We start from the raw sequence: 72,089 nt of genomic DNA on the forward strand, positions 1-72,089 counted from the left end.
GTGGCCTTTTAGGAGTTACGTACGTCATTTCTGGAGCAGAACGTATCGTGACATGCAGAGGTACTGGAGAAAAGATTCTCAGTGAAACATATTAGTGTCCATAAATGGGCTGTGCTTGCATTTATTTGAAACCAGATCTTGACCGGTCAGAAAAGGCCTGTCTCCTTTTTAGGTTTGACGTCTACTGGCCTTGCTCCATTCATGGCAAACATATTGTCTTCAATATATACTCTCTACATTCAGAACGGGTCTTTGGGCCAGCCTCCTGTACCCATTAGACTTCTTAGCTTTGAAACCCTAAGCCATTGGATTGAGACCTTGTCAATCATGTCTTATTTTAATCTCACCTTGTTTGTATTGGCTGTTTTCATGCGTCCTTCCACCTCCAGTGCAATTCATGACAGACTACTTTACACCTGAAATGTTCACTATCATTACACATGTCTGCATTCTTTGTCATCCATGCATTGTCCTTTTAATAGTCTTCCACTGCAGCGGCCAATTGTATTGCTTTTGTCCTCGCACAAGTAAGCCTTTCAAATGTATTGGCTTTGCCATTGTTCATTTTATCACGTGATCCTCCTCGCCCAGATTTCTGTCGACGTTCTTCTCCAGCCCAAGCCTGTGCCTGAGCTTTCTTTCGTTTTGTTAGAACAGATCTCTGCGGAGCAGTGATTTGTTTTGCGTACAATTTTGTGTGTACCCGGGGTCTTGCTCTTTTTGCAGCCACCTCGAGTTTAATTAACAGAACAAGAAGACATTTGACTTGGAATGAAAGTCATCCCTTCTGGGGGATCATCTGTGTGGGAGAATGTGGCCCAGGGCGCCCATGCGTGTTTGACAGGACCTAAGAGCGACACATGATCGGCTTTGGAACATGTGCTGCCGGCACAACTGCTACCCCCAGCTCAGGGAGGCCTCTTCACACCCTCACAGCAAGGGTTAATGGTGTTCCTATGGAGGGGTCTGAGAGGAACTATGCAGGGGCTCGGATCCCGAACCCAACCTAACAAAATGTCTCTCTGACGCCACTAGAGCTTAAGTGGGTTCGATTTTTAAGCAGTGAAAGGGTAGTGAGTTATGGATCTAGTGCCATATGTATCATAGTTCCGTTTTGCGAATTCTAAATAGCGATTTTTAAGGAATCGCTATTTAGAATTCGCAAAACGGTATGTATGTAAAAAATCGCTTCATTTTAGCGATTCCTTAACATTCCTAATTTGCGATTAGCAATTTGCTAATCACAAATTAGGAATATTTTCAAGGGTGCAGGGGTGTCTCAAGAACACCCTGCTGCACCCCTGAAAAAGACATGTGGGGGCATATGGCGCACATACATGTATGAGCGTCATATGGCACCTTTGGGTTTTTTGAAAATTGCTCTTTTAAAAGAATTCGCAACTTACCACCAACTTGAAGTTGGTGGTAATTTGCGAATCCTTATGGGCATTTTTGCATTATTTTTTCTTTGATACATTGCATTTAAGGAATCGCAAAATTTGCGATTCCTTAAGTGCAATCGCAAAATGAGGAATAGCAAATTTTGCGATTCCTTATTTTGCAGCAAAAATGTTACATACATACCATTTAGCAAATTAGCATTCGCAAAGGCTTTGCGAATGCTAATTAGCTTGATACATATGGCCCCTAATGACATACTCGTTAAACTCCTGCTTTGGGTCCCAGGGCAGCCAAGCGTACCTGCACATGCAAACATTCGTAATATCAAGACAGGCGCGAGGCGGGGGCATATAGAAGAGAGGGAGCTCACGCCTGTGCTAAAAATATAGAACGCCGCTGCATTTTTCTCCTGCTAAAACCCCCTTGTTTATCATCCTCGGCTCCCACTGCAACCAGCGGTGCTAACAGATGCAGCAGCTTCACCCACTTCTGCAAACATAAATGAAGCCCCATGCCATGTCATCTTTACCAGGGTCACATAGACTTGCATTTTGATTTGTTATAGGCGCTCCAGCGATTGTGTGGGGCTGCGTGAGCAACCATTGCAAGTTGTGGGTGCCTAATCGGTTTGTAAGGGGTTAATGACCTCTACTTTTCAAGTTGTCACCTGCAGTGATCATCTAGAAGGCACTAAGGCAGTGGCAGCGCGTAGAAAGTGATCAAGGCGCTAGATCGTGGCACAGTGGAGCCCCGGGCCTGCTGCCCTGCATCCCCTAGTGCACGTCTTGAAGGTTTTTATGAACAGGTGTGTTCTTGAGTGCATTGTGTGCACGTTAAGGTCAGCCTGGGAACCTCAAGTTTCAGAGACCTAAGAAAGCTGTGTGTGTGTGTGTCCACCTGCGCGCGCCCTCGCTGACTTCCAGGGTCTTGGCTTTAGCTCAGTACAATCCCTGCAGCCATTAGTCCGTTCGCGGCAGATGCTGTAAACATGTGCTAGGCCCAGCGACTTCTGGGGCTGGGGGAGCAGCACTGTTGACTTGAAATGCCCTGGCGGGGGCCGGGCCTGCGTTGGGGGGAGGGGGGGCCTGGGCAGAAGCCTTCTTGAAAGTGAAGCCTTGTGATAAGCTTGCTGTTTTTGTGTAACCGAGACACATGAGAAAAGGATTGAATTCGGTTGCAGCTGGGTATTTGTTCTGAACAGCTGCTAAATCGCTAATGTTGAGCTAGCTATCAGTCATACTCAGTAAGAGCGAAGCCCCAGAGCAGAGCTTAGTTTATGCGTTTCAGATGCACTGCTTGCTCGTGTTTCCTTGGGCAGGAACGGCCTGTGCAGGCTGCGGCTTCCAGCGTTTGTTTACTTGCAGTGTTTTCTCGATCAGAACGTAAATCAAATGTATCCAGGCTATTGATTTAATTCTAGGAAGACTCTTCCGGTTACTGTGGCTTCTTTTGCTTTCCGTCAGTTTTCGTACGTTGTTAATGTCGTCTTTCTCCTATGTAAAACAAATCTTGTATTTGTAGTGTGTGGAAACAGTGCCATCACGTGGTTAGGATCGGAACTTGTGCCAAACTTAGTATTGAAATTTTATTTGAGATGTATTTTTTATTTTAACAGATTTTATTAAGCTTTGTATCGAAAATGGTACTTCGACGATTCGGATACACATTGGAGGATACACTCAAAAAAGAAGTACATATCAAAATAAGAAATTAAATCCGAGTGAAGGTGGGGAGAGAGTGAGTAATGCAAGTCTGCCAGGATCCTGCATCTTGACACAAAAATACAAGCCCCAACATGCTTTCTAAAATGAGGTCTCAACAAATGGACACTTTCGTTGAATCGCAGCAATAGGCTTACAGAGTGTATGGGATAGTGTTGTTTACGGGGGTTGCATTTCTGTCAGTATCCATCAAGGCTGTCCCCTAGTTTCCTTGAGCTATGAACTAATTGTCATTTCAAGCACATATGCTTTCCGCACTGCTAGTAGCACAAAGCAAAGACCACCATTTTTTTAATGAGATCATGAACGTTGATTTCCACTTCAGCAGTGCCTAGAGTTGGAACAAGGAAGAGAGAAGTTTTGGGTTTTGAACATCTAGGGTCAATAAGGTTGAATGTGCTGAGATTCGCAACTTAATCTTCGGGAAGTCCATAGTAAAACGTACGTCAAAAATTTCTTATGTCATAAATTGTATTTTAATCCCAAAAGGGTTGAACCAGTTTACAGGAATAAAACATGTATTCCAAAGATCCCACCTCCGCTTCACATTTCCAGCAGATATCAGGCTTTGTCAAACCCAGTGTGTGGAGTCTGGCAGGAGTCCAGTATGTTAAGTTCACTTTTCGGTATCAGAAATTTGTAAAATTGTATATCACAGAGAGCACATTTGAGCGTAGAGTGGAAGACGGTAGAGGATTGTCCCATGTTCCCAAATTGCCTATAATGTTTATGCATCTACTTGCCCAATGTTTCCAGTAAATGGTTCTGTGGTCTACCTTGATTCTAATATTGTGCCACAAAGAGACCAGTGTTGAGCCGCACACCCTGTCTGTTTCAGGGCACAGCCTGTATCAAGAATTATGGACTTTGAGTGTTTTAGTTTTAATTGGTGTATGAGACGAATGGTGAGGGAACTGCTGAGGGGCATGGGGCGTAGTAATTGGGATTCTATTGGTAACCAAAGTGGGGTTTGACTTTTCTGGTGCACAAGCCACCATGCATCTTGGGCTGCTAGAGATCCAAGATAGTTTCTTGGGAGGTCAGGGGGGGGGCAGGGGGAGGGAGATTAAGGCCACCTTTAGATTTGTTGAATTTAAATGTGTTAATGGCAATCCCAGGCTTTTTACCCTTCCATAGGAAATCAGAAATTAATTTGTTTACTGATTTAAAGAAAGAGAATGAGAGTGAAATCGATAGCATACCCATTAGGAAGTTAAGTTGTGCCCCCATCCTCTTGATGATTTCCGTCCTTCCTCAACAAGTGACATATTTAGAAGACCATGCGGCCAACAAGTCCTTAATTATGTAAAGCATTTTGTTTTCGTTAACAGCTAAGGCGTTTTTAAAGTCTTTGCCAAACCAAACGCCTAGATATTTGAGGGCGGTAGTTTGCCACCTCAGGCCCGAGGAACAAAGCATTGTTGACATGCAGTGAATATGGAGGGGAAACACTTTGGTTGTTTCCCTATCAAACTAGTACCCGGAGACAATCGAGTATCTGTCTCTCTTGTATGATGATCAGAATGGCTTGTTTGGTCTCTTCTGTGAAAAGTAAGACGTGAGCATAATCTGCAACTGATTGTATACCAGAATGGAAAGAGATCCCTTTTATATCTTGTTTATTTCTGAATGCTGAAAGCAAAGGTTCAGTGACTAATAGAAAAAGAAGTGAGGACAGATGGCAGCCCTGAGTTTTGTCCTGAGATAACGGAAATGGTTGGGATTAATGACCATTCACCCTGACCTTCGCTACTGGGTTCGAGAAGAGAGCCATCACCATATGTATAAACTCCCTCCCCCCCCTGTATTTTTGTAGAGTTGGACATAGAAAAGTCCAAGAAACCTTCTTAAAGGCCTTACCCACATCAAGTGCCATTACAGCAGATAGGGACCAGCTGTTTCGCGCTACCGGTTGGAGCGCCGTGCGTGGGGGGTAGGTCTTTCCACCTTTGCTGTTCGATATCAAGGTATTTACCTCCTCGAACAGCCCCACGGGAACGGACTGCGGGGCCCTCCAGGGTTGTATTGTAGGGTTCCCCCTTAGAGTAGGACCTGTTGGCTTGCTCCTTGATTGACCCAGTGAGGTTGTATCTTTTTACCTTTTTACCTTATTTTCACTGTGTAGTACATCTCTATTGAGGTCCTGAAGAATTGCCAGACAGGCATGAAACATGTCGACCTTTTAGAGGGTTGAGTCAGTTCGCTGTCAATTAAACAGTTTCTTTCTCCCCTCTCACCCTTTTAATAAGGGAGTCAGCCACCCGAATAAAAATCCCTTGTGGACTGACTCACCTCCTTTTAAACCTCACTTTCCCTTCACGACTACACCACCACCAGACCCCTCACACGCACGCAAACTATTGGCTGGAACAAAAGATCTCCAACAAAGAGCGCCTACGGCGCCCGTCAGACATTGCAGCACCAGTCTGACGAGGAGCAGGGGACCAATGATGAAGCATGACACCTAGATTCCTGGGTGTGTGAGGTCCCTTAGTTCCTACAAGGGAACACCCAGTTCCCTGACTTTAGTTTTGTCTCCACTTTTCCATACCTCCTTTTGATTCCCGGGGAACTCAGTATCCTTTTTGCTTACAAGCGGCTGACTATAGCCTTGTCAATCAATCTTAGCTTTATTCGATTTCTGTATAAGAATCATAAAAGCAACAGCAGTACATATATATACACCAGTACATTTCATCAAAATAACATATGTAAAATCAAAACGATAAAATAAATCAGCTAAACATTCTAGGGCGAGATAATGAGTCAAATTGATCAGACGTAGAAATGACAAGACCACTCCTGCCCATCAGGTGCTTGCTCTGTGGTTTTTGACATATCAACTAGACGTATAATGATCTAGGGTAGAAGTCACTTATGCTCCAGATAGATATAGGACCATCTCCTATTTGAGGCTGCCAAGATTGGAGAAAAGGGACAACGTATTTAGTCCTGAATTTGACAAGTACGAGATCGCCCGCCAAGCCCTTGTGCAGAGGTCCTAGCCAACCCACCCTTCTGACACTTAGTATGGTGCCATCGATGTTGGGTGGTAGAGGTCTATTTTTGGTTAGCCAAAACGTAACCTTGTTCCTTAGGTCCATATGACTTTCGTGTTTCCCCCTTATAAGTTCAGGTACTCCCGAGAGGACGCATACAATAGGGGCGGCCTCTGGAGGCAAATGTAGATGATTGGTTTTGAGCAACATATTATTGTGATTGACCACTGTACCCTTATTTGATGTCAATTGTTGTTTGTTTAGCCCTACTCCAGGGCGAGAGCTCCGTACAGTTGTGACAGGGGGATTACAAATTTTCACTTGTGGAGTTACTAGTTGGTTATGAATGGTCTTGCTTTGTATGGAGGTTTCAGGCATTTCTGTGGTGACTGAGCGCTGTGATTGAGTGGATACTGCCATAGTTTTTACAAGTAATGAATTGGCCTTGATGGCTTCCTCAACACCCGTGAGCCTGTCCCCTAAACTAGCCATTTTATCCATCAACGGGGATATTATAGTCTTAAACATGTTCTCAATTGAAACCATTAAAGAAGCATGGATAGGTGCATTCGATATAACAGTGTTGGGAGTGTTGGGCGGTACGGGATAAGGATTTAGTTTCTGTTGCTTGGCCTGACTCCCCAATTGTTTGACCCCATCTCTCTTCCTTTTAGCGATAGTGAGTTGAGGGGTCAATGCCGAATGCGAGTTTTCTTTTGGTCCTATTAACGGGGGTGCATCCTGTATACTGTGAGTTGGTTGAGGTTGACTGCAAGACCGAGGGCTAATAGTTGCTATTGGCGCAGATAGGGGAATTAAATTGCACATTGTCTGATTCCACAGGAGCGTACGTGGATTTACACATATTGTTTAATTCCTCCAGTAAAGATATCTCTAGGGCAACATCAGCAGTCTGTAAAGGAGAGCACATAGTGGGCGAACTATCCAGGGCTGGGGATCGCTCTATTCGCTCTAGCTCTCTGACAATGGGAAGCATTACCCTCTTTAAATAGTGATCCATCGTTCCTCTGAACAAGTCACTGTGGGCGGAGATATTTCTGGTACCCCCCTTGCAGGTCATATCATCAGCCATCTTCCAAAAAAAACAGTTCTACAGTACCACTATGATGGCGAATGGGAAGGACCTATTAGTAAGAGGGGGATAGATAAAGGGTAGCAGTACCTTTAATACTTTTTCTTCTTCTCCTCGTGCGGGACCAAGGGGAATGGCCCCGTCCCGGCCTCTGATGGCCGCAGATGGCCCCGCCTTTGTCCGGGGCTTAGCCCGGCGACCGACCGCCCGCGCGCGTCCCGCGACGCGGGAAGCAGACGATAAATATAAGCCCCTGCAGGTGAGGTGGGAGGGGCTGGCGATAGTGCTCCGCGGCCCCCGCTGGTTCCTGGGCTCTGGAGTCCTTGCAGAGCTGCCCACAGCAATTACCAACGATGCGCGGCGTCTCCCGCGAAGCGGGAGGCGCAAGGAGTAATTATGGCCCAGCAGGTGAGGTGGGAGGGGCTGGCGATAGTGCTCCGCGGACCCTGCTGGTTCCTGGGCTCTGGAGTCCTTGCAGAGCTGCCCACAGCAATTACCAGCGAAGCGGGAGGCGCAAGGAGTAATTATGGCCCAGCAGGTGAGGTGGGAGGGGCTGGCGATAGTGCTCCGCGGCCCCCGCTGGTTCCTGGGCTCTGGAGTCCTTGCAGAGCTGCCCACAGCAATTACCAACGATGCGCGGCGTCTCCCGCGAAGCGGGAGGCGCAAGGAGTAATTATGGCCCAGCAGGTGAGGTGGGAGGGGCTGGCGATAGTGCTCCGCGGCCCCCGCTGGTTCCTGGGCTCTGGAGTCCTTGCAGAGCTGCCCACAGCAATTACCAACGATGCGCGGCGTCTCCCGCGAAGCGGGAGGCGCAAGGAGTAATTATGGCCCAGCAGGTGAGGTGGGAGGGGCTGGCGATAGTGCTCCGCGGCCCCCGCTGGTTCCTGGGCTCTGGAGTCCTTGCAGAGCTGCCCACAGCAATTACCAACGATGCGCGGCGTCTCCCGTGAAGCGGGAGGCGCAAGGAGTAATTATGGCCCAGCAGGTGAGGTGGGAGGGGCTGGCGATAGTGCTCCGCGGCCCCCGCTGGTTCCTGGGCTCTGGAGTCCTTGCAGAGCTGCCCACAGCAATTACCAACGATGCGCGGCGTCTACCGCGAAGCGGGAGGCGCAAGGAGTAATTATGGCCCAGCAGGTGAGGTGGGAGGGGCTGGCGATAGTGCTCCGCGACCCCCGCTGGTTCCTGGGCTCTGGAGTCCTTGCAGAGCTGCCCACAGCAATTACCAACGATGCGCGGCGTCTCCCGCGAAGCGGGAGGCGCAAGGAGTAATTATGGCCCAGCAGGTGAGGTGGGAGGGGCTGGCGATAGTGCTCCGCGGCCCCCGCTGGTTCCTGGGCTCTGGAGTCCTTGCAGAGCTGCCCACAGCAATTACCAACGATGCGCGGCGTCTCCCGCAAAGCGGGAGGCGCAAGGAGTAATTATGGCCCAGCAGGTGAGGTGGGAGGGGCTGGCGATAGTGCTCCGCGGCCCCCGCTGGTTCCTGGGCTCTGGAGTCCTTGCAGAGCTGCCCACAGCAATTACCAACGATGCGCGGCGTCTCCGTCTCGGTAGCCTTGTCAGTTACATGGCATAATAATGTGATGTTATCAGCGGCCAACATAATTGTGAGAAATCCAGTCTAGGAAAAGGAGAAACACATGACTGGACATGTGTTTCTCTCCAGTCATAGATTAAATGCAACTTTAAATAATAACTATTTTGAACATATTGACTATCATTTCTTGATTGATTAAATCACTGCAAGAAGTAAAACTTGCGACACTTAAAAAATCCTGAATTAAATGAGTTCCTTGTGAACAATAGTGCTGAAGCTGGTAGGCTTGTGGTAAAGTCACTTCTGAGTCCCAGACTGAAAAAAGTGAACTCCATGAGTCAGTTGGTCGACTTCTTGTTACAGCATAGGTTCCCAAAAAGCTGAGGTTTCCTGTCCTAGCTAGTCAGTGGCTTCAATCGCATGATCGCCAGTGACCAGCAATGTGCAGCCCGGACGACCAAGCAACAACACTCAAAAATTGCATCCAAGTCTCCTGGACATGAGAAAGTCATTAGAGTGCAGTTTGGTCACCCGAAACAGACACTAGTCTTCACCAAAGGGAACTGCTGGTTTTGCTGCGACTGAAAGCCAGTAATCCAGTGGCAACTGGACTTTTGCTGTACGGAAACAAACTTTGAGGAACATGGACCCCGTCAACCCTCCAGGTACATGAACTAAGAAATAACCCCAGGAAGACCCCTCACACACCCATCAGCTGCACAGTATCCTTCAGCATCCTGTATCCCTTGCATCAAAACCACTCTAATGAAATCTATGGTGGTTCACCCATAGAGCCTGGAATTGGACTTGAGACTGCTTTGATGACTAAGTAACTGTCCTAGAAATTCTTACTCGCCTCCTGGCCCTACTTCCTCCTGGAGTTGGTGGCTCAAAGCAGGCCAGAGTACCCGAACACAACTCTTCAAAAGTTTTACAAAGTTCCCAAACTATCTACTAACCATGGTAGTTGCCAATGCTTGTTTGCATTGTGAATGAAAAGCTGTGATATACATTTTACTTAAAATCTATATCTCCAGAACCCTCCAGTGCATTTTGTTCATTTTGGTGCCTAAATGTCTTACAAAAGTAAGATCTATTTTTTATAAATTAGTGTTGGATTTCTATTGTGTTGTGTATGTTTCTTATTTCGTTGTCTTAGTACTTCTAAATGCTTTTCATTTGTTCCTTTGTTTCAGTCTGACTGCCTAAAGCCACAGCAACCCAGGGTTGAGCTAAGTTTTAGCAAACAAGCCTGACTGGATTCAAGTTGGTACCGGTAGTGTATGACACAGTGAGGAATCTCTTTGAATGGACACCATTATCCCTTTACCAGATCTTTGCCATGCTCAACAATCATTGGCATAGCCAATAGGTCTCGCCTTTGAGATCTCATAAGTATTTAATTATGCAGCACAATATCCTTGGTGGAACATCAACTGTTGCATGGCTAAACACGTATAAAGTCCCAAAGGCGAAACCTATTGGCTATGCCAATGCTTGATGTTTATTTGCTCCTCCTTTTTGCATTTTACTTGTTGCTGTGTGGTGGGCTGAGAGAGACCCCTAGCATAAAACCCACCTTAAACGATTGCAGGTTCCAGTAACTGCACTCCAGAGCACCAGAACGCACATGAAGAAGAGAGATTAAAGGTCCTGCCCTTCAGGAGAGTTCACAGCATGCCCAGGCTCATGCATGAGTAGCTCATTAGTGCTTTGCATTCTGGAAATTTCTATCCTGGTTTTAGAATGGGACAAGCTGGACTGCAATTCCCAGAATGCACAGCAAAACCCTTGCCTGGGAGAGCTAATACCTCACATTGGTAAAGCCAATAGGTTTCGCCTATTCAAGATCTATTGGCTTTGTCAATGCTATTTTTAGGTCTCGGCTAGCCGCGCGAAGCGCGTCTCCGCCGAGCCCCTTTTGTCAGCATGTGTGCTTCCCAGGAGACAGTCCTGGCCGCGCGCATCGCCTTGGAGGCGATTTGAAAGTGACACGCGCACGCGAACGAGCGCTGCGGCCAGGCGCTGTCGCCTGGGAAGCACACACGCATGCGCATACACACACAAGCGGCCACATACATACAGAGAGACCCCCCACATACACACACGCGCATACAAGCTGCATTCATGGGTCGGTCCCAAGCACCCTTCTCTCCCTGCTCCCCGAACACCAGCCCAGCTCCCTCCCAAGCTCCGGCTGCGGCTTTACCTTTGCAGCGGCGCCGAGCCGGATGCGCGCTCAGATCTGAAGGAACAGATCCCACGGAAATGGAACCGGGAGAGCGAGCTCCGCCGGGAGGCTCACATCGAGAGGCGCGGGGAGTGGGGCAGCTGCAGTGCGCTTCCACTGACTGCAGGGGGCGCCACCGAGCGCCTTCCCGAGGAAAGCGGTGGGAGGCAGGGGCCGAGCTTGCGGGAGGAGGTAAGGAGAGGAGGGAGGAGAAACGAGAGCGCGCTCGAGGGCCTGACTGACAGAAGCACGAGGAGGCAGGACTTCTCACGAAAAACAGAATTGAGCTCTAGTTGACACCCCCGGGGTACCCAAGAGTTGTCGGCGTGAAGGAGTAGAAACGTCTCGCCCTGTGGGTATTAGTACTATGATCGATTCGCCCCAGGTTGCAGGGGGCTCAGAACACACAGCTGCAGGCATTCCAACCACATGGCTCTTCAGTTAAAACAAGCATTAGCAAAAGCACTGGTTAGAAAGTCGTGCCCTTCGCTGCTACAAGATGGAAATACCCAGCAGTTATTTCTGTTACACAAAACCAGCCCTGGTCCGTGTGCCAATCTGCAGTATCTGCAGAAAACATCCCTTTCGAAAGCCCCATCTGCTTATACATAGGAGTAAAATAATAAAAATGCCTTCAAAAGTGCAGTGCTTAATAAACTTGGGATAAAGCAATCAATATTCAGCTGACTAACATAGTTCTTTATTTCATGTAGGCTATTTGCAGGGTGCCACGTGAAGGAGGAGGGGTAGTTTACTAACTGTGGGTCACTGGACATGTTTAGCATGTGTGTGACCGAGCAGCAGGTGACAGCAGCCCACACACCGGTTCAGCTGCACATAAGCTGTTGGAGACAATGACTTTACTTTCAAATGGGTCGTAGATGGGCTGGATAAGAGGACTGAACAAGAAATAAGATTCCTCCTTGGTAATAATCCGGGTTGGAGGGGGGGGGGTTCTCAGGTCACATGCATAAATCAAAAGGAGGATCCATTCAGCCTTTGTCTTTCCAATATCAATAATCTGAGTAACCTAAACAGGATAACAACATCAGTTTTGTGCAGCACTTAGAAGCTGAGAAAGGTTGTTTTTATGATCTGTACAAAAATATAAGAGTTAAAAAAGGTTTAGTTTATCATAACTTGATTTTTTTATTTTTATTAAAAGGGCAACTCGCCCAACTTGCAGTAGGATCTACCCCAGAACCGGTCACATATCAGCAACCCAACTGCTTTTTTTGTCATCAGTGCCCCATAGTCCAAATCACCCTAGATTAAAAGAGGCCGCAAGTAATGGCCGCTGGACAGTGGTGCAAGAGAGGGCATTGGTCGTCTGTCATAAGACCTGCTTCGATTCAGAGGAGCTCAATCTGCATACAAGATCAGCCAGAAGGTATGAATGAACCCATAGAATGTTCGATCCGTATACACAGGCCTGCTGGACTTATGCACCAGCGGGGAAAGAAATTACGCAAGGAAAATCAATAAGGCAGGAATATTAGGCAATTAAGTAGGAATATTATGCAATTAAAAGCAAGTTGAGCAACACATTGTGTGGTATTATCCACTTATTTTGACATTTTAATATACACTGATGCAAAGGAAACTTAGTACTATAGAAAATGCACAGTTAAAAAAAAAAATCACACATTCAGCTGTTCTCCTCCTCACACACCCCCACACACACACACACACACACTTACTCTCCTATCACACATATAACACACTCCTTTCACTTATACATACAGCACACACACACTCCTATCACTTACACACAAACGCACACTCACAGTCCACACACACACACGCATACACTCCTATCATTTAGACATACAGCATTCACACAAAATAACCCACCGATTATGTTTTGGGAAACTGAAGGCAGTGCATTAAGCTGCAAGTGTGGCTTGGAAAAAAGATGGCTGCTTGTCGTTTGGAGGTACTAGGCCTTGTGGGCGAAAACCTTTAGTAACACCAATACAGACTTTACTAAAAATTTAATGCAACCCATTGTCATATACAATGCCAATAACTCAAACTTTAATGCTGCGAGACCTATTGCATTGCAAATGCTTGTTTACATATTGTGCAGCAGCACGAGCTGACGTAAAACATAGCTTAAAGGGGAAAAATGGTATGACATGGTCAACCTGGCCATGTCATAGCGCATGCTTTTTTTAAATTGATTTTTTTTTAGTTTAAGCCATGTTGCACAACAGCTCGTGCTGCTGTGCAACATGTAAAAAAAACATTGGCAAAGACAATAGATCTTGCATAGACGAGACCTATTAGCTTTGCAAATGCTTGTTGGGTCTAGTATCAAAGAGGGTCACATGAAACTGGGAACAGCGCCTTTTCGGTCCTCCTAACCCTCTTTCCAGTGAGGTCACTCATGGGAATTTGACCCCAACTCCGCCCTCTGACCTTTCTCTAAATTTCCCCAACAAAATTGTGTGCTTCCTCTAGCATTATTTTGCCTTCCTTGGTTGCTTGGCTGTGCAATATCGGCGCTGTGTGAATAATGCATTCACAGCACCGCTCGTGCTCGCACTTCGTTTCACGTGATTCCTCGCCATCCATCCCTCTTTCTTCCGGCAATCTTTTCTGATCGTATTGGACAGGCCTTAATGGCTCTGACGGAGCACAGCAGGCTTTAACACAGAAGCTTCAAAGTAATTATGAAGGTTATTGGCCTTAAGAAGCCCCCTATTGCTCATTACACCCAGTTCACCTCACTACTTCAAATAGTCAATTAGTGGAAGAGAGCTGTTTTCCTGCAACTCTTCCTGCCGTGTTTCTGCTTGTGCTTTACCCAGAATAGGTTAAATGACTGCCCTGAAAGAGCAGGCAGGAATACAGAGGGAGTCATCTAATGCTGCAATGCAGGTTTGAGCAACAGGACCAAAGAAAGCACTGAGCCGAAGCAGTTTAGTAAACGCTGCAGCACAGATTAGCAGACAGTCTCCACCCGGCACTTCAGTGCCTTTCCCTTGCATTTGTTTTCCTGTTTTCCCAGCCTATTCTGTTACTTGTATTTATCTTTTGTTTCTTGGCAATGAATGTAGACAATATTAGTACATTCCTGGAGATGTGAAAAATATCCAACAGCAGATGGGCCTTCAGAACCTCTTTCTCACATGGACAAGCATCTACAGCGTTTACCTTACGGGAGTGAGCAGCGGCGGGCGCAATAATTGCTAACAGATAGCGCCGCTGCTCGCTCCCGCAAGGCAAATGTGGCACTAGCAAGAGGGCCCATTGGAAACAGTGCAGAACATGCACGAGTTTCCACAAAAGCCCGGAGCGATTTCAAGAGGTCCCTCCTAAGCAGCGCTTGCACGCTGCGTAGGCGAGACCTAAAAACAGCACTGCCATTGCAGCATCGCAACAGGTACACATCCAACAAAGGCAGAAACAAAAGCTAGAGTTCACTATAGGAGATGCTATATCCTGGGAGCCGACCCATTGTCACACATTGGTATGGAGCATAGGAAACAAACGAGTAGCAAAGTCGATAGCAAAAATAAGAGCTCCATGGTGCAGGAGAATCATCATCAAAATAACAGATGATCCTTGTTAAGCAGGTGTCTGACGTTTGCTTAGCCTGCCTTTTCACAGATGTGTGATGGCTCCGCTAGCATATTTAAAGGGAAGTAGGGGCAAACTAGCAGTTGTAATTCACCCATCGTGTCGGTGTGCATCCAAGAATCCACCACCACTTTTCTCAGGCTTGCAGTAACGGAGTACAGGTCACTCCAGGAAGCTGACTGTGGCTCTAATCTCTCTGTTCTGCTGATTGGTAAGTCTTGTTTGCGGGATCTTAAATGAGCATGCTGAGACCTTGGGACAGGGTGAAGGTGTGTCATCCGACAGCAGTGGCAGCTGCCATAAAAAATGTATTAAAAAGGAAACTTACCTGCCGCTTCGGTGCTCTTGTGCCTTATGATCACAGGCTCCCAGACTCCCTTGCACTAATCCAGATGCTGCGTTCATGCTGGGTAATACTATTACCAAGCATGAGACCAGCACAGGGATTGGACGGTGAGGGCTAGTTTTATGATCCTGGAGGGACTGTGAGCATGTGCCTGTTTTTTCTCCATTCTATAGGATGGAGATTTCGAAGTGAACATAATGGTTTGGCTGTCCTAAGACCGCCGTCCAAACTGTCATGCGCACTTGTAGTGCCATGGGCACCCCACTCCTGTTGCTGTCAGAGGATTGCCCCACGTCAAGACTCGGCTCCAGCTGCGGCTACGTCATGTGAAATAAAATCATAATAAAACATGCTTTTATCTGCTGGTTGAGGCAGTGGGGCGAAGCTCCTCTGTCATAACGGAGGAGCCTCCGCTGTGTGACACAGAAGAGTGGTGAATGGTGCCGGCAGAGGATGAATTGCACGGGTGGGCAGCACGGTTCTAGTTCGCGCTATATAAAACTGCAAAAAAAAACAAACACGTGATTACAATGGAGGACAAATCTCAGTCCCCTGCTTCACTGCAGGCCACATATATACTTTCCACATGTAGTTACCCATGGCTACTTCTCTCTGATGGCAGGATAGTGGGGGATCAGGCACGAAGGAAGTGGGGCAAAGGGAATGAAACCGGATATAGGCAAACATGAAAAGGAGCAGAGCACCTTCAAGCTTATGAAATATCTGCACTGAATGCCCATGACAGTGCTTGATGGCAGTGCCAGATATACCATCAATTCTTGCATAAATCTGTACCACGTTTCCACTGACAGCTAGTGTTCCACATACCATTGTTAAATCAGTCACCCAACAAATTTCTATAGCACACGTCTATCTAGGCGGTCGGAAGGGGCGGCTTTTTTTAACTCCGAAAATACATTTGCCACTAAAAGATTTTTGTCTGGTGAAAGCGTGAGCTAGAGACCACTGTCCCCTGGGGAACCAAGGAAAGATGAGATCATATTCATACAAGGATGACCAGAAGTCGATCAATGAGGAAAACCCACCTGAACTAATAACAATGTGCAGTACAAAATGGGCATTCAAGCTAATCAATTGGGACAGTGCGCTAGCCCCTAACGGCATTCCAGATTTTGTTTAAATCTGATTTAGAATAATGGGCCCACTGGTAATTTCCACGATATAAAGCATCAGTCCAACAAGCACAAATACCACACACATGGCAAGGGTCCATCTTGCACCCTATATATAGGAAGAGAGAAAGATATGACCCCACCAACTATCGATTACCCATCCTCTTAGAAGTAGAGGCAAAGGCATATGCCCCGATTGTATTCAGGGAACTGGGTGAATGGTCTGAAGAAAAACTATAATATATTTGTATCAGACAGGGTTCATACCTAAATGTAGCACAATTGATAATGCCTTAGCACTGCCCTGGCACATAAGTCCTCCCTGCCACACTATTATTGATCTGTTTTGTAGCTTATATGGTATTCGATGCTATGGACCAAGAGATTGCATCTTTAATGTTGTTGTCCAGAGGTTAAGGTGGAAAGAGTAAATGTTTTAAACCCATATTTTGCATAGGGTATTACTAATTGCTTTGCTTTAATACCGATAACATTTCTGAGTTGCCACGTTTCACAACATTTTTAAACATGGTTTTTAAGAGACTAAAACGCCCTCACGCTATAGCCACAAATATATATTTTTTTTAATTCTGTAGGGACATTTCGTACTCAAATTTTATAATGCGACTTTGAAAAAACATCCATATTTATTTTATTAGGTGAAAAATTGAGATCTAGAATAAACGTGACGAAATGAGATACCTGTATTATGATGGTACCCCCATATAGGTTGATTCTTGTTGGTGTGAAAGCACCAAGGGACATATTTACGAGGAAGTGACAGAGCGCTGCATTAGCCTCCTTGGCTTACTGCTGTGCTCTGCCACTTCGGAAATGCTGGGCTGCACTGTATTTACAAGGCCTTGCATTTCCCCCTGCGCTGGTGCTAATTTAGCCACCTAGCGCCAATGCAGACAACTTTGCACCATAGTGCAAGTGTGTCTGCGTTGTGGGGAAGATTGTTTATGTGCAGGAAGGTGCCTCTTCCTGCACATAAATAATCTGAAATAGCGCTTTGTAACTTCACACATAAAAGTTGCAAAACATCTATTTTTTTTAATGATTGTTTATGCGCAGGAAGGGACACCTTGCTGCACATTAACAATCAATGGCCTTTTTCTGTGTGCTGCACAATACAGCACACATGGAAACAGAAAAAACGAGGAGAAATTAAACAATTCTCCTCGTTGCGTCAGGCTAAGACCAGTTTTTCAACAAACTCACAAAATATATGGTCTCCAACAACTAGGTGGATGGTTAAGGGACAGAATTCCTTTTTAAGGACGAGAAGCCTCACCCGAAGGTGACATGCTTCATCATGGTTCTCCCTCCTCACACCGGGGCCGCAAGGTCCCAGGTGTGGGCTACAACTCTCCACAGAGTGCGATAGGTGCAGAGGTGTTTACAATGGGTGACGCCAATTAGATATGTGAGTGACGGGCAGAGTGCAAAAGACATGTGAAAAGTTAAAACTATCTCATAAGACCCAATACTTTTATTCGATGGTACCCCTGGATAGGGTTAAAAGAAAAGAGGACTGGGGGTTCAAAGCAAATATACCCCCTTAGTGGTCAACATGTTTCTGCCTTCAATTGACTCCAGACGGAGTTCCTGGGCATTCTTCAGGACCAATAGACAAATCAAGTCACTCTGCATTAAATCATAGAATAGAAAGATGGGTGAGTAGTACACCATCTCCATCTGGAAGGAACAAAAATAAAAGTTGGCTTTTATAACTGTGATGGGCACAATCTTGTTTTACCCCCTAAAGCCATTTGTGACGTGAGATTGAAAGCCAAAACTGGGTTACTTTATGGAGGAGTTACGTTTGACCTCTGTTCAGCCATACAGTACCCTACAGCAGTCTCAGTTATTAAAACTAAAACACAAAAAAGTAAAGACAGATGGCAGTGTTGTGTGGCCAGCATAATACCTAGTTTCATTTACTAAGTATGGAAAGAGACAGACGGCCATGTAATAAATATAACTCATTCTATCTAGTTGTTTAAAAGCAGAGAGAACTACGTGAGTCTTACTCAAAGTTAATTGTATCCCATGTATCAAACTGAAAAAACTTACAATTATCCATGGCACATAATTCTCCTATAATCACACAGTTGATTTGGTCAAAGTTCAGAGCTGTGTAGGAGCATGTGTGTAAATCACCACCTGATCTAAAAAACAAACCCAACTATCGTTACACATTGACACTCTAAACTATAAGTAGCAGATATAGTAATACAGTCATAGTGAATGCTTGGATATGAGAACATGTACCCTACATTACATGTTTCACAGTCTAGGGCAAATTACCTTGTATTCTCCAAGCTAGTTAGGGTCAAAGTTAGTCCACCCGTAAGGGTAGAGCCCAGAGTTCAAACCATCCCAAAATCATTGGCATTTGCAGGAACGCAGGAGTAGAGTCTTTAAGACAGCCAGTATTATGGAGTATTCTAAGTTTACCCACCGAAAAGGGAGAGCCCAGAACAGAATTATTAGCAGTTAAAAGTTAAAGGCTCGCGGGTAAGGTCTGAGATAGCAGGTACAGTGGAGTGTACTACCGCCATCTCCCAAATTCGTCTTTGAGCCGATAACCATCTCGGACCAGATAACCTCCGTACCGACTATAATGTCCGACCCACAGTGAACACTCACCCGTTCGGTAGTCAGAGTGTGCTACCCTCTGGAGGGGTCCTGATGAGAGAATGATCACCCATCACTTCGAGTTTTAAAACGGGAAAGAAGTCGAGTCTTAATGTGTAATAGACCCGGAAGGTAACGTCCCATAAATTCGAATGTATAAAGGACTTTGTTATAAAAACTTTTATCCCAATGTGTGGGCAGTTAAGAAACTCATCTAGGTTTGTTCGTAGAGGGTGCCCACGTCAAACATAACGAATTGCGATCCAGTAAAAACCTGCTGGCTGTTCCTCGAATATCCAAGGTCAGATGGGGTGGAAGGGCCTTTCGCTTCCTTGCGCCCAGACTCTGGAATACGCTCCCCAACTACCTTAAGGGGATCTCTTCCCACACCCTGTTCCGTAAAGCACTCAAGACTTGGTTATTTCAAGAAGCATATCTGTAACTCTTCCCTTGGTGACTTTTGAGCTTTCCGTTTACCATCTTCCAGCACCTTGACGCCTACACGGGTTTAGTTGCGCTTTACAAATCTCTAATAATAATAATAATAATATACGTCCGGTCAATTTGGCTAACAATTGTCAAACATAGTAGGATCAAAGATATAACATAATGTGATCTATGTATGTAAAAAAGGTCATAACCTACGACCCGAAGAGAAGAGTAGGAGATCTTAATAAGGCACATCTATGTCATGTTATGGCAGGGAGATCTATAGACAGAGAGCTAATAGAGGGATCATGTAACCAGACTGGTCCAGGGAATGTCATCTTTTAATACCTGAGTGCCACATCGAAGTTTATAAATCCACCTCAGTTCCCTGTGGAACAGAACTGATTCATGGGTACCCATCTCTTTAACATATTTCGGCTTATCAATGATCATCCAATGAATGTCATTCTCAGTGTGACCTGCAGTAAGGAAGTGTTGTGTGAGTTCTGTGTTGTCTTTTTTTGCATCTGATGGAACTATGATGCTCACCTACCCTTAGTTTCACCGTGTAGTCATGCCTATATACAATAGATTGCATGGGCAGCGTAAGAGATAGATCACCCCTTCCGTGTTGCAATTAGTCAAAGAGTGCAGTACCCAGGGAATGGTGAGACCCAGATCTACAGATAGTAGTCTTGATGTAAAAGCACAGACAGAACATGAGCCACAGGGATAATGTCCCTTTGCTGGTGTGGTTGATCATAGTGTGTTCTGTCTACCCAAGGGGGGGGACTCTTCGTGGACGTGTGTGTACTACCATGTCCTTGATATTTCGACTTCGTTGTAGAGCAAATAGAGGTTTTGGTAATTGCTTAGAGCCAGTATTCAGAATGTGTCCACTCCTGTTGATGTTAGGTTTTCACTGGTCTTAATTTTGGCGCTGCCTCATATTTAGCCACCCTTGTAAATATGGGAAAGCATAAAAAAATCGGGTGGGTATTGCGGTAGAACGCCCACCAGTACACCCATTGCCCTCCCCTTTCATGCTAAGTATAGCATGAAAGGGGCCCTTATTTACTAGGCGGCGTTAAGCCACGTTAAGTGGCTTAACACTGCCTTGTAAATAAGGCGAAGCCCCCATTCTAGTTTTCCTTTAAATCTAGTAGAGTGTGTGTACTATTACTGCACTGGGTAGTTTCTCATAAAACAAATCCTCTTATAAGTTGGTTTCATTATATTATGCATTCGCACCTTTAACACTTTTTCTAACATACAAACCATCTCTCCTATTAGAGAGTGTCTCATGGGTTTAGCATGTTTATTTGAGAGTTTTATGTAGTGCCACGCTTCACCACGCAGATACTTCACGGTGTTGTACAGTTCTGAAAGTGAGGTTCGGTGATTGTGGGATAGAAAACCCCCAATCATTTGAAAGGCATGGTTTGTTTTTAGAAGTTCCTTAAAAGACAAGGTTGAATTCTGTCTTCAGCATCAGGTTCAATGCATTTCACAGTTATGGGCCTTTAACTCTTGGGGATTTACCTCCATGTTTTAGCCTCTTGAAGTGTGTTAAGTGATCCAATGTGATTTAGCTGATGGGAGGTTTCAGGTGAGATGTATTGGGCAGAAAGCTTTTGCCTAGGGTTTCGCTCCCAGTACGTTTTATGTGATATACCGAGAACCTTAACTTGATCCTCTCTTCTACCAGCAGCCAATGGAGTGGTTTCAGTGTTGTATTAACTGGTTGCTTAAGCTTTCGAAAATGTAAGCATAGTCTGGCTGCATGACTGCAATTGTATGATCTATTTTTTGAGAATTCAGAATATACTACATTACAGTAGTTTAGTTCTTACCCTTACCAAATTTCACACTAATGCTACAAGATGGGAGAGGTGGAGAAAAGGAATGATTTAAGGAACAACGTTCATCCCAGGTCTCAGAAAGGGGTGTGGTACTTTGCCAAAATCACAGCGACTCTGTGGATTTCTCACAGAAGGCATTTGTTGCGTCTGTTTTCGTTGATCACAGATAGTGTCCCATGGGCGATGGGATTCTAGTGGACCAATATGTACTGTCATCCATATTAGAAATAAGGTCTATGTCTGTCAAGGTGAAAAGGCATTTACAGAGGCGAGTCAATTGTAAGATGGCTCACATAGGTCACCATAAGTAAGGACCCAGTGTTTCTCGCTTTTTCTTTTTTAACCAATTTCTCCATTTCAATGTGGATCTGCAAATTATTTACTAATTAACTAATTATAATTACCATTTACAGTATCAGCTATTAGGATGAAAGCATTTGCAGGGGTAGCTCCATCATCAGTGAGTTGGTATGGATCTGTGGTGCATGAATCCATGGACTAAATTAAACCGCTCTTGGTCAGACTCAAGATCCGGGATACATCACAAATATGTAAAACAAACAAAAAAGAAAAAAAATAAGGGAAGGCAGAGAACCCTTCCGAGCCCAGGTTGCTATTTTCTGTGCATGACAAAAAGCGCTCCTATACCTTACATTTTCAAATATGGGCTTGAGGACATTCAGTCAGCAAATGATTATTTCCTTTGAAGCCATGTTAGGACTTTCATCCATGTCTCGATTGCTTTTAGAGGAACCAAACCACACTAAGCGACAAATTTATATTTCACTTCCAACGACCTTTGTATCCGTGCAAATAGTGCTAGGGCCACAGATACACTAGTGAAGAAAACCTGTCTTCGTGTACCTAACAGATTTATGCGGACTCGCAACCATTGTTTTCAACGAATTCAACCATAATCCGTTTTTGGCTGCACTGCCATCCAAGCCTACTTACTTCCTTGTTGTATGAACATAGTCTGTCTTCGTTTGCGTTAACCCTGAACTGCACAGAGCTGGAGATGCTGATGCAATTTCCCAGTGTCCCACTCTTGGACAGTTGATTGTATATCATACAGGAGACACTGCGATGGTCTTCTGCTGGTTTGACGAGCCCAGGCATTCTTTAAAAGCACAGTGGAGGAGACAAACTTTTAACAAGCATTTGCAATGCAATAGGTCTCGCAGCATTAAAGTTTGAGTTACTGGCATTGTAAATGACAATGCTTTGCATAAATTTTTTTTCTTTAATTTGCAATTGGTATGTAAACATTGTTTGTGAATGCTAAGCAACGTTGGCAGTCATATAGAGTGCTAGTCTTGCTTGTTATAAGCATGCTGATTTAAAGCACTCTGATACCTGCGGGTAAAGTTTGCGCCATATAAAAGTGAAAACTAATAAATCGATAAATAAAAGCCTACCTGTACCACGTCCACCAGACCATAAATAACGTGCAAAAAGAAAAGACCATTCACCATCTCCTTCTAGGAATGGGGCTGCCAGGCCATAGACAATAAAATCCATTAACAACCAGGCACAGACGCAATTAACTGTAATTGTTTTATTTGTGGTGTCCCAGAGTGATGTGGTGGTGTCCCCGAGTGATGTGGTGGTGTCCCCGAGTGATGTGGTGGTGTCCCCGAGTGATGTGGTCGTGCCCCGGAGCGCTCTTGATGGCTACAGTGTACCTCTCACACAAGTACTCTTGGCTCAGGATTAGCATACATTAATTCCTGAACCTTCCAGGGGGCGGAGCTTGCCAGCGTCGATGGTGGACGCTTGAGCGCCGAGCTCCGCAACATCACCCAAACTATCCGGCATTTATCCTCATATAACGGTGCTCGTGAACCCCCAAAGACGGCACACGACCCCTGGGTACTGCTGGTACCATCGGCGATTGGTGCGGGAAAGTTCTGGCTGCCTGAGCTGGTGTGGCGGAAAGTTGAAAATTCGGCAACGCAGGCCGCAAAGCCCCGGACTGGCGTGGCGCTGTGTCCGGCCTGCGTCACCCGACCTGCGGCGTGAGCCTCGATACAGGACCCGGAGTTGCCGCGAACCTGTGAGCGCACTGTGACCCCTGCAGGCCGGAGCACAGATGACCGCAGCGATGAGTGAGGGGGCCCCCGAGGGCTGCGGATACTGAGGGAAGGGCCCCGCTTCAACCCCGTCCGCCTGGAATACGGCAGAATGCTGACTGCATAGTTGGTGCACAGGGCCCGGGAAACTTTGCCCAGCACTGGGAGCTGCCTGGGGCGGCCTTCTCGAGGCGGGCCTGGAGCAGCGGCAACATTCTCTGAAGCGCTGGAGCGCCGGTGGAGGCGCTCGGGGCACAAGTGGGCTCTGAAACTGGTTTGCGTGATTTGACGACAGAGCCTACAGAAGCTCTCCCTAGCGAGGGGGACTGGGGCTGCGAGCGTCTGGCGAGGCAGGACAAAAACACGATCTTATGCGCACTGTTAGCCATTGTTTTTAGCATTTGTGAAATACAATTTGGAGCGTTTTTTAATGTTTGTAATTCCGCCTTATTTTTAACTTGGGGGCTGCTACTATAAGGGGAATTAAGGAATCAGGCACACTGACACTCTACACACCTTCATTTTCCTCTTCCTTCAGCCCAACCGCTCTGTATTTGCCATCACTCGGCGGTGGGCGCCATCTTTAGTGAGGAAGGCGAGGTCAGCGCTCAAGTCGGGCCGGCCTCCCGCCCTCCCACTGTATTTAGACGCGCCCCTCACAGCGCTCCCTGCCTACAGAAGCTCTCCCTAGCGAGGGGGACTGGGGCTGCGAGCGTCTGGCGAGGCAGGACAAAAACACGATCTTATGCGCACTGTTAGCCATTGTTTTTAGCATTTGTGAAATACAATTTGGAGCGTTTTTTAATGTTTGTAATTCCGCCTTATTTTTAACTTGGGGGCTGCTACTATAAGGGGAATTAAGGAATCAGGCACACTGACACTCTACACACCTTCATTTTCCTCTTCCTTCAGCCCAACCGCTCTGTATTTGCCATCACTCGGCGGTGGGCGCCATCTTTAGTGAGGAAGGCGAGGTCAGCGCTCAAGTCGGGCCGGCCTCCCGCCCTCCCACTGTATTTAGACGCGCCCCTCACAGCGCTCCCTGCCTACAGAAGCTCTCCCTAGCGAGGGGGACTGGGGCTGCGAGCGTCTGGCGAGGCAGGACAAAAACACGATCTTATGCGCACTGTTAGCCATTGTTTTTAGCATTTGTGAAATACAATTTGGAGCGTTTTTTAATGTTTGTAATTCCGCCTTATTTTTAACTTGGGGGCTGCTACTATAAGGGGAATTAAGGAATCAGGCACACTGACACTCTACACACCTTCATTTTCCTCTTCCTTCAGCCCAACCGCTCTGTATTTGCCATCACTCTGCGGTGGGCGCCATCTTTAGTGAGGAAGGCGAGGTCAGCGCTCAAGTCGGGCCGGCCTCCCACCCTCCTCCTCCTACATTATGTGCTACCCCCCCAGACGGCGCAGCGGGCTGGCGCAGCGGGCGCGCCGGATGCGCGCCAAAGCCGCGCCAAAGCCAAGCCCGTCTGCGCCCGTCCGTGGCAGTCCGGGGCTCGGGGCCATAACCCCTGGTCAAATACAGATCTACTCTTCACCTGAGTTACTATCACTTAGACCCCCTACTAGCATGGCACCCGTCCTCCCTGCATATGTTTTAAAACGCGCTGCCACCTATGGTATCTTGAGACCAGAGTTTACCATCGCTAAAACCCCACTGCCTAGCCTCCCCGATAGTTTTCCACCTCCTCCCAACTCTAAAACTATCCTCAAATGCTCATACCTTAACACCAGGTCCATGGTTACGCACCATTTGGACATCTTTCTTTTTCTTCAAACTGAGCTGCCTGATATTTTATTCCTTACTGAGACTTGGCTGAATGCTGACTCCCTACCCGATATTTTGGCAGCGGTCCCTTCAGATTATTACATTCTGCATGTGGACAGACCCGCTGACAAAAGGGGCGGGGGGGTCGCCGTGATCATACGCAAGTCTCATAATGTCTCCCTTCTACCATCTTTAAACCTTATAAGTTCAGATAACTTGATTATCAAACTGGATAACAATTGCGGCAATCTACTTATGATCCTCATTTACCGCCCCCCTCAAAATATGCCCAGTTTCGCGACTGCTTTAGCAGAACAGCTTGCCCCCTTAATAATTTCACATAAAAAAATAGTGCTGCTAGGTGACCTTAATCTTTGGTTGGACTCGGCGGAGTTAGGTACCCAGGCAGCTGCACTGAAAGATGTCCTTCTAGATATGAACCTCACTCAGCAGATTCACCTCCCTACTCACATAAAAGGTCACAGCCTTGACCAAATTTGGTCTCAGAACATCCCTCTGGCCATTAGCTCCATCCTGCCTTGCATCTGGTCGGATCACTTCATGATCAATTTCACCCTGACCTTTGAAAATAATAGGAAACCTCCTTTTCAGACAGGAGGTAAAACTAGAATCTGGAAGAATGTTGACACCTCGGCTTTTATTGGCACTTTAAGATCTTCGTGTCCTCTCTTAGATCAGGACACTGAAGAAATGGAAGCAGCATTTTCGAGGTGGCTACTTCATGCAGCCGATGTCTATGCTCCTTGCACCAACTTTCCCCGCTCTCGCCCCAATGACGCTCATAGGTGGTTTACGCCTCTTTTGAAAAGTCTTAAACTTGGAGTTCGTCAGATGGAGCGCAAGTGGCGAACTGACTATTTAGAAGTAGACAGAGTTAACTACTGCAAGACACGAAAGGATTACCAAAAACTGCTTCAGGAACATAAAACTGACTACTTCTCAAAAAAGATCCTTAATGCTCACAACAAGTCCAAAGAGTTGTTTAACATCGTTGAGAACTTGAGTGCTAGCGATAGGACGTCTCTCCCGATAGCTCCTACTCAGGAGATGTGTAACTCGCTAAACTCTTTTTTTTCGGATAAAATTAGTGCTATCAAACAAAGCATCCCTATTACTCAGTCCCCGCTTTTATTGACTGACAATTCTCACAACACTGCGACCTTGAGTTCGCTTCCCCCTGTTGACAGCACTACGCTGCTCAAACTCCTCGCCAAAGTTACATCAGGTTCTCCTGATGATATCTGCCCCCCTTTTATCCTGAAAGAAGTGGGAGCCAGTATTCCGGAGGGTATACTCTCCTTACTGAATGGCACGCTCTCTCAGGGTAAAGTCCCGGAAAATTTTTAAAAAGCCCTTCTCATTCCACTGTTAAAAAAAGTAGGCGCTAATCCGCAGGACCTGCAAAATTACAGGCCCATATCCCTGCTGCCTTACTGTGCCAAACTTTTGGAGGCTCATGTCTGTAACAGCATCTCCAAGTTCTTGGAAGAATCAGAGTATTTTGCGCCGAATCAGGCTGGATTCCGCCCATGTCATTCCACCGAGGCGGTCATCCTCTCGGTGCAGAATACTCTGAGACGGAATGCGGATGAGGGAATACATCAGGCTCTGGTGCTGCTGGACCTCTCAGCCGCTTTCGACACGGTCGACTATAACATCTTGGTCGACCGTGTCGAGCAGGCAGGTCTCAGGGGCCTGGCATTGAGCTGGATCCGCTCATTTATTACTGGGCGCACTCAGGCTGTCAGACTAGGACCTTTCACTGCCCCCACTATACCCTCTACTTGTGGAGTCCCGCAGGGTTCTTCGTTATCACCCCTGCTTTTTAATGTATATCTACGCCCCCTATTGCACTCCCTTAGGAGGGCCAAAGTTACGATATTCAACTATGCAGACGATTTGCAGTTGATTTTCCCGTTAAACACCAAGGATGCTGTGGTTGAATTTCAAAACACTATGTCCCACATTTTAAAATGGATGAACTGCAGTCATCTGAAGCTTAACCCTGGCAAGACCGAATTGGTCTTGCCGGGACTGAGCGCCCACAGCTGGAACCCCAGCTTCTGGCCTTCCTGTATGGGAACCCCTCCATCTAAGTCATGTTCGGTCAAGAGTCTGGGAATACACATTAGCGAAGACCTCTCCCTTAAAAAACAAGTCGGAGCAGTTGTCTCAGCTACTTTCTTCCAGCTGAAGAAAATCAAGAAAATTGCCAGCTTCTTTTCCCCGGCCGCTCTCACTCAGATAGTCATCTCCCTGGTTCTGTCCAGACTTGACTTCTCCAACAGTCTTTACCTTGGCATTCAAGCTGGAGAGCTCAAACGCCTTCAGCTGGTTCAGAATCAGGCCGCCAGACTCCTCCTGAACCTCTCAAAGAGGCAGTCTGTAAGATCTGGCCTGAAACAGCTACACTGGCTGCCTGTGGAGCAGCGTGTGGCGTTTAAAACAGGGTGCATTGTATTCAAATCTCTGCACGACTCTGGCCCCCTTTTCATCAGAGACATGTTTAAGAGATATACTCCCTCACGTAATCTCCGTTCTATTCATAAATTGCTTCTGACTGTTCCATCCTACAAGAGGAAGCGTCTTGGAGGCAGCTGCTTTGACCTTCTGGCAGCTGGTTTTTGGAACTCCCTTCCCCTCCATTTGAAACTGAATGACAACATCCTCAGTTTTAGACATTCCTTGAAAACCTGGCTCTTCACTCAGGCGCACGGTTGAGCTGCTCCCCCTCCCCTGTGACCCTGCGCTTGCTCCTTCCTACAGCGCCATGAAGCCCCCGGGCGTACGAGCGCTTACAAATACCTATTAACATTAACATTAACATTAACATTAACAGGAGAGTCCCGGTGCCGGCTTGGACCTCCTCGCCCCCCCCGCCCCCCTCCAGGCGCTTGGTCACGGCCGGTGGAGCTCACCACTTGCGGGCACTAGGGAGGCCTTACAGCCATTGTCGAGAACGCTCCTGCAGGCAACGCAAGCGGCTGTCCGGGGTGGTGCGGGGAGACTGTAACGAACGGGACAGCTGCCCCCCTGCACGCCACAGGCGCCATACTAAAGCAGCAGCAGAACCGTGCATGCGGGACCGGGCGCGATTGAATAAGCTGTGGTGGTGGACCGGGACTGGTTCTGTTAAACAATTCCCCCAGCGGAATCGGCGAGGCGCCCTGTAGGGGACACTGGACTGTCACTCCAGGACTGCCGGGGCAGGCCCCCTAACCGGAGCGTGAACATCATACGCCCTTTACTAGCTCACGGAGTGGTCACCCCACTGGCCATCCGGACAGGTCTTGCTGCCCCCCGTCTTGGCCTAGCTGGTGCGTCCTTGGCTGCAGACAGAGTGTTGCCACTTGGTAGGCCGACCGAGGAGATCGGGTGAGTCTCTGGTGGTGGGAACACAACACCGAACGGGACCCCCCCTCCCGCGGCGGACTACGCGGAGCGGGGCTCCGACGCGCTGCCCCAGCACAATGGGGAAAGGGTATAAAACGCAAACCCAACTTCCATTCGAACAGCGTCGTGCGAAGGCCCCAGATCCACAGGAGCCGGAAACAGTGCAACAAACCAGGAATCAGGAGATCTCGATATATTCAGACATTAAAGAATTGCTTATCACCATGGAGAAGGGCTTGCAGGACAGTATGGCGGTGATAGGGACTAAGATCGATGCCCTTACTTACCGCATGGACAGGATGTCAGAAAGAGTGGACAAACATGCGGAACGCCTGGATATGTCGGAAAGACGCCTGACTGAAGTTGAGGAAGGGCAAATGAAACTCGATAAGGACCGCAAACAAATTAGCAAGATCCTCCAGGTGATACAGACAGGTCGGAAGATTTGGAAGCCCGCTCCAGACGCTCTAATATACAAATCACGGGAGTCTCGGAAACTACACACACAGGTAAAATGGAGCTATTTGTGGAGAAGCTGCTGACCACCTTGCTGGGAGACGACGTCTTTTCGCCCATGTTTATAGTAGAGAGGGCGCATCACACACTGGGCCCGCGCCCGGGGGCCCCCCCGAGGCCAATTATTGCTAAACTCCTAAACTATAGAGACAGAGACACTGCGCTGCGGGTAGCCAGGGAGAAGGGTAAGCTGCAATTTGAGGGCGCGGCTATCTCCTTATACCCAGACTTTACTGCGAAGGTGCAGGAGGAGCGGCGGCACTTCGCTCCGTACAAACAACAACTCCGAGATCTTTGCTTGGATTACGCCATGCTGTACCCAGCGAAGCTAAGAATTAACCGACAGGGGCACTCCCACTTCTTTACTGACCCAAAAGACCTCCAAAAGGCTCTAAAGTCTTGGACTAAGGAGCAAAGGAACAGCCCTAGAGGCCAGCCGGAAGAGCAGGAACCTACCAGCCGCTTGGATGCGCAAGAACAACAGCACAGTACCACTCGCGCAACCCAGATGAGAGGCGACATGAGGTACAGCCGGGGTGTATATAGGGGCTGAGACTTGCATATCTGTTCACTCGGTCTTACAGGCAGTTGGGAGCGAAGAGGACATGGGGTGCCTGTGCGAGCTCCGGAGTTCCGGGACGTGGTGAGACTTTTCCATGACATATTTGCCTATTTTAACACTGGTGTCTGAACTCAGTTTGCTTGCGATGTTCACATGCTCCCTCCCATACTCCGCTGGCACGTGAGAAGCCTGATAGCCAGCTGGTGGGAGTGTGGGCCGTTGATGGGAGAGACCACTAGTTGGCACACAAAAATACCCTGATTTGGGCTACCATTGAGAGACACATACGGGGTGATGATGCTAGGAGCAGGACTGTGAGAACTGTTTAACTATAATTGTTACTTGTTCTAATTTTGGCGACCTCTGCCCCAGCGCTGTTTGCACTGCGGGTTCCTGCGGGGACCAGCATGGGTCAATGGGGTAATTTTGGTGGGGGACGTGTTTTCAGACTAGGCCGAGTTGGGGATGGTCTGCTGTGGGAGGGGGGGGAGAATCTAATGAGAAGGGAGATGGGGGGATAATGTACAGTTCTGATGTGGACACACTGAATTCTGCGCAATCAAACATGCACAGCCGACAACACAGAGTACCATACATTAGGCACACACACACACGACGCACAGAGTGATCGCGCGACCTACCTAGACTCCAAGAGAACTCGCGCAACGAATCCAAAGCGATGGCAGTTGACATAGACAATACGCGCGCTAACAGACTTAGGGCACTCACGTGGAATGTGCGCGGTCTAAATGACCACAGGAAAGTGCATAACGTGCTAAGTTGCAGCGACACAATATAGATCTGGCTTTGATTCAGGAGACACACCTCCCTATGGACAGTAGGATCCTACACTGCAGGGGACTGGAAGGCAATGTGGCGGCTGCTGGCTTCACTACACACGCCAGAGGCGTTATGACATGGGTCAATACCAAATCCAAACTTTCACAACAAACCCTAGAGACAGACTCGGAGGGCCGTTATGTAATCTCTAGATGCACTGGACTGGGAGTGTCCTTAGTCGTTGTCAATACCTATGGTCCCAACTTCGACTCCCCCGAGTATTACAGAGAGCTGGCGAGTAAACTACGATGTTATAACCCTAACGACCTTTGGTGTGGGGAAGATATGAACCTCACCCTGGACCCCACCCTTGATAGGTCTGCTGGCCCGCACCGAAAGCCGGCTGCGGCAGCCGCGGAACTGCAAGGCATTATGACTCGACTAGGCCTGGAGGACGCCTGGTGCTCACGCAATCCACAACAGGGAGGTTACATCCACTACTCTGCATATCACGATATACACACCAGAATTGACTAATGGTTGATCCCGGATTCCAGATTAGACCTGATTGCTAGATGTAGTGTTCTTTCTAGAACGCTCTCGGACCACTCGCCTGTGCTCCTGGAGATAGTAGGCCAAAGCTCTGCTATCCCGCCTTTCACTTGGCAATTCCCGCCATACTCACTACTAGACCCAGTGTTTAGGGGAGATCTAGCTGCAGCCAAAGACCTATTCTTCGATACTAATATAGGCTCAGTGGACAGCTTCCAGACTGTCTGGGAGACATTTAAAGTGTACATCCGAGGGGTGGCGATGTCCAAGCATTCGGGCGTGCTGAAGGCTATTCGTACACAACTAGCTTACCTTGAGAAGCAGCTAGAACTCCTGGAAAAGAGGCAGAGGGAAAGTGCTGATAGTGAAGTGTGCAACGAAATTAAAACTCTGCTCGAAGAATACCATGACGAAGCAGACAGGGAAGTCAAACACATGGGAAAGTATGCCACTGCTAGAGTGTATGGAGAACGAGATCCCGGCGCACTGTTGACCAGGATAATTGGGGGTGGGAGAAAACGCCAGCATATCACAGAGGTAAAATCGGCTGCGGGCGAGACTCTCACTGATCCAGTAGAAATAGCTCATGAATTTAAAACTTACTATACGGCCCTATACACAGCCCAGGGGGGGGACCTAGACGAGGACATTGAGGATTACCTGGGGCACATAGACCTCCCCACCCTGCCAAACTCAGATAGGGAATTTCTCATGCACCCGATAGAAAAAGACGAAATATCCGAAGCTCTGATGAGCATGAAGTCTGGCAGCGCTCCGGGAATGGATGACCTTACAGCGGGCTTTTACAAAGCCTTTAAAGAACAGCTGATTCCGCATCTGTTGGCTCTCTTTGATGACATCTGTGTAGAGGGCAAAATGCCAGAGTCAATGAGAGAAGCGCTTCTAGTGACTATCCCGAAACCTGGCAAGCCAAGGGAGGAATGTAGTTCGTACCGACCCCTGTCACTACTAAACGTAGACGCAAAGCTGTTTGCGAAGGTTCTAGCCACTCGGCTAGCCTTACTGGCTCCCCAGCTGGTGGCCCCGGAACAGGCTGGCTTCATCCCAAGCAGGAATCTGATGTATAATATCCGTACTGTATTAGGCACGATGCAACAGACACAACAAGACAGGACAGCGCTTGCAGTATTCCTTGACATGGAGAAAGCCTTTGATTCCTTGGAATGGATTTTGATGAGAAAGGTGCTGCAGCACATGGGTCTGGGACAGCCTTTCCTACAAATGATAGGTGCCCTGTATCATAAGCCAGGCGCTAGAATCAGAATTAACGACTTGGTGACAGATCCATTTCCGATTACTAGAGGCACCAGACCGGGATGCCCACTCTCACCCTTGCTGTATGCGATAGTGGCTGAGCCCTTGGCTTGCGCCCTCCGAGAATACCATGGTAACGAAGGCATATGTTTTCTGAACTACAAGATAGTGGTCTCGATGTATGCGGACGACACTCTCTTATATGTTAGAGACCCAGACAACAACTTGTCGTCGGTGCTGAGGGAAGTGGTCCGATTTGGCGCACTGTCAGGTCTGCGAGTTAACTGGTCGAAATCGCTAGCATTTCCCCTGACCCCTGTCACGTTACCTACGACAATGGAATACCCGCTCACCTGGACTACGGACACGGTCAGGTATCTTGGGGTTCAACTGCATACAGACCCGGAGACCTTATTTAGAGCCAACTATGGTACTGCCTTCAGCAGTCTGGAGGACGACGTAACCGCCTGGTGCAAACTTCTACTCTCCCTAATGGGGCGGATCGCCATCATGAAAATGGTGGTGCTCCCCAGATTTCTATTTCTATTCACCTCCATCCCGATGGTGCTCCCCAAGACGTTCTTCCTAAGACTACAACAGGAACTAACTAGGCTTGCGTGGGCGGGCGGGCAACCCAGGGCGAAATGGTCGCTCCTTACACTACCATACAATATGGGAGGTCTCGGCGGTCCGGACCTAGAACTATACTTAGGCTTTACTGTTTTCAGTCTCTATTTTTTGTAAATTCTGGTGGTGTTTTTTCAGTGTTTTCCAGTGATTTCAATACCTCAAAAAAACAGTGCTTTTCAGTGGTTACTCATTTTCGCACCATAAAAAACAACTGAAACAGTGTTTTACCGGTGTTTATGGGACGCTTTGCTTTTATTATTGCTTGCTTTCTTAATTGATGCATGGTATATATACAGTCTATGTACAGTGTATATGAGGTCCAAATACATTTTTACAAGTCAAATTTATTGTAGTACACCTTACAATATTTCTTCAGTGAATCTTTGGTCATTCGCGCTCTCTCTTTCCTTCCCATGTACACTTTTATTTCTAAAAAGGCCCTCTCGACATTGGCACTTGAGACTGGCAACGCCAAAACAGACAGTAAACAATTTGCCAACTCTGGCCACTGATGTAGCTTTCCATGCCAATACTGGTGCACCTGAAGGTTGAGATTCTCTGGGCCAGGTTCTGAAACATATGCGTTGAACTGGGTGCATATGCCCTCAGAGGTGTTAAAGCGGTCAAAAATGAAGCTGTACTTTTCAAAGTCTGGAGAAAATTCCCCTTTACGGAAGGGACTAACACTTGTGCAGAGTACCTCAGTGAGGCTTCATTAACATCAAACGCCATGGTTGGTGAAGGGACATTTCTAAGCATCATTGCTAGCCATTTCTCATGCATTGTAAAATAAAATTTCCTGAATTGGTCCTCAACACTTCTTTGCTTACCAAGTGACAAGCCCTCTAACATGGAACATGTTGCAGTGCCAAAGTCACTAAAAGTGTCGCCTAGTCTACTCTCGAGGAGATGTTTCACATCTAAACTAATTATGCTGAACAGTTGGTAGACAAGGGTGTTTTCTGACTCGAGTTTTTTGATTATGTCCACTACAGCAGTCATGTTTTCCTGTAAAAATACAAGAATGCAGTACAATGTACTTTTTTTCCTGCCTGCCATCTCATGATACTGTGCCCATCCCCATAGTAACATTGGCCCATTGACTATCTTCAATAAAAAAAATCCCATCCATTTTAAGGCAGTCATCTTGGTTACGTTATGCCACCGTGAAACGATCTGGAGTCATTACTGGGAAACCTTAAGGACAAGACACTTCTAGTTTTCACCACTATCACTAAGTTAACTGCTCTATTAACATGGGTGTGCATTAAAAAAGTTAGCACATAATAAAAGGTATTGTATATGTGGTACTGTTCTAGAATTGTAAACAAAATAATTATGCTTCCTTAAAAAACAAACCTCTTGTTGAACATTGACCTATACTGACCCGGAAACCTGTATTAGAAACCAACATATACCCCACGCCTATAAATAAACCTTGCCTGCACAACTACGTGTACCACTGGAAAAGTGAATGAAATAAAGGGAGTCTGAGCAACCTCTGCACTACAGTGGACAGACGTATCAAAATGTTGTCGCATTTTGAATCTCTGGAGAAATGTGTTGAAACATAAGTTCCCTAGTGTTTATTATTTCTGCTCAACAGGAAGAACATAGGGTTTTAAAACCTACACTGGTAAAGGATTCTTACAAACCTCAGGGTCTGGAGAAAAACAGTAACAGTACACAAGTGCTGCGCCGCAGGTGTATCCCATGTTTCCCCTGCACGTACTGAAGTCAATGTTGATGCCATTCATTCTGAATGGATAAAAGACTGCTTAGTGTCCAAACCGACAGTAACGACCAACTTTAATCATTGCCCCATCCATCCAAGCAAGGGACGACTTTTTAAGCCTACCTTCAGCGCAAGGACTTCTGCAGACAACCAGGACTCTTGCAGAAAGTGCATACATGACATCCTCGATGTTCTCACGCCCATTAACAAATTTCACTAAAACCAGGTCATCCAAGGCCTAGTATCTCCTGTCAACCTGCATATACATCCAACCAGTGTTTAACTTGTCATCCACTCCTAGTCAGGCATGTGAGTAATTAGTGAGTCCAAATATTTGACTATTCCTTCCTTCCCTTAAAGAAAGTAGTGCCTTAATAACCCAGCGGGACAGGCAGTCCTGGGGCAAAGGAATGAAGTGCTTTCCAACCTTCAATAAAATTCTGACATCATTGCAAGTTTTAACTGTGCAAAACTGACTCTGTCCGGTGGCACTAAGCTCCCCACTCTAATCCCCTCTAGAACTCTTTAGTGGGAGTTGGTCTAATTTGAAGCATTTGAGTGGGAGCTCGATCTCTGATCGAGTCGTTCTGAAAGATTTTGGCCTCCTCTGGAGCTCATTCATAGTTTTGGCATGAATCCCGAATCGGCTTCAAACACAATTTGCACCAAATCTCAGAGCCATTTGCCAATTGCACATAGATCCATGATATTCCTGAGCACAAGTCCCTCCTGGAGCTACCTAGAGGAATTTGCACCAGATAAACTGGTTGAAATGGGGATCTGTCAGCAATTTTACAATTCAGCAAAATGGTAGCTGCTCATTGTTCTCCATTCTGAATGGTGAAAATAAAAATCGTGCAGCAGACCCACCCAGAGTAATACTACGACCATGCTATGGCCATCCCTGGACTATGTTATCATACAACAATTCCAGTTCACTCAGCACGTGACCTTTAGGAAACATATGCTTCAGTGCACACTGAAGTTAATAAGGACCACAGAAGTAAGCACTAAAGAAATATGTCTCTCATCTGTGTGCCTAATATCATGTGCTGGTGACTAGCTGCGTGACATTTTTCTTCTGGTGCTTTTAAACCGTTCAGTAACACTTCCTACCATTTATTCGACCTGAAAGAAACAATTGCTTCTCTGGCTTATTAGTCTGGGTAAGTGCCAAAGGAGATGGACTCCGGGTCTCCGAGGTTATCACTTCACTTGGATTACAAAAACTGTCTTTGCCCATGTTTGTCTCAAGACCCCCAGAAGCTGGTGTGTTCTTAGGTTCTGCAAGATGGAACATGGTCTCATAAGCACCACAGATGGCTTTGGCTTCCATCTTCATCTATCGCTCTGCGTTATCATCCTCCCCAACTCTGTTCTCAGAGATGAGATTCAGGCAACAGACCAAAAGCAAAGTAAATCAATACGCAAGAATCTTATTAAACAAGCACTGGCGTTGCCAATAGGTCTCGCATTAGGAAAGTTTAACCTATTGGTATTGTAAATTACATAAACTTTCCTAATGCGAGACCTATTGGCAACACCAGTGCTTGTTTTTCCTGCGATGTTACTTGTATTCAGGAGGCAGCTCTCTAAATAGGACTCCTCTGCTCCGTGTCAGTAGCGAGTTTTTTTTCCTGCGATGTTTGTCTATAGTAGGCAATTGATTATTCATCTATTTTGTGTACATGAGTGTTTAATACTTATCAGTGACTAAATTCTTCAGATAAAGCCACTGTTTTACTTTTTACGTTGGTGTGCACTGCTCGGTTTTATATTGTTGGTCCTCTAAAGCGCGAGACATGCGTGCAGCCCGGCCTGTTAAGCAAAATGCACCCTTTGAAGTCACGGCCTGCGGCCGTGAATAAGTGAGGGCGGGGGGCGGGGCAGCGGAAGCCTTTGATGAGGCAAATGCTGCTGGCAAAGCTGGCTGGGGAGGGGGAAAGTTTATGGCCCAAAAGCGCATGCCTGTGGCCACGTGAACTCGATGAAAACCGCACGAAAAAAGCGGTGGTTTCACGAGAATTTCGAGCACTTGAATTCTCGCCATTTCCCATTCCTTCGGAATGGAAAAGGCGAGACCTAAAAAACAAGCCTGCAGTGGAGGGGCCCTCAAATGACTTGCCCCAGTTCAGAAATGTCGTTCTTACCAGCCTTTGGTAATCTGTCGCCCTTTGATCGCCACACCCAGGCTCAGACAAGCTTGCTTTGTTTGTCATATTACTCACAATTTTAATCAACGCATAGTCTGATGCAGGGGCTCTAAGAAGGGGTGAAAAACAAGAACGCCTTGTTAAGTAAAATGGTCTTTTACAGATCTGCGAAGTACTCCGGTGCGGCTGCAGTGAGACAGACGCCAGAACACAATTGCTCCTCCACCCCCCCCACGTGAGCCAGGCAGGGGGCCTGGTGTTGCTCTGGCCCTTTGGCCATTCACACCTCGGCTCCCCATTCTCTTATCTGTCTTCACCCCCCCCGTGCACTCTGTGTTAACTAAACAGTGGGACACTCAGTTACTTCTCAGAGAGATGAGCCATGTATATCTTCAATTTTACACATAGTTTGCGACAATCTGCAAGTGCTGTGAAACGCTGACACTGAAGCGTTCAGCAATAAATCAAACCTCTTTAGAGCGTCTCCGCATGCCAGTAATCATAGCGTCCCTTTTATAAATGCACACCAGTCTGTCTCCACATGCAGGCAACCCCAGAATGCGTCATCTGAGGCCCTCGAAATTGTATATGGGGATACTTAGAAACTACCCAAGCGTGGCACTCGCTTTCCGAAATGCTGCATTTTTCGCCTACTGGGTGCGTGTCAGACTGCTAGTCCTGACTTGGGCAGGTGTGCGGGGCAGCGAGGAGATTCCGGACTGACACAACGGTAGAGACCTCATGGCGGCTACCAGTCGTGACTGAGGACTGGCACTGATCTACACTAATGGATCTGAGGCGCCCTGCGGCATCATAGGGGGTCCTGCGCACCAATGCTGGTGGAAGGTGAGCTGGCTGTGGGGACTCGCGGGGGGGCGCAGGGCTCTGCCTGGTGCTCGGAGGCCTACCTGGGGCAAACTTTTGCTGACTCGCTGGTGTGGTGCTGGTGACTGCTGCATCAGCTCGTGATTTGGTATGCTGAAGCAGCGGACCTGCAGCGTGTGGGCGGCAGGGTCCTGCTGATCTCATACAATAAAAATGAAAAAAAAGAGGTGAGGCCTGCAGAGGCGCTTTGTGCCTCCTGGATTGTCGCTGCCGGGGGGGGGGGTGGAGGCGGGGGGTGACTGCAATGACTGTGCCTCTATAATATCACCACCTGCTCCCGGGTTTGACTGCCGCACATAATATCAGTTTACGGGTTCCAAATTTCACTGTGCCCATACAGGTGGCCTACCCTGAGTCTGGTGAGAAGTGTGCCGCCAGTAAGCCCGCCAGGCTGATGGCCCTAGATCTGCGTGGTGCTTAAGTGTCGGGATCCTGGCCCCTGGCTGTGGACACCATAGCTGATGTTACAGAACTCTGGTGAGGGCGCTCGGGGTCTCAGATGTGTCAACATATTTCTCATGCTTTGCGCACAGGTCAACTGCCCTGGAAGTGTTGTATACACTCACGGAGCTGCATTGCAGTTTACTGTTGTGGCTCTGTGAATGGCTTTCTACACTGCTGAGGCCAAGAACTAGTGCGCCGGAGGATTGCAGTTAGTTAACTCCTTGCCCTCCACACACACTAAGACACAAATAGGCCAACCCTGTCCTCCCTTTGCTTTGTTCTCAGGCCTAAATTGGAGCTTTGCTTCTAATGCTTTGGCTCCATGAAGTGGCCAAGTGGTGCAACTGCAAAAAAAATCTGTGACACTCGGTTTAAACCGGGTCAGCTGATTTTCACACCGGTAGGGTATTCTCGTTCAGATTCGGTTTTAGCCGAATTCCGGACAGCCTAACTATACTATAGAGTGGCGCAGGTGGCACACCTTCACACTTGGTGACATGGGCACAAAGACATACCACACGTGAAAATGGAGACCTTGTTTGCTCATCCGCTCTCCCTTCCGCACACGATATTTGAATCCACGGATCGCCGCACGGGAATCCTTGATTCACTGGCGGCTACGAACCATGCGTGGAGTAACCTCCTACAGAGGCAAAACGGTGCATTGCTGTATTCCCCCAGTATGCCCATTGACTGGACCCGGTGGCTGCCCCCACTACTTGAGAAGGGGGTGCTAGGCACCATGCGGAAACTTGGGATCGAGACTGCAGGAGATCTGTTCAGGGACGGGGTGGTAAAAACTTGGGAACAAGCAAGGGCCGGCCAGGAGGACCTGTCACCGCTGATGGGATTCCACTACTTTAGAGTACGCCACGCTCTTTTGGAACTTCTGGGGGGAGATATGGCGGAGCCGCCGGAGGTGAAGGAACTCACACACGTCATTAAGGTCACAACCTCACAGAAATTACTAACTCATCTATACACCCTGTCACAATCCCATAGGGAAAACACATACACTAAAGCAAGATTGGCCTGGCAAGTAGATTTACAAATGGCGCTTGACGATGACGCTTGGACATACTGCTGCACAAACACCAAGAGAATCTCCCTGAACGGCACGCACAGGCTGGTCCACTTCAAATTCCTCAACCGGATATATTATACGCCAGCTAGACTCTTCAGGTATGGTCTTAGAACCACTGCGGAGTGTGAGAGGTGTCATTCGCCTAACGCTGATTTCATCCACCTAGCATGGAATCGCCCAGGAATATACGACTTTGGGTCAAGATTTTTGCAGAACTAAGTACCATTACTAAGATTGTTATTCCCCCTGACCCTGCGATGGCTCTAGTAGGATACACCAAGAAGTTGCCGAGAGCAGTCCGCAGACTGGCTGACATGGGGCTCTTAATTGCGCGTAGAGTAGTAGCATGCTGCTGGATGAGGGGACCGAAGCCAACACCTAAACGATGGGCACAGGACATGCTGTATTGCTGCACACAGTCAGAGATCTATAGCGAACTCCTATCCCCCACCAGCAGACCCAAGAACTTTTGGGGGCTTTACCAAACCTACTTGGCGACTAGCGCAAACAATGACCAGGACCCGGAGCCACAGGAGTCCTAGGTGGAGGGAGTGTAGTACCTGATGCACACTGGATGTTGAGTGTTTTTCAGATTCCCAGGACTGGGTCGTAAGTCATGATGCTGCTGCCTCCTCAGATCTGAGCATGTAAATATATTTGTGTCCTTACTACGCCGCCTGCCCCATTGACGAGGTTGTTGGCTAAATGGCTGTGTAACTCTTGGGAAATGCGCGGATAAGTGTTTGATGCCACACTGCAGTTCTAGTCCACTGGTGGAAGGAGGGTGGGGGGGGAGGCATGTTCGAATTGTTTGTAACTTGCTTCGAAAAGTTCTAAAAATAAAATTTTAAAAAGAAATTAATTCCTGAACCTTCCAACCGCCACCACCAGGCCAGCAGTACCCTCCACCCACTTTGTGTCCTTGCTCCCCCCCGTTATTCCTTTGCCACTCCACCATGTGTGCTGCAGCTGGTTCCTTCAGGTGCCCCGAGCGCCACCCATCCGCCCCGTGGAAGACACACCTCCACTGCCCTGCCCAGCCACACCCTGTGCTGCCGGCCCCATCCCTGCATCCAAACCCTCAGCTGAGCCCCCAACCATCTGCAACCAGCCAACCCTACCCGTGCATCCCCCCCTGCGCCCCAGGTCTTCCCGTGTGCCCGCCCAGGCCATCCTTCGCACCTGATCTCCTTTTCATCACCCCCACCTCCCCTCCGCTGCTATTGATGTTGCGTTGAGCACCGTGGCACCTCTGCCCCCATTCTGACGCGCGCCACTGTCCCGCCAGACGCCACCTCGTCCCATACTTATTTTACCGAAACCTTTGTTACCCTTAATTGCGAGCCCCCCTCCCCACCCGCATCAGGACAAAGACGGAAGTGGATCTGCTCCATTGTCAGCTACGCGATGTCCTTTTGCCCGAGTGAGCCAAGAGACCTCCAGCCCTCAGCCAGTGCCGCCATACCAGCTACAAGACCCTGCATTCCTCGCATGCCTCCTACCCCCCTTGCACCTATATCACCCCGCTACATTGTTAACAATTTTCTAGTTATAAACACAGCATTCTCATTCTACTTTAACAGGCTAGAACTGAAAGTACTGTTTGGTGTTAGTTGTGCTTCTTAACGGATAGGGTGCCTCCTTCGGTTACATATTCACTGCACAGATGACTACATTACAGCACAAAACGGGACTCGGTAGGTGCCCCAGGCCTTTTTCTACACAATGAATGGTGTTAACGACCTCCAACAAATGGGATTTTGAAACTGAATACTATCTTGGAAAAGCTTTCCACATGGCGAGACTTTCTTCGAGGGTGGTCTGCCTCCAAACCAATTCTGCACAGTTTTTAAAGAATTCCAGACAATGTTTGCAGGATTTATAACCAGACTCCTCATCTACAATGGGTTGCTACGAACAGGAAGAAAGAAACAAAGCTAATATCCCTTTAAATAAGGTTCAGAATATGAAAATAAGCAGCGGTTTAACCAAAATTTAACTGAAGTACAGTGCCCATCACTATCCGTTGAAATCTTAGTAAGTTAATAACCCATGTTAAAAAGTTAACGTAGAAGTTAATACTGAAACTAGCTAGTCGACAATATCTTGCCTAGGTTTTCCGGTTATGCACTACTGCCTCATTAATAGGCAGAACAGTAAAGCCAACTGAGAAGAAAATAAAGTGCAAGCATGGCAACATCATTCTTTGCACTTCAAGCAGACAAACACACAAAGTGCTTCTACGGTGGTCGATACTGAATGTTAAACGCGAACGCAGCTCAATGGAGCAGCCTTACATGGAGGGACACACGCATGTCTTCTCTTGTTCTACACAGCACTTCACAGAAGCAGCAGCTATCTCAAACCGTGAATTTTTCTGTGGAACATGCTAATCGAATAATTGTCAATAGCCGTGCTCTTCAATGCACCCTGAACAACTCAGAGGGATGCGTATAACAGGAATGTAAACGACATCTTATGAGTCGCTGTACAAAAGGAGATAAGAGCCACCAAATGCATAGAAATAGACATATAAAGCTTGTCCCAAACCCATACAGGAACAAGACGCTGGAGCACAGGAAGTACAGCGAGGGCCGGCAATCCAGGAGCAGCGGCCGCAGGCCGGGCCCGCGCGCAGCAGCCGCCGGAGACGGCGAGCGTCCACTGACGTCACCATCATTATGGGGCTGTGGCACGCGGCGGAGACGTCACCGTGAGCGTGCACATTGGCAGCTCCGACACTGACTCACGCGCGCGACCCAATCCCCTGCGCGCGTGGCCAGCTCTTGTCTCTCCCTCTCCCATTGACGATCCTGGGCGCGTGGCCAGCTATTGTCTCCACTTGTTGTCGGCTGAGCCGACAGCTACAGTTCTCGCAGCGAGAACGCGCTTTTGCGCGCTTTCGCTAAGGCGAGACCTAAAAATGTGGGCAATGTGTGGCAAGGCCCCTAATGAGAAAATACAAACATAATAGTTTGCATGTGTTCAAGATTAAACAAACCATACTTGTTATAAATGAATGCGTAATAGCAAAAACGAAATGTCTATGTTTTAATTCTATTAATGTCATGGATGTGAGAACTACACTTTCTCTCTTTTTACTTCAAAGAGCAGATTATTTGAAAATGCACATTATTATACTGCAACACCCTGAGTTTCAATAAAAAACACATAAGACGTGATTCACCCGTCCAATTGGTATACTGTTATTTATAAGTAGAAGAAGCAGGGACGTTCAGACGATATTTATTGTATCTCTGCTGTGTTCTTTCGCGTCAAAAAATGGATGGATAATGCTCATCGCTATGCCCTCAATATAATTAAAACTTTCAGACGTCAAAGATAGGAATTTTGTATTCTATCACAAAGTCAAATACTATAAGTGAGGATTGTTTGGAAAATCTGGTTAGGAAATTGGCCTTTAGAAATCTTAGTTCTTCTACCGAGAACAAGTTACACATTCCTGTGTTAAAGGTCTACCATTTATATCCAATACATTGATTTCTGATACTCTACAAGAAATAAAACCTATTCGCATGGCCCCCTTGGCTGACACCTTTTAAAGGCGCATGTCTACATTGGCTGGTCAAGATTCCAGGAATCTCAGGACCGTGTTCACATCCCAAACTGATAAATACTTGGGTTTAGGGGCACCGATAACCGTATACCCTTCAGACGTTTTGTGATCAGATGATGTCCTCTGAGAGCTTGGCGAGAAGCAGCTCTATAACTTCCTGAAATGGCAGAATTATCAGAGTTATTTATTCTGTAAGCCATTCCTAGTACTGCAAATTCTAACAAAAATGTATAATTTCCACAACTTCTGCCCTCACAGGATACAAGTGTTACTCAAGACGCAAAGAAATTCTTTTGTTCCAGGCTGATATATAACATCTTTGAGTCTGTGGGGCTCAGACTTTTTGAAGGAAAGGTAAGTTGTCCACGATCATTAGACAAAGTTGCCCTGAGGATGTATGCAACTTTGGATGCCACCTGTGAAACAGATGGAGTTGGCGATTCAGTGAAAATGCGAAGTAAGTCTACTTTGAATAGTCCTCACAATTCCATTTGTTTCTGAAAAAGCTGAGGGTCGAACCATCAGATGCTGATGTCCAACCGGAGTCTGGAGTTCCATCTGCTATTATGTTGGCCTAACCAGAGAGGTATGCTGCTGTACTGATGTTTTGTGATCCAGGCAGTAATACCAGATGCCTTGAGAAAGGTCCATCAAAAGTCTAGATTTGCTGCCACCAAGCTGGTTTATGTAATGTTGTCCATTTTCAACAGTACTGAAAAGTTCATCCTGTATATCTTGCTGCATTTCACTGAAAAGGACCCCAATAAGAGTTCTAGATATTTTACCGAAGCTAGATTCCTTGTTGGACCAGGTCCCCTCTTTAGATTATGAACCACACCTGGCCCCCATCCAGTCCTGCTTGCAGCTAACTCTATAATTACACCTGACAACAATGCAAATACCCCCTTGTCATTCAAAGATATGATGTATTTGAGCTGCCACTGGAACACCAGCTTGGGTTTAATATCTACAATTCCCCTCTATGAAAGGCCCAGGTAAATTACATGGATTGACGATGATAGGAGTAGTTTCAGTGAGATTAGATTGCATCAACAGATTTTTTAAAGTCACACATGAGGGACTTGATTTTCACAGTCGGACATTGCCAGTGGACAATACCGAGCCTCTTGAAACCTAAAAACTCCATCTGTTTCTTCAGTATTTGGTTTAACTTCAGTTCATTAATCGATGAGTAGAGTCTTGACGCCCAGAGACACTTGAGACACCTATAAATAATGATAATGGAACATGAAGATCATGGCCTTTAGCTACATTATTTGGCAAATTCCAAGAAATCTGAGGTACTCTTCCACTGGCTGTAAAACCTTAGAAAAGCACCAAGGTGCAGAGATTAGACTAAAGGGAAGGGCCATAAATGTGTCTCACCTCTTCATTAAAGTTACAGACACCTGCAATGGGGTGGACATATCAGAAATCTTAAGGTTGGGTATAGCAGCCTGTATGGCAGCACTCCTCTTCTTGTGCTGTATCTACACAATCAATTCTTTAAGAAGAATTGAAGTGTGCATCCAGACTTCGTTCCCCCTTCATTACACCACCCCCCTTGCCCTCTGCCAGAATTGAATCTTTTGGGGGGCTTAGAATTGGCTACGGTCTCTTAGTGCTGAATTTGGTATGCCCCAATCTCAATTTTATCGCTATTTACAACTTCGACATGCATTGACGCCCAGTATCACTAATCTTGACTCGCTCCCGGAATTCAGCCCGATCGAGGCGAAGGTGTTCATGGGCGACCTTGGAGACAAAAAAGTATCGCGCATTTACCAGACCATGGTTGTACATTGCTCTTCCACTCTTCTTCGGCTGAAGGCGCACTGGGAGGCCGATGTGGGGCCGCTGGATGAGGATGACTGGCGGGAGGCGTTAGAATCCCCGATGGGGGCAGCTATAGCAATGCGGTTTCGCCTCATACAGTTCAAAATTTTGCATAGGGCTTACTATACTCGAGAGCGTCTGTGGAAGGCGGGCCTGATTGAGTCCCCGGAATGTCTGAGATGTGGGGCGGCAGTAGGTACATTGCTCCACACGGTGTGGTCGTGTTCAAAACTAGCTGGTTTTTGGAGGGGTGTATGGGGCTGTCTGTCGGAGGTATTGAGCTGGACCCTTCCCCGTACCCACCGCCTGGGCCTGCTACACATCCTGGAAGGGGTTGGTGGTAATGTCTATAAGCGTCACCTGCTCCTCCTGGGACTGATGGTAGCCAAAAGAGATATGGCCCGAGCATGGAAGGATGTGAGGCCCCCCCCCCTGGCTGCGTGGAAGGCAGGCTTAGATTTTTGTATGGGCCTGGAGAGGCCAATCTTTGAGGCGCGGGGTTGCCCTCGCAAACATTTCAAGATATGGAAGCGGTGGGCAGACTATAGAGATTTGACGCTGGACCCCCCGGAGGACCCGGAGGAAGACCTATAGCCTAGTCTGCCCCGGAGAAGTCCACTCCCACACTCACACTTGCTGCGCAAAGTGATACGGTGCATATGGCTCACACACACGTGCATAGGGTTAGGGAGGGTTGAGGGAGGGTTCGGGGAGTTGGGTAGGTAAATTCTGAAATAAGGAAGATGGGGTTGGGGTTTTCTGTACCAATGGTTCCGCTGGTTCATTGCTTCAATGCTCAGATTTATCTTGCAAATGTAACTACAATGCCTAGTGGTATCGTCCTGATTGTGGGATGCCACTTTCATCCATATGCTCATCTTTATCAATAAAATCGTTGTGAAAAAAAAAAAAAAGAATTGGCTACGGTCGGCACTGCATCCTCATGCATGGCCAGCCTTTTTAGGGCTCGGCCTACCTCACCCCTGTGTCAGCAGGGGGGCGAAGCTCCGAGCCGTATTGTTAAGGGGTTCTGAATCGTGCAGGAAAAATTCCTCAGTGCGCGAGATTTTTAGTACTTTACTTTTACCATCTGCATGGTAATTGGTCCTCGCGGTGCCGTGTTTGTAGTAGGCTCAACGCAATAGGCCATATATATTTCACGTTGGGCATTTCCTGCATTTTGTGTGCGGTTACGAGCACGGCAGTCCATAAATTTCAATTTGGAGCTTTCAGGGGGCCGTGGTAATGGAATCCAGATGGTCAGGGCGCGTTCACCAGTCTGCAGTGAGTGGCGCGCGTTCGTGCTTGTTCTGTGTTCTCCTTCTACCAAAGACATTACTCACTTTTCCTCTTTTCATGCAGATCTTTTTTTCTTTACTGACTACAGCTGTGTTTATATAGACGGTGGCTTCAGTTGTGCAGCAGGTGCAGTGGCACAGATGTGGCGTAGCAGGTGCAGTGGCACCAGTGTGGTGTAAGCATCTTTGGTGGAGCAGGTGCAGTGTTACCAGTGTGGCGTAGGCGTAGCTACCATTGGTGGAGCAGGTGCTGTGGTACCAGTTTAGTGCAGCAGGTGCAGTGGTACCAGTGTGTGGTAGCTACCATAGGTGGAGCAGTGGTAGTGTTGCTTAGCTATGATTGTACAGCAGGTGCAGTGGCACCAGTGTGTGGTAGATGGTGTTGTGTAGCAGGTGTAGTGTTATCAGTGTTACTTAGCTATGATTGTGCAGCAGGTGCAGTGGCACCAGTGTCGCGTAGCTATGATTGTGCAGCAGGTGCAGTGGCACCAGTGTGGCGTAGCTATCATTGGTGCAGCATGTGCAGTGGTACCGGTGTGGTGTAAGTATATTTGGTGGAGCAGATGCAGTGGTACCAGTGTGGCGTAGGCGTAGCTACCATTGGTGGAGCAAATGCTGTGGTACCAGTTTAGTGCAGCAGGTGCAGTGGTACCAGTGTGTGGTAGCTACCATAGGTGGAGCAGTTGCAGTGGTAGTGTTGCTTAGCTATGATTGTGCAGCAGGTGCAGTGGCACCAGTGTGGGGTAGATGGCGTTGTGTAGCAGGTGTAGTGTTATCAGTGTTACTTAGCTATGATTGTGCAGCAGGTGCAGTGGCACCAGTGTGGCGTAGCTATCATTGGTGCAGCATGTGCAGTGGTACCGGTGAGTGGTAGCTACCATTGGTGGAGCAGGTGCAGTGGTAGTGTTGCTTAGCTATGATTGTGCAGCAGGTGCAGTGGCACCAGTGTGTGGCGTAGTTACCATTCGTGGAGCAGGTGAGGTGTTATCAGTGTTACTTAGCTATTATTGCGCAGCAGGTGTAGTACCACCAGTGTGGCGTAGCTACCATTGTGCAGCAGGTGCAGTGGCACCAGTGTGGCATAGCTACAATTGTGCAGCAGGTGCTGTTGCACCAGTGTGGCATAGCTACCCTTGTGCAGGAGGTGCAGTGGCACTACTGTGGCATAGCTACCATTGTGCAGCAGGTGCAGTGGCACAAGTGTGGTGTAAGTATATTTGGTGGAGCAGGTGCAGTGGTACCAGTGTGGCGTAGGCGTAGCTACCATTGGTGGAGCAGGTGCTGTGGTACCAGTTTAGTGCAGCAGGTGCAGTGGTACCAGTGTGTGGTAGCTACCATAGGTGGAGCAGTTGCAGTGGTAGTGTTTCTTAGCTATGATTGTGCAGCAGGTGCAGTGGCACCAGTGTGTGGTAGATGGCGTTGTGTAGCAGGTGTAGTGTTATCAGTGTTACTTAGCTATGATTGTGCAGCAGGTGCAGTGGCACCAGTGTGGCGTAGCTATCATTGGTGCAGCATGTGCAGTGGTAACCGTGTGGTGTAAGTATATTTGGTGGAGCAGGTGCAGTGTTACCAGTGTGGCGTAGGCGTAGCTACCATTGGTGGAGCAGGTGCTGTGGTACCAGTTTAGTGCAACAGGTGCAGTGGTACCAGTGTGTGGTAGCTACCATAGGTGGAGCAGTTGCAGTGGTAGTGTTGCTTAGCTATGATTGTGCAGCAGGTGCAGTGGCACCAGTGTGTGGTAGATGGCGTTGTGTAGCAGGTGTAGTGTTATCAGTGTTACTTAGCTATGATTGTGCAGCAGGTGCAGTGGCACCAGTGTGGCGTAGCTATCATTGGTGCAGCATGTGCAGTGGTACCGGTGAGTGGTAGCTACCATTGGTGGAGCAGGTGCAGTGGTAGTGTTGCTTAGCTATGATTGTGCAGCAGGTGCAGTGGCACCAGTGTGTGGCGTAGTTACCATTCGTGGAGCAGGTGAGGTGTTATCAGTGTTACTTAGCTATTATTGCGCAGCAGGTGTAGTACCACCAGTGTGGCGTAGCTACCATTGTGCAGCAGGTGCAGTGGCACCAGTGTGGCATAGCTACAATTGTGCAGCAGGTGCTGTTGCACCAGTGTGGCATAGCTACCCTTGTGCAGGAGGTGCAGTGGCACTCCTGTGGCATAGCTACCATTGTGCAGCAGGTGCAGTGGCACCAGTGTGGTGTAAGTATATTTGGTGGAGCAGGTGCAGTGGTACCAGTGTGGCGTAGGCGTAGCTACCATTGGTGGAGCAGGTGCTGTGGTACCAGTTTAGTGCAGCAGGTGCAGTGGTACCACTGTGTGGTAGCTACCATAGGTGGAGAAGTTGCAGTGGTAGTGTTGCTTAGCTATGATTGTGCAGCAGGTGCAGTGGCACCAGTGTGTGGTAGATGGCGTTGTGTAGCAGGTGCAGTGTTATCAGTGTTACTTAGCTATGATTGTGCAGCAGGTGCAGTGGTACCAGTGTGGCGTAGCTATCATTGTTGCAGCATGTGCAGTGGTACCGGTGTGGTGTAAGTATATTTGGTGGAGCAGGTGCAGTGGTACCAGTGTGGCGTAGGCGTAGCTACCATTGGTGGAGCAGGTGCTGTGGTACCAGTTTAGTGCAGCAGGTGCAGTGGTACCAGTGTGTGGTAGCTACCATAGGTGGAGCAGTTGCAGTGGTAGTGTTGCTTAGCTATGATTGTGCAGCAGGTGCAGTTGCACCAGTGTGTGGTAGATGGCGTTGTGTAGCAGGTGTAGTGTTATCAGTGTTACTTAGCTATGATTGTACAGCAGGTGCAGTGGCACCAGTGTGGCATAGCTATCATTGGTGCAGCATGTGCAGTGGTACCGGTGAGTGGTAGCTACCATTGGTGGAGCAGGTGCAGTTGTAGTGTTGCTTAGCTATGATTGTGCAGCAGGTGCAGTGGCACCAGTGTGTGGCGTAGTTACCATTCGTGGAGCAGGTGAGGTGTTATCAGTGTTACTTAGCTATTATTGCGCAGCAGGTGTAGTACCACCAGTGTGGCGTAGCTACCATTGTGCAGCAGGTGCAGTGGCACCAGTGTGGCATAGCTACAATTGTGCAGCAGGTGCTGTTGCACCAGTGTGGCATAGCTACCCTTGTGCAGGAGGTGCAGTGGCACTACTGTGGCATAGCTACCATTGTGCAGTAGGTGCAGTGGCACCAGTGTGGTGTAGGTACCATTGCTGCAGCAGGTGCAGTGGCAGCAGTGTGGTGTAGCTATCATTGTTGCAGCAGGTACAGTGGCACCAGTGTGGCGTAGCTACCATTGCTGCAGCAGGTGCAGTGGCACCAGTGCGCCACATTGGTGTAACACACTCACTACCACACACTCACCCCCACAGACTCACCACCACACACTCACCACTACACACACAACCACACACACAACAACACACCACCAGCCGTCAGTGCACGCTTTCACCAGGGCCAAACACCACCAGCCATCAATGCACGCTTTCTCGAACCACAAACACCACCAGGCATACAACACCAGCCGTCAGGGCATTCTTTTACAAGGCGCACTCACCAGCAACCGCCAGTGCACGCTTTCACCAAACACACACACCATCAGCCATCTGTGCACGCTTTTACCAACCACACACCCACCAGCCGTCCGTGCACCCTTCCACCAGGCACACACACCTCCAGGCGGCAGTGCAGTCTTTTACCAAGCACACACACCACAGCCATCAGTGCACAATTTCTACAGGCAGTCACACACACCACCAGCCATCAGTGCATGCATCAATTGTTAACGCATCCACAATTAACTATTGTAGCAATCTCAGTATGGTACACTTTACTTTTAAACATATTCATGTAAAGCACAGCATGCCACCATTGCTACAATTCCAATCTAACCCACATAATTCCACTACACAGCACATGCACACACTCCATAACACATGGCGAAAAGACATTGCCATATACAATGCCCTTAGCTCAAACTCAAATAAATCCGAGCCCGATTGCATTTCCAATGCTTGTTTAAAATATGCAAACACTAAACTCCTTTTTCAAAGAAGGTGGTACCTAATTACAAAATGTTCTAACCTTTTAGGAAAGGATCCCCAAATTGGAGTCCCTGTGCGAAGGGGCCAGTTTCCGAAGAAACAAGATTGTCCAACTTGGAGTCTCATCTGCTGAAAGTTGAGTATGACGAGCATTGGTCGACAATATCCAGTGGCTCAAATTGTTTATGAGTTGATCCAAGGAGCAATGAGACTCCTGTTTGAAAGTCTTCCTCCTCCTCTTCTATATAATTAATTTTTCTTTTTCAAAGCCGTTGATTATCACCCTGTGACTGTTAAGGCTCATCCGTGTCTTACACTGGTTCTTCCTTCGAAAAGGATACAGGTTGCTGTTCCTGACTAGTCGTATGTACATACTGGAAAAACATCTCCTGAGCTGCAATAGAATAGCCTATGTACCCATGTGGATTCAAGTAGTCATACCAAGAAATACTTGTTTACATTTTTTCAGAAGAATCCTTTGCATAGCAGTTCTTAATTGTAATCTTAGTCTTAGTGAAAAGTGGCCTACCAGTTTTGTCAGAGGTCTGACCATGTTGTGAGTTCCTTTTAGGGCCCTGTTATGACTTAACATGTGGAGTCTGGAACCTAGGGCATGAGCTCTGACCAGGTTCTATGTTCCAGCTCCTTAGCCAACGTTCTTTAATTGCCAGTTGCTGTTGAATTTGGCTCAGTGATGGCTGCATTGTGGTTGCAGATCAACTTACCTTAAATAAATCTTAGCTTAGTTTCATTACTGGTCTCCTATCATCATCACGAAAACCAGCACAAGAATTTGCTGACAAGTTGGCCAGTCACCATCTGCAACCCAGCCATCGCGGCTAAGAACCCACAGTCGAAAGCTTTGCCCACCAGTTGAAGGAGCGGTTGGTTCGGACCTGCAGCAGTATTTCTCTGACTTTCCCCGTGTTGTTTGGCCAGTGGTAAGAGTGATTCAGGCGAAAGCTGGAGGTATATTGGAAAGAGTGGGCAGTGCAAGCTCTGTCTTCAGTTCCCCATGTGCTGCCCCATGCTGCTCTTCACGCATGAGATTGTGGTGAGAGAGGGCAGTGCAAGCTCTCCCTTTAGTTCTCCACGATCTCCCGCTCCACGTGCTACCGCCCCACATCAACAAGGCGCAGACACCACTCCTCACGTAAGCCACGTAAGATGCTACGTGGGGCAGCCATCTTGCTTTGGGGAGTCAAGGGCTGTCAAAGTGTGCGTAGAGTGATGCGCACACCAGTAATATTGAAGATACACACTTCGTGAATGGAGCAGATCACGCGTCGGTGATTCGCATACCATGAATATAAAAACTGGAATACTTTTCAGCTGTAGTGTGCTTCACGGTGATGTGCACACCTCAGCAGTGTTTCGGTAAAGTTACTTTTCATTAGGATCCATTCAACATTCTTAGCAGTATTTATTTTGTGTTTAGCATTGTGAAAACATTATTGGAGATTTGCACACCACAATAACTATTGAGTTTTTGGTTGTGGTGATTGCTGACTATTAATGGAAATATGCAGCCTCAAAGTTCAATAGTGTTACCACTCATATTTTTACCTATCCCAGATCCAGTAACCATTGAATGTGAAGATTAGTTAAGTATGTTTGAAACATACATTGAGGCCTTGGATGGGTGAAATTCAGAGCAGCATGGAAAAAGTCCTACTTTTAAACAATTTGGGCAAAGAAGGTCAGCACATCTTTAAATATTTGCCCACGGCTACACAGCCCAATGGGAACCCAATAGAAGATGTTTTTGAGGACACTAAGTAATGTCTGGAACTAAGTGTAGTAACTACGCCAGGCTAGGTAAGTATAAGAGTACATAGTTGATTGACTGTTCATCTCCACAGCTTCCAAGAACTGACTCTCCAGGGATTCAAACAATAGGATTCCATCACCAAGGCAAAGACATCATAGATAGGGGCGTAACACAGGCCCACGCAGCCCCCGTGTGCGGGGGGCCTCTAGCTCCAAGGGGCCCCCTCGGGACTGCACTGTGGCCGGACAGCTCCTGATTGAGCCCGGAGGGGGCCCCTCTTAATACCGTGCAGGGAGGCCCCCTCACTTTTCGTTACGCCAGTGATCATAGATGGCACAGTGAAGATAGATAGCAGATACATGGGGAAACAAAGAGAAACTACTGCAACATCGCCTCTCTTTCCATGAAACTGAAATAGAAAAAGAGAATAAAAGAAAAGGAGCGAGGAAAAGAAATAGAACAAACAAGAAGAAGAAAATAAGGAAACAAAAAGCACAAGGGAACATGGCAAAAGTACAATTGCAAATGAAAAACAACCATAGTAAAGACTAAAGGTTTAAACGATTTGGTGGACACTTGTCCTACCGCTTCTGCGTGGAGGGACATATGTCAAATAAGACTTGGTAAGTTGAGAGGGTTGCGGAGAACTCTCTTCACAAGTTGTTTCTCCCTGAGCTGGCTGGGAATGAGCAACGTTGCTAGACTCGAGACCTAACAGCAACACAACCCTTCTGGGAATCTTGTAATTCCTGGATAGGTTCCACCAATTCTTTCCATTGACCCTTACGGCAAAACGTGAAGTGGCATCCACTTTAACAGGAGGGCCAAATTTTGACAAACCCTTGGGAACATTTAAGGGGGACTTAATCCTTACCCAATCCCCCACACACACACTAGACATGACGTTCGGCACATCCGGGACCACATGTTGAGGATGCATCTGATCGCCTCAGTGAATCTTTCCACAGCTTGATAGCAAACCCCACTTTTTCATCCAGATGCTTCCCTGCCCCTAAGTAAAACCAAAGGGACTAGAACCTGTGATGGCACTAGGAGTGGTGTGATGTGCCCAAAACATGCCTTGCATGGCTTCTTTGATATCAACCCCAAATGAAACAGCCCACTGAACACACTCAACAAGAATACGGTTAGTGCGTTCAATGAAACCATTTGCCTGTGGGTGATACAAGGCCACACGCCGATGAAGAATACTGGACTGGCTCAGAAAATCTGACATCTCTTTGGAAGTAAATTGTACCCCATTGTCTGATACAATCTCTTTAGGGAAACACTCTCTGGCAAAGAGACTTTGAAGGAATCTGATGACCTCTTGAGCATTGGTGTCGTTCATAAAATGAACCTCCCACCACTTACTGTAATAATCTGCAACAACTAAGGCAAATTTGTACCTGTTAGGCAGAATATTGAATGGTCACATAAAATCGATGGCCAACTTCAACCAAGGGCCATCTGGTGCCTCCACCTTTTGCACAGGAGGGGAAGCAATTTTTATAACTTTGTCACAGGTACAACATGTCACATCCTTCCACAACATCACTTATTTGACATTCCATGGAAGGCCACCAATACACACAACGAATCTTTCTTTTAGTACTCATCAGTCCAAGATGCCCTTCATGGCCATAATTGATGATGCGACCCCTCAGTGATTCAGGCGGAACAAATGTAACCCCGGCAGGATCATTTCTCCACTTTCCAAGGTAAGCTCATCAGCAGCTTTAGCAAAAGTATGAAGATCACTATCCAAATGTTTTTCTTTGGGCCACCCAGACACAATAAACCCTTTCACTCTCTTGAGAACAGCATCGGACTCCATTCCACTGAACCATTCATGTTCGGTAAAGCAACACACACCACATGCATCAACTGCAGCGATGAGACATTCTTCATCAGCTTCGTCATCACGAGAATCACACTTTCCTAAAGGTAAAGGAGACCTTGAAAGAAAGTCATCCCGTGTGTTTTTCCCTCCAGATATATGCGCAACATCAAAGATCTACTGTAAAAACTTAGAACTCAACCTTGCTATTGTGGGAGTGTGGTCTTTAACAATTCTACCCTCAAGGATGGGAATGAGGGGTTTATGATTTGTGAGAAGAGTAAACGTCTCCCCCACAAAAAACATTTGAATCTTTCAACAGCCCAACAACACGCCAGCAACTCTCTTTCAATGACTCAATATTTTTTTCCACTCGGGCGTAAAGCTCGAGAGGCAAAACCCACTGTGTACTCCTTGCCCTGCTTGACTTGAGAGATCATGACGCCCAGACCATCCAAACTGGCATCCACTGACACGTACATTGAAAATGAGGATCATAAGGAGTACAAATATGGCACTACCCTAGTTCCTTTTTAAGCTGAGGGAATTCATCCTGACAGACGTCTTCCCAAACAAATGTCATTTTTTTTCTTGAGCAAACCTCTCAAATGCACAGTCTTGGCAGCAAAATTAATAATACACTTTGTGTAAAACTCGCAAACACCCAAGAACGAAGAGACCAGTTCTTTGGAAGTGGGACATGGAGCATTAGAAATGGCCCCGATGAGACCCTCTCTTGGCACAATGCCATCACCCGAAATGCGATGTCCCAGATACTCAATGGACTTGACACCAAAAGCACACTTGAGCTTGTTAGCTACAATTCCTTTACCTTCCTATCTCTCCAAAACTTTAGCAAGATTTTTGTCAAGTGACTCTTTGCCCTTTCCAGCCACCAAAATATCATCTTGGAAGACAACAGTATATTAGACCCCCTCCAGAACCTTCTCCGTGACACGCTGAAATACTGAAGTTGCCAAAGCTAACTTAAACGGCATCTTCTTGAACTGAAAAGTACCAATAGGTGATAAAAAAGGCCGACAAGTGTTTACAGGCAGGATCCAGCTTGACCTGATGACATGCCGGGACAAGATCAATCTTGGAGAAAAACGTCGCACCAGAAAACTTGGAAAGAATGTCTTCGATGCGAGGAAGAGGATGTGAATCTACCCAAATTTATTTGTTCAGGCTGTGCAAGTCAATGCATACCCTGAAAGACCCATTTTTCTTTTGCGCCACCACCAAGGGAGATAACCAGAGGGAGGACTCGATAGGTTTAATAACACCTGACTCACACATTTTCTTGAGCTCTGCTGATAAGTCATCCCTGATGCTGAATGGCACTTTGCACAATTTGTGCTTAATCAGGACAGCCCCTCCCTTGACCTTGATGAAGTGTTTGAACCCCTTAATACATCCAAGTTTGTCTTCAAAAATTTATTGGCCCAAGAGGCTAAACTCTCACCCTCGGAATGTTCATCTACCATCGAGACTTGTTCTAGTGTGCCAGGTCTAAGTGTCATGCCGAATAACCCCTGATGGTACCAACCAAGGATAATGAGTCTTTTCTTTGCCACATAAACCTTCCCTTGGATGCGCCTATCCTTGAAAACTAGAGCAGTCACAAAGAAACCTGTTAAATCAACTGTTCTTTCATAGGAGATAGGACTTCTGTCAGGTGAATTGAGAAGTCTCTTCCCCCCAGACACTTTCAAACAACTCCTCGGTAATCATAGTCCTGCGCGCTCCGAATCTATAAGAAGTTGCAAACACTGCCCATCCACCAACACATCAACAGGATCGACACAATCCTCAGAATCATCCTTGACAACCACCACTGAATCAGTTAACAAACTACCAACCTTGCACTTCGAATCACTCTTGGAATACACAACATTGACACTCCCACGGAAACCACACATTTTGGCGAAGTGGCCCTGTTTACCACACTTGCGACAAGATGCATTCCTAGCAAGACACACCCTTGAATTGGGAAAATGTGAAAGGAACCCACACTTAGCATAAAGACTTTTGGAGAAAGAACCTTTCTTCTCAGTTTTTGTGGGAAAATACTTATTCCCCCTTTGCTCAGATTGCTGCTTGATTTTGTCTACCTATGTCTTCTCACCCTGTTCTTTGTGGTCTTTAACCACACTCACAATATTCTTTTCAGGTTTGAGCTCTCTCAAGGCTTTTTGAGAAATATTCTTGACAATAGTAAGAGTTTCTTGCAGAGAAGGATTCTTAAAGTAAGTAATTTTTCTTGGACCTTCTTGTCCCTACAAAGCACCTCAATTTGATCTCGAATGAGTTGAGAAGTGAAATGTTCAAATTCACACTCTGAAGCGAGAATGCGCAGAGCAGCTACATAAGACATAATGCTCTCATCGCTGTCTTGCTCTCTAGTAAAAAAGTGTGCCTGGCAACAACAAGACTACTCTCAACATCAAACTGCTTCTACAGCATGCTTACTGCTTGATCATACACATTAATTTCTTCTTCACCTTTAACAGTATCTAGAGGAGGGAGATGTTCCAAAATGGCTTGTCCCTCGAACCCCAGATAATGCTCTAAGATTAAACTTTTCCTCTCAGCGCTAAATCTGGAACCCCCATAGCACCTAAGTATTTCATGAACGCCCTATACCACACCTTCCACGTAACTGGAGGATCACCTGGAAGGTGTAAAAAAGGTGAGGGGGGGGGTTGTTTGCACATTCGGCATGGCAAGCGCAAAGACAAGGAAATTAAGATCACTTTCAAAGAAATCCGTCTAAAATATATAGCAAAAGTCCACTTATAAGAGCAGCACGTTAGAAATTGTGATTTAAGGTTGCACAGTTCACTTGAAAACAAAAAAAACAACAAGAAAAAATAGTCCACCTGTAAAGAAAAAGGGAACAATTAAAATGCCGGAAACAGACGAAACAAAGCTGCTGGGCCTCTTCCAATGTCAGAAACGCTGAGAACATGTATAATCCTCGCAAAGTCAATTGAGAACTAGTCGAAAACACATTAGGGTGTGAGAACACTGCAAAGTCAATAGAGAACCCAGCCAGAACTGCACACAGTGGAGTGTAGGAACTCCACCAATTTAATAAAGAACCTAGGCAGAACTGTGACACGCTGCTAATGACACTTTCAAGACACAGGAATTTCAGCCGCTGCAGCGCCGGTCAACCACAAATGCAAAAAGTGAAGATTGTGCACTTAGTAAAACACGATGAACCACAAGTGCAAAAGTAACTTTAATGCACTTACTAAAGCTGCAGAACATAGGTGAAAATCATCCACCTAAGATTTTTTTTCCTTCTCGTCTGCAAGGCAAATATTCCACGCTTCGATCCACGGAGAAGTAAATCCTACAATGAGGGATGCTCCAAGCGTTCCAATACTTCCGCTCGCCATCTGCCGTCACCACACGAAGGAGAAATGGCGTGTGCACGGTGGGCGGAAGGTGATATCGCCCACACGCATCAAAGGCCGTCTGGAGAATGCGTAAGTGACGCGTTGCTTGCTCCACGCTTCCCGTAATCAGGGAAGCCAGCAGCGGCGCACTTCCTATGACCCTCTGCTCAACGGCCTTTCTGTGACTAAGGAAACAAAAATGACAAACAGGAATGACGCGCTGCTGTTCACGGCCTTCCCATCACCATGGAAATAGCACATGACGCGCTGCTCATCTCCGCTGATTCCTGTGGGATGTTCTAAAGCGTCATCAAATCGGCAGAGCTGCAGAGAGCGAAGGATCTCTTCCGTAACAAATTCAAATGGACACGTCTTGGTGCGAAGGGCTGCCAGTGCACGACAACCTCTTAAAGGCAGTCAAAAGATTCCCAAAAACAGTCACAGCCACATCTGTACGAAACACAGCCACGCCTGCCACAACATGGTGTCTTCCCAAATGCTAGGAAAAACTAGCAGCTCAGGTGGAAATTGGAAAGCGTCTCACTAACAAAATGAAGCAGGCAAGAATCAAAAGATGAGTTCAGTGGCAGGCACAAAATGGGCAAGATGGGCGAACTGGGTCTCGACGTTCTAACAAAGATGAATCTCCGGACTGCAGGCAGAAAGGATGACTCAACGAAGACAAGAAATACAAGGGACTGTCGCTGTACACGTAGGTGGAGAGAGTAACAGTCAAATTCATCGCCAAATTTCTAGTAACTACACCAGGCCAGGTAAGTATAAAAGTACGTCGTTTATTGACTATTCATCTCCACAGCTTCCAGGTACTGACATTCCAGGGATTCAAACCATAGCATTCCATCACCAAGGCAATGACATCATAGATGGCACAGTGCAGATGGATAGCAGATACATGGGGAAACAAAGAGAAACTACTACACTAAGATTTGCAAAAGAAGTCAATTTGGTAATGACTAGATATAAATATAAATGTTATTCACATTGTCAAGGAGAAACTGACACCATAGATGAATTTGTGACCAAGTTGAAGGAACTATCCTTAAAATGCAAATTTGGTGCAATGACTGATGAATTAGTCTGTGATCAGTTGATAGTATTTTGTAAGCACACTAAAATACAGGAACATGTGTGGGCTGCCAAGAATCCCTCTCTTAAGGATGCTATTGACAGTGCCATAGTAGTAGAACAATCTCAATTGTGCATGTGAGAAATGTGAAAGAATGACAATGCTCCAGTATAGTAACGTATGATCCAGAAGTGGACTCTGTAGTTAAATCTGGTCTTATTGTTTCCAGAACTAATCAGACTTCTAAGGTCCTTTGTAGGTTTGGAAAGGATTTTCATACTGCTGATAACCATGCTTTGCTTTGAATAAGGATTGTAGGAAATGTGGCGGTAGGAGGCATTTCGTCTCTGTAAGCAGAAAAGGCAACAAACATAAGGTAGCCAGCATAGATGAGGACAATATAATTGTTGAGCAACAAGAGAGAATTTTATGTGTGAGCAAGGTGGACACAGTGCAATGGAAGGATTGTAGGCCTAAAGCTGCTACGGTAATTGATGAGATGATAGTAGAACTTATGATAGTTTCTGGCTCCACGTTGACTATTGTTCCTAAGACCATGTTCATGGAGCATTGGGCAGATGTACATCTGCTACCTAAAGACATTAACCTAGTTGGGTATCAGGGTGCCACAATTGATTTAGTAGGATATATGGGCTCTACCATTGAGTTTGGAGGCAGGAGGATTAAAGGCAAGATTTATGTAGCCGAGAATGGACCATCAATCCTGGGTTGGATGCATCAATACTATCTCAACATAGTGGTAAATCCAAGTGCACCCAACCAAGTGATGGTAGTTAATGATATTGCTTTATTGCACATTTTAGAATATGCCCAAGATGTCTTTAAAGAGAAGCTAGGTCAACTTAAATGTTATTTCATAAAATTGTTATGAAACCAGATGTGGTTCCCATCGAGCACAAAGCGCTCAGACTTCATCTAGTGGCACGAGCAGCAGTGAAAGAGATGTTAGAAGAGATGATATCTACAGCGGTTATTGAACTAGTGGAAACATATAGATGGATATCTCCAGTATGTATTACAGAGAAGTCGGATGGCAAGTACAGGTTCTGTGTGGACCTTAGGTGTCTGGGGTAGGAGGGGAGTATTTCCCCAAACTAGATATGAGAAATGCTTATTACCAGATTAAGTAACATGATGACTCAAAGCCTCTTACAGCCTTCTTTACCAAGGAGTGTACCTTCCAATTTACCAGGATGCCTTTTGGGTTGTGTTCAGCAGTGAGCATTTTTCAGCTCATGATGAATGAGGTATTCAGGGGGATGGCAAACATCTTGTATTTCCAAGATGTCATCTTTGTATTTGGGGAGACCATTGATTAACACAATTTACTATTCAGACAAGCGCACCACAGAGTAAAAGAAGCAGGTTTGTCCCTCAGACATGACAAGTGTAAGTTTCTGGTGAATCAGGTGGAATATCTGTGTTATAACATCACAGCTGAAGGGGTTAAGCCAAAGGGAAATTTGTTGGATGCCATAAAACTAGCACCGTCACCTGTAGATAAAGATCGCTTGAGGTCCTTCTTGGGCCTCATTGAATATTATGCCAAATTTGTGCCAAATTGTTAAGACAAAACAGAATCCCTAACACTTTTACTTAAAAGAGGAGTTGTTTTTTCTGTGTGGTGAGGTGCAGCAGAAGTGCTTTGAACAGATCAAAAACCAAATTTGCAGTGCGGGTATCCTTACACCATTTGATACTAGGTTGAAATCTTTTCTCACTGGCAATGCGAGTGCCACAGGCTTGGGAGCTGTTCTGTCACTAGCTCATGGCAAGCAGGAGAAGACAGTGGCATTCGCATCCAGGACATTGACCACCTCAGAGAGAAATTACTCTGTATAGAGCACGAGGAACCTGGGCGCAGAATACTTTAGAACTTATTTGTAGGGTTGAAAGTTTGTTCTCCATATGGATCACAAGCCCTTGATTATGTTATTGCTACCTGGAGGTGCAGTAAGGGACCAAGCAAGATTGAGAAGGATGGCCCCCCGTCTTCACGAGTACTGATACAAAATTGAGTATATACAAGGGTGGCACAATTGTCAAGCTGACTTCTAGTCAAGATTATTCTTGGATTGGCATGTGGTGAATGGTCCAGCTGTGTTGGCAAAGGAAAGCGAAGGAAGTTGCCAAAGTACTGGATGTCCTTTAAGCAATGCACATGGATTCTATATGCAGGAATCAGTCAAAGAGATGGAGTTAGAAGTTACCCTCAAGTAACTTAAACACCTACATTTTGTTGAGTGCCAGACAGGAGAATACAGTGGGACTCTCTGTGAGACCCTATTTGAAAGTGTTGGATTAACTATGTGTGTGAGGATATGGTAATCATGAGGGGGAGCAGTTTATTCCCCCTCAGGGAGTACGAAATAGGGTCAAGAGTATAGCACATAAAGGTCAATTGGGACAGCCCAAAACCAATACAAGATTAAGAACTGAATGGAGGTGGCCGGGTATGGACGATCAGGTGGACAAATGGGTGAAAATGTGCAGTGTGTGTAAAGAAGGGAGAAATGCTTGAGGGTTGGTACTCAAGCAGACGTAGGACATATAAAGGACCCTGGTAAACCATGGCATACCATTTGTTTAGATATCATTGGTCCCATGAGTGAACTGAGAGGTGACGGTGGTGGTGGATGCGCATATCAAGTAGATTGTGGTGAAGTTTATGAAAGAGATCACGATAAGAACCACGCTCACCCTCTTAGATCATATCATGTTATGTGGGTGTACTTGTAAAGCGCACTGCAACTCCATGGAGTAACCTGGCGCTGAAGACCGCTGGGGAACCCGTCCTGGTTTTCCCTGTGAGATGGTCCCTTTCTGGGTATCTTCAAGGTGAAACCAGGCATCCCCGGCGTCTGTGGGCGGGCCTTTGTAGAGATGAGGCAAGCTTAATGCCCAGAGTTGCCGAGTGTGTTCCCTGGTTAGAGTAGGCACCGAGGCGAGAATTATCGAGTCCGTTTTGACCCTGGTCCACGACCCTGCCGCGTCGGAAATTGAACCCTGGTCCCGGGCCGTTCTCTGCTTACGGGTCTGCCGCCTCAACCAGTGAGCCACACCACTCCACATGTTAGAGGAAGGTACTCTGGCAGTTATCAATACCGATAATGACATGCAATTGACGTCTTATGACATGCAAAGTTTTCTGGAACCTAGGGGCTTTAAGCATAACCATACATCCTTATATAAACCACAATGCAATGGTATGGTTGCAAGGGCCAACAGGTTGGTTAAGGGTACCATACAAAATGTCAAAGGCAAGCGACCTGAATGTGAGCAAGATGGTGGTGGAGATGGTTTGGGCTTATCGTACCAGGCCCATGGTGTGGCAGGGAAATCCTCTTTTGAAATGATGCAGGGAGAATGCCAGGCACTACGGCTGTTCCTGTGTGGTTGAATGAAATTGTAGGGTGTGCTCATGGTAGCTGCTTAGACGAGGAGCAGAGAAATTAATCTAATCAGCGCATTTGTGAGGGAGACTGGGTGAAGCTTTGCAGTGGTCAGAAGAGTTGCATGTGCTCTTCGCTTTTCTGTAGTGCTCAACAATGGTGAGAAGCGGAACAATCAACATGTGAATATTGTATCAAAAGGGTGGTCAGTGTGAGGTGGGGACTCGTGACAATAGGGGCAGCACTTTCATGTTGATGTCTGATGAAGAATTGTGTCAGACTTATCACAATTTGGAGATCATTGCATCTCAAGACAGAAGCGACATGGGACAAGGCCTCCCACTTTTCCCTAGGTGTTCCATTAGCCCGAACGTTTCGATCAATCAGGCAAGACTCAGGAGAATTAGTCGACCTCCCATGTATTTCAAAGAATATGTTAATTGAATTTGCAGTGTTTGTGCTTATTTGCTTAACTTTAAGCAATGTATACTGTTCATATTCTTCATACCCAGTGTTTGTAAGGGAGAAGGATGTATTATGACTTAACATGTGGAGTCTGGAACCTAGGGCATGAGCTCTGCTCAGGTTCTATGTTCCTGCTCCTTGTGCAATGTTCTTGAAATGCCAGTTGCTGTTGGACTGGCTCAGGGATGGCTGAGTTGTGGTTGCAGATCAACTCACCTTCAATAAACCTCAGCTTGGTATCCAATGGTCCCTCTATTTTTTTTCTCTCTGTGTGTGGCAGTGAAAGATCTCTGTGAGCTGCAGCCAAGGCTGTGTGCACTAACTAACTGATTATGAATGCGAGCGCAGCGCTCAGCTATATAAATCTGTGGCAATTACCACTCAAAACATTTGTTTACAAAAACAGGTGCATTTCACACAGATTGATACCACGGAATATTGATGTTTCCCCAGGGAAATATTGGTGAGAGTTAATGAGCAAGTGGTCCGAGATAAGTTATGAAAAATTGCTGTATTGCAGTTAATTATTGAGTGTAATATTAAACTTGAGAAGATGAATGATTTGATATAATTGTGCTGCTCCACCTTTGAAGATGTAAGTACAAGATTTCTATGCATATTGGTAAATGTGGTTGAATCCTTGCAATTAACCCAGATTTCATGATGGCATAGATATACAGTGGGGGTTGTGAAAAAGAAAATAGTCAGTGTTATTGATATTTTATGAACAATTGAGCCCACACAGCCAAAGTGACCGAGAGTTCATTACAGGTGAAGGCTGAATGGTTTGGCGAAGTGTCTCGGTGGATAGATGAGATCGCTAGGACTAGGTGTAAGGAGACATTGTTGTGACTGAGCATAGAATTGTTTTTTTTTAAACTGTTAAGAATGTCTTTAATGTAATAAAGCATTCCTTTTTAGTCTGAATACTTGCTGGGCAAAGTTGGCAGCTAGTCAGTACATTGGCATTAGCATCCAGTAATACACCAAAGCCCAACTCCGTACAAAAATGCAAGGTGCAAGAATGGCTTGCAGCAATGAATCCAGACCAACTCACACCTCAATTCAACAACAGTACAATTGTCGTTGGCTTTTACATTCACAGCTACTAGAAATATATAATCATATTGACTGATGAGGGTTGAAAAAGATGTGTTCCTTATGGTATCTCTGAATGGATAGTACCAACTGAAGTCCCGTGCTGTTGTCCCCAGACCTTATGTGATCAAAAAAAGAACCTTCAGCAGTATAACAAAAAGGAACTGTTACTCTGCCCAGATGTTGCTTCATTGCAGCTTTTTTTTAAAAATGTGTTTATTGGTTTTAATACAGCCATACATATATAGTTAGACCAAACTTTTTCAAATTAGTCAATACAATACATGGGCATACATTAATTTAAGTTACACTTCAAACATTGGCATCACTTTCTGCACTTCTATGCATCTCCATTTCCACCATAGGGAACAGACAAATATCTCCACAATACTTATTCCACTTTTACCACTTCCGATCCCACTTTTTGAGGCACCCCCTAGCTACAAAGACTTCTGTCTCTGCCAACATGCACCTATCTAGCACTTTTGCCCACAAGGTAATGGACGGTGGGTTTGCTCCCCCCCACCCTCTTGCCAGTTCCCATTTGATTAACTTGTACCCCAGTGTTGTGAACTATTGTTTGACTTCTGTGAGATCAGTTGCATCCCATATATTCAACAGTCCCAGTTGCGGCTTCAATACTACCTCCTTTCCCAAGGCCGTCTGCATGTGATCCGAAGCTCCCTCCCAGAGGGTACGTATATTAGGGCAGTATGATAAAAGGTGACCTGCTGTCCGCACCCTCTCAGACAAAGGTCGTTAGGTCTAGAACCTATTTTTGCCAAAGTCATCCCTGTCATGTATGAAAGGTGAAGTATTCTGAGCTGTATTAGCCTAAATTTAAGTATGATGGCCGCTTCCCGAGGGGACATAAGAGCCAATTGCCAATCCTCGTCACTTATCGGGCCTAGGTCATCCTGCCACCGCTCCCTAAGCTTTGGAAAGGTGTCTGGCAGATTATTACTCAACTTTTTATATGTGAGGGATATCGCTTTTGAGCTTAGAGGCCCATCTAACAAAAGGTCCTCCAGTGGGGACGACTCCGGTATGTCTTTAAGGGTAGGAAACGCCACCAGAATTGCGTGTCTTATTTGGAAATATCTATATATTTCGGCCTGAGCCAGGTGATATTATCTCTGAAGGTCACCAAATGTAAGCATAGAACCCTTCTTAACCAGGTCCCTCACTGCCGAGATACCAATGAGGTCCCATTTGTCAAACCCAGGCTGATAGCACAGCATGCCCAGCTTCTGTGTATACCATAGCGGTGTTACTTTAGAGAGGACGCCCGCCCATCCCAAACGAGAATTTGCTATACGCCATATTTCTAGTGTATGTTGGGTAGGTCCAAAGAATTTCCTTTTATTCTTCCTATCACTGGTGTATAGGGCCCCCAGGTAACCGGAGCAATCAATTTGGTAGCGGTCGAGAGCATATGCCGGGTCATCTTGAGGGTGATATAGTAAGTGGTTAAAAGTCACCAATTGCGCCACCCAATAATAGAGTTACAGGTCGGGCAGTGCTATGCCTCCATCGTACCAGTTTTTTGTTCGTTTCTTCAGTGCCACCCTGGGGGCCTTCCCATCCCACGGTAAAGTGCAAATTTCACCCTCAACTGCTTTAAAACAAGAGTCCGGGACTCTGTGCAGGCAATTATGGAGAATGTACAGGAAACGAGGGAGGGCCAACATTTTAAAGAGTGCAGCACGACCCAACAGTGAGAGAGGCAGGGACCTCCAGTGCTTCACATCCCTGCGTAGTCTTGCCAGTGGGTGGGGGGGCTAAATTGGAGCTATAAAAAAGAGCTGGATCCGAAGTAACAAAGATCCCCAAATACCGAAACCCCTCCTCCGTCACCGATATGGTGCAGTCAACCGGAAGTCAGAGAACCTGGCCCCGCAGCATAAACAATACGGGCTTATGCCAGTTGATAGCATACCCAGAATATTTGCCAACATTTGTGAAGATGTCGAGCACAACACAAATAGATTTGTACGGGGAGGCTAGATATAGCAGTATGTCATCCGCATGCAAGGATATACGATCTTCCACATCATCTGCCCATCGTAACCCCCGTACCATCACATCTCGGTGCACCCATGCAGGAGGGAGAATATCAGCGGGGTTACCGGGCACCCCTGTCTAGTACCTCTTTTTAACCTGAATGTCCGGGACGTGTAGCTGTTGACCCTCACTTGCCCCAACACAGCAGTGTACAGCAGCTTCACCCAGGCTATACATTTAGGGCCTAATCCCACCCTTTCCAGGGCTTCAAACAAATATGGCCATTCTATTGAGTCGAAAGCCATTGAGGCATCGAGAGACAACACCGCCGCATCCTCTTCAATATATTTCCGACAAGCCATCACGTTGTGTAGGCGTCGTATATTAAGGGCAGTGTTCCTCTCCTGGCATAAATCCAGATTGATCCGGGTGGATCAGTGATACAATGACCGTCACCAACCTATTAGCCACGACTTTCGCCAATACCTTTGCCTCCACATTAATCAGCGAGATTGGCCTATAGGAGCCACAGCTATCCGCTGGTTTACCCGGCTTGTGGATTACTACGATGGTGGCTAACCGTTGATCCACTGGAAGCCTACCGATCATAGAATTGTTGAGTGTTAGTGAAGTGGAATGACAATGTGGGTTAGTGGATAGACCATATAAACCTTGGGTTTTAGGAAGCATAGGACATAGAAGTAGGAGAGATAGGATTATGGCCAGCGGCATGGTAGAAGGAAATGTCCCCAGATGATGAACACTGTAAGAATGCTTCACTTGAAATTTGAGCATTAACATAAATATCAAGTACATTCATAATGTGCAAAAAATAGAAACTTTTTTCTATTGTATAAGATTAAACACTGAACATCAGGTCCATTCAGAATCAGCAAAAATAAAAAGATTAACAGGACTCATAAGGCTCAGATATGAATATTTGTATGGTACTACGAACATCTATTGCCTAAGCTGTGAGTAATGACAAAGCTATATGGTTCTTCAAGTTCTGTAAAGACAAAGACATTGCATTGCTTATGGAGTAGGACAGGGTGCAGCTGTTGAAAATAAACATTATGCAGATACAGGCAGAGTTTACTCCCTTTGTAGTGCAAGTTCTCATATTCAAAGTGATTCTACAAACAGAGACATAGATTGAACCACTTAAAAGGTAAGATAACGCTACACCGCAACAATAACATGTTTTTCAGTCATCAAAAATGCTGAAGTAAATTTGGGTTTGATTGGCAAACTCGTCAATTTCCAGTTGGGGGGGAGGAATGAATTATTCAGAATTTTAAATAGCAAGCTAACCCAAAAGGCGTTAAAAATTTAAAAAGGACCAGGCTGGGATCGATATGTGGCTTTTCATAGTATGAGAAAGGTTGTCCTTGTTTGTGCATTTTAAAAATGAATTGCGGTTTCCTTACCAACATATAAATGGCACCACAGAATTGTGCAACGAGATGGGAAAGAAGGGAAAAGCATACAACTTGACCCTGATCCTCTTCCCTTGCAGAACTTAATCAGCAGCATCTCTGCCACCCTTCCCTACGTCCAAGATGCTACGGTCACAAGGTGCATGAGCTGTATTCTGTTTACAAAGCAAAATGTGCAGTTTTACAGGCACAGTTGAAAACAAATATTCATGTACAGTTATATAGGTATATGTTGTGAGTGAAATGGCAAGGACATGTTGAGCACACAGCCCCTTACAGGGTGGGTGTAGTGAATGAAATGCACACGGCAGCGTTTACCTGCATCTCTCTTCTTTAATGCGTGCTGCGAGATTTTGCTGTATTAATGTGCATAAATCAGTGGCTTGAATATAGCATGTAAACGTAAAGAGCCTACATTAATAAATACTAATTGCCACATTCTAGCCCAGTGGGACTGGCCCCAGTGGTGTTATACGTGGCAATCGGGCCTGTATAGTTAAAGCAAGTAATATCTCCCTGGCTGAGGGTTGGAGGTTTCCACAGGCTCTTACTTGTACTTGTGACCCGTCTGCTGGTCTCGCAAGAGCAGAGGGCCTCAAATAGAAGCAATGTGGGAGTTAGTAAGTTGATACTACAACTCTATTTGCCTTTAAAAAAAACACCAGAACTACACCTTGCTGACTATACCCAGCATACTATCCTTCCTGATGCATAATGTTTACACACGACGTGACCGACCCAACCCCAGCCTTATTGGCCTTTCTGAGTCAACAAATAGACATATGGCCTGCTCTACTCCAGTCCTACACGCCTACGCAATGCAGTAGGTTTACATTTGACTGTATCCTCTCAGCCCCACAAACCTGTTGTTGATGCCTTTAATCTGCTCCTTTCTCACAGATCAGATCTTCTGCAGCCGGGGGTCGATGTCCAATCAGGGAGGGAAGAGAGCAGGGTAATTCAGGTCACTACCCGCCCGCTCCTAGCCAGGGTCAAGGCACTAGTGTACCGGGCTGCCAGCCGACCACCTCGCTGCTGGATCAAGGGAGGCTGGATAAGCACCCCTGCTGCTGAAGCTGCGTCTGTCCCCATAGCATACCCCCTACAGAATCATGTCAGGGTCACCATCTACACCCTTTTTCTTGCTCATGCTTCAGCTTCTGCAGAGCCCTAACCCTCCTATTCCTTATATTTATTCATTTATTTATTTATTTATTTAAAGAGTTTTATATAGTGCTGGCTAGACCCGGAGGTATCAGAGCGCTTTACATGAGAATCAACAATGTAACAGAAAAAGTTCCACAATTACACAATAAATCCCCAAAAAATAGGCAATACAAGATTGAGCAACTTTACGGCTAGCATATCAAACACCAGAGTTTTTTGTACAGTTGAGATCATACACAATAGTATTTTAGGGTGTTCTCATATGTGATAATGCACAAGGATGATCGGTGGAATAAAGTATTGACAAGGATCACATATTTTGGTCAAGCTGAATAGCTGGGATTGAACCCAGATTTTCCAGATGAACAATATGCAATTCAGCTGAAAGCTTGGTATCTCTTTTTGTCACCAAAGGTTAACATGCTGGGCTTAATTCTTGATAGGTGAAAATAGCGTTTGGGCGAGAGGCAGAATCCAAATTGTATATTGAGTAGTTTTCCAGATCACAAACCTTGCCCAAGTACATAACAGCTCTGAACAGTGAAAAAGACAACGTTACATGTTTTTAAACAAAATATTATTGGGATTTGCAGGAATGAGAGCCGAGCCTGGATTTCGAGCCCAGCTCCCGAAAATACACAGTGGGGAACTGTATCTAACAAGCTTAATCAACAGACCAAGCAGACTTTTAAACGCGCCAATGTACCTTAAATGCGTGTAAAATATTGTGGTATCCTAGGGGAGGGTCAGTGCCACTGCCACCAATGCATGCAGCATTCATGAGTCTTTGCCTGGAAGCTGCTGCTGTATACCTTGCAGGCCCCCACCTCCAACACTAATAAAGCAAGCAGCATGTGCAGCGGCCGCCTGCCTCGTGCTCCGCAATATACATCAAAGTACAAAAGCTGTGGCAAAGGAAAACAAACCTGCTACAAGTCATTGCAGTGTACTGCTATATGCCTGGCCTCATAAAATCGCCACCACTGCTCCTTGCACTTCAACGGCAAGAAAAAGACTTTTATGTTTGGTGCTACTCGTGTTAAAGCCAGCGGCTGATAAACGGTCTGGCATGAAGCTCTGATATGTGCGCTTTGTGAGAGTGAGTGCGCGCAAGAGCACATGCCGCAGGGAACAATGTTAGTATGATTACTGGTTGCTTTTCATCATCACGAAACCCTGCACAAGAGGTCCACTAAGTTCTCCCTTATCTTGGCATAGCTGCATGATTGTTAGCTGCTTTGCCTTGCACGTTACACACACCATGTTTGTTTTTGTGCTGCAATGTTATTTTAGAAATACACTGCACATGTTTTTATTATTCCGTTCCACTTTCTGTAACTCAGTCTGAACATTTTGTGCAAGATCCAACAACACCTTACCTGGCATTGTTTGTGATCAAGCAGCAATATTGACTGCCATTTAGACATAACACGGAGAGACAGCTGCTGTTTTCAAGGAAGGCACCTCTTATCATTGAGGAAAAGTGTTTTTCTGATCGGCATCATTTGTACCAGGACTCCATTGTTTTTTTATTGCCATTTCGCGTCAAAACCCACCTGGTCGTTTCTGCTGATGCCTGAGGAAAATCTAAACTGACATGACAGAGACCATCTGTGAAGCCTGCATTTCTGCCCAGGAACTGTCGCACACCCAACTCCCTGTTCTTTGCAGTTCAACAGAAAGCCATGAGACACCCACGCCCTGTGTAAAGAAGCTTGTTTTCCATTTCCTGCTCCCAGCCTGGTAAACATCCTTGACACCGTGATCAGGTTATCTGGACAATGGTCTGACTGTTGGGCCCTGATTAGGGTGATTAAACAATGACTTGAAAGACCGGCTTTGATCAAGCCGAGTGAACAATGATCTGTGTACCAAGCCTTGACCAGGTCACCAACTACAAACAACGTCTGGATCTGGTTATCAACTGCAAACACTGCCCTAATTGAACAATGGACAAACAACCAAAAGACTGGGATGAAAAATGTATAAAAGGCTTGTAAGGTACAGAGTGAAGTAGCAGCCTCCTCTGTCTTGTCTCTGACTAGCTTGGGCCTCGGTTCCATAGCCCGGGCTGTTGAAATAAATCTGGGTTCCTCCTGCAGACGAAGGCTCCTGTGTCTCCTTTTAGTAAGTATGGAAGGTATGGAAGACTAGGGCGGTTCCCCTGCTGCCGAGACCCAGTAAGTGGGTTTAACCAGTTCTTCATCATATACACAGAGACTTGCCTTTAGAAAACAGAGAGGAGAATTCTTGCAGAGGGAAAGGTACCGGGACTGGGTGACAGCTTTGCGCCATCTGAGATGCAGACCATTTAACTACTAAATGCCAGGTATGGGGCCCGGTTCTTATCCCAGTGATATCTGCTATTTCGCTGCGCTAAAGTAGTGAGGATAGGCATAGGCAGATGTATCATTCGTCATGGTAGGGCTTGCATTGTATACAGTTTACTTGTGATGCTAATCACTTGGCTCGGTTGTATATGTTTTCTAATTGCAGCACAGTTATTTATTATTATTATTAAAGGGGCTTATAAAGCGCCTGGTGACGCCTCCCGGCGTGTCCCCGCGCTTCATGATAGAGCACAATAGTTTCAATAAATATTATATGCTTACTATGGACATGCATGAGTGAGAAAATGAAAGGTGACGATCTGTTTCCACGGTTCCCCTGGGGACTAGACAGTTGTGTTCTGTAGTGCCTATTTATCTGTTACTCTGGGAAGGTTAGGAGGGCAGGAAAGACACTATGAGCTAAGCACATTGGGGCCTGCAGGTACTGATGTAATATGGTGACTTATTCTCTGCATTCTAACGTCCTGTGATCCCAGTCATTGTTCTATTTCCAAACAGAATCTCTAAAACAACCATACCTGGAACCATGACTTTTTTGCTTCTAATGCTCCATTGGATGTATAGATGCCATTTTTCCACATGTTAACATCTTCAGTGGCAAAGACATTGCCTTTTTCAACTATCTTGTGCATGAATGAACCTATAGTGTGGGAAAAATCCTCTTCAGATTCCTCAGTACCTCTTCCACAGGTTCCTCAGGAATGTTGCCAAACACCTGACCCACAGTCATCACAAACAGAGTGAAGTAGGCCACAGAGAAAGCCTGTATGTATATGTACACGTATATTTTTACTGTGGAAGCACAAATTGCTGCCCTGTGCTACAATGTCAGTGTGTATAATGTAATAATCCCAATGGTTTGAGTGGGGTTTGCTCACACAACTCACTTATTCCCCAGGGACAGGAGGCAAGAGACACCTGTGTGAAAGTGCTTTTGAAAAGGAAGGCTACAAGAAGTTGGTTCTCCTAATGGCAGTGTCACATTCAATTTTTAACAACCCCTCACGCATGCATCATGGGTAGGTGGCGTGAAAAGGTAGGCACCCGGTGGGAGGAGGCTTCCCAATACATAAACAAGCCTGCATCCCGGTAAAGACTGAGGGCATATATCCACTGTCAGATTTATAATGGTGGCTGCACCTTGAGCAGGCAAAAAGGAGTGCATGCCTGTCCAGTCTTTACAGACTGTTGATCATCCTCGATAGAGACTTTGCCTGTAGCGTGCAAGAATGAAAACACAGGAAGTAGAAGAAAATCTTACACTAAAGTCTTAGTGAAATAACGGACGTGAGAAGGACTTAACTCTTTGTTGCAGGAGCAAAGAAAGAGGCTCAAATGGCCATTCTGCTTGTACATTACAGTAGATTGGACGGCTAAATCATCTGTTATATGTTTGTAATTGGAACTATGACTTTCAGAGAATGTTTATCCTCATAAAAGCTGCTGTTTAAAGTACAGAAAGAGAGCAAGCATAATACTCTCCTCTGATTCTGTCATACAAAGAAATCCCAAAAACTAAACGATCAACCTCTTAAATGGCACCTGCCACTGCCACCTCACCCAGGAAGTTGCACTAAATATTGGTCACAAAAAACTGACTGCAATTTGTGAAAAGTATTTTTGCAACTAGTTTAGGATTTTACGAACTGACCTATATATTTAAAAAAAATCCAATTTAGAGTGTGTCATAGTCTGATCTACCAAGTTTAATGAGGCAGGTTGCAAGTTGCAACTCACTCCTATGAGGAATATAGCAGGGACGACCATGTCTGTCATCCCCTTTAAAGAAAGTAAGCCCATTTTCTTTACGGTGCTGCTTTTAAAAAAAGGTTTACCTTTTCTTTTAAAGTTTGTTTGAATGCCTACTCACCAACAAACTTTTTTTACATTCACAAAGGGTTTGCAGTTTCAAAGGGGCCTCTACCTTTTTGTAAATGGGTTACCACCCCAAATTGGGGATTGGGTACTTTTCAAGTTTTGCGGCTAGATTACAATCACAAACATTGATACACATACCAATTTGGTTTTAGAAGGGATGCCCACAACACACGTCTTCCAAGCAGCAAGTTGGGATGGGGTTGCAGTCCTATTTTACGAGTCTGTAAAAAGTGTACTGATTAATGATATTGGATTGGTACATTTAGAAAAAGCATATTTGCAGACACAAACTCCAATATGGAGCATTTGCTAACTTAGAAATGTTTTGTGCATCTGTCATTAGGTTCTCATACTCCCCAGTGGTGCTGGAACTAGAGGTGCTGCAGCACCTCATAAAACTTGAAAAAGTTTAGATGGAGAATGAACATTAAAAGGGCCCTTCCAATGTTTTTCTTTTGGCAGCATTTGTTGTGTTTTCAAAAAACAGACTGTCACATATCTGGTATGCTGTTAGTAAGGTGACGTTCTTGGCCAGTACCCCATTCTAAAAAAAAATCCAA

The sequence above is a fragment of the Lissotriton helveticus genome, chromosome 3_1, assembly GCF_964261635.1.
Source record: "Lissotriton helveticus chromosome 3_1, aLisHel1.1, whole genome shotgun sequence".
Lineage (NCBI taxonomy): Eukaryota > Metazoa > Chordata > Amphibia > Caudata > Salamandridae > Lissotriton > Lissotriton helveticus.